The sequence below is a fragment of the Siniperca chuatsi genome, linkage group LG9 (assembly GCF_020085105.1).
Source record: "Siniperca chuatsi isolate FFG_IHB_CAS linkage group LG9, ASM2008510v1, whole genome shotgun sequence".
NCBI classification, from domain to species: Eukaryota; Metazoa; Chordata; class Actinopteri; order Centrarchiformes; family Sinipercidae; genus Siniperca; species Siniperca chuatsi.
This window is the reverse complement of record NC_058050.1, coordinates 21519995-21580942: the sequence shown is the minus strand read 5'-3', so window position 1 is coordinate 21580942 and position 60948 is coordinate 21519995. Positions and strand designations below refer to the sequence as shown.

The 60948-nt window shown below is 38.9% G+C and overlaps 2 protein-coding genes across 4 annotated transcripts; one reads left to right on the top strand and one right to left on the bottom strand.

Moving 5' to 3' along the window:
* Positions 1–786: 786 nt before the first annotated feature.
* On the top strand, positions 787–26630 carry mroh1 (maestro heat-like repeat family member 1). Of its 3 annotated transcripts, none has more exons than XM_044206624.1 (45): positions 787–942; positions 1628–1739; positions 2051–2196; positions 3320–3451; positions 3545–3707; positions 4486–4584; positions 4802–4953; positions 5778–5918; positions 6196–6288; positions 7985–8063; positions 8850–8963; positions 9212–9285; positions 9452–9574; positions 10032–10139; positions 10365–10509; positions 10734–10774; positions 11094–11235; positions 11484–11536; positions 11832–11939; positions 12471–12590; positions 12736–12858; positions 13002–13148; positions 14419–14445; positions 15926–16048; positions 16161–16240; positions 16672–16813; positions 17092–17187; positions 17764–17868; positions 18123–18258; positions 18469–18581; positions 18895–19047; positions 19214–19270; positions 19390–19487; positions 19696–19861; positions 20497–20666; positions 20798–20935; positions 21377–21491; positions 21755–21901; positions 22057–22123; positions 22364–22485; positions 22766–22915; positions 23044–23178; positions 23440–23542; positions 23826–23891; positions 24014–26630. In XM_044206624.1, exons 2-45 carry the CDS (start codon positions 1718–1720, stop codon positions 24088–24090), a joined length of 4911 nt encoding a protein of 1636 aa, XP_044062559.1. In that variant the 5' UTR covers positions 787–942; positions 1628–1717; the 3' UTR covers positions 24091–26630. The 3 variants fall into 3 exon arrangements, with proteins under 3 accessions (XP_044062559.1, XP_044062561.1, XP_044062560.1); XM_044206625.1 differs by lacking the exon at positions 787–942 and adding an exon at positions 1089–1254; XM_044206626.1 differs by lacking the exon at positions 14419–14445.
* Positions 26631–27397: 767 nt separating this feature from the next.
* LOC122881006 (cholecystokinin-like) lies at positions 27398–36896 on the bottom strand. Its single transcript, XM_044206631.1, has 5 exons — positions 36742–36896; positions 33729–33799; positions 31343–31422; positions 30863–31046; positions 27398–30179 (listed from the first exon to the last, which is right to left on the bottom strand). The coding sequence occupies exons 1-5, from the start codon at positions 36780–36782 to the stop codon at positions 30040–30042; spliced, it is 516 nt and encodes a 171-aa protein (XP_044062566.1). The 5' UTR covers positions 36783–36896; the 3' UTR covers positions 27398–30039.
* Between the last annotated feature and the right edge of the window lie 24052 nt (positions 36897–60948).

The following is a 60948-nucleotide window of genomic DNA, read 5'->3' as shown; positions in this document are numbered from 1 at the left end:
AACTGCACATTGAAAAGCATGACTATATAAGACAGCACTTGATTTTGAGGTACAAAATCAAGGTACAAATCAAGGTACAAAATCATCTTATAGTTTACTTGAGTATTATCACTTTAAGTTACTTTACACGTCTACTTCACTACATTTCAGAGGGAATATTATACTTTTTACTTCACTACATCTGTCTGACAGCTGTAGTTTATATTACTTTGCTTATTATAGTCTGTATGTAATCAGATTATAAAATATGATGGATCGTTACAGATTAAACAACTCAACACTATATAAAGTAATTAAAATGAGCTCCATCTCAACCTACCTAAGTTAAAATGCTGCTTAAACATGAATCCTTTAGTATTAGCAATCCTTGTGATAATAATCATTGTATAAAATCCTTATAATAACAATATATTCTCACAGGGGACCATTTTTAATAAGTATCTTTAATTTGATACTTCAAATACATTTTTGCGTGCAGAACTTTAACCTGCAATGCAGTATTTTTACATTGTGGTACTTATACTCAAGTAAAGGATCTCAATATTTCTTCTTTTACCACTGCCTCAATATGCCAGAGTGAAACCTGGATGAAACGGTAATGGGTGGTACACAGAGACATGCAAACATGAGACACACATAACACGAGAAATATTAATTTGATTAAGGAAAAGTTGAGTCCTGCAGTCTCCATAAAGCAGTCTTGTGCAAAACTAAAACAGACAGAGTAGAGCAGCTCTATCTGTCTCAGTGCTGTGGTACTGACTTTTTGGCTACGCCCCCTGCCTGCTGACTAGAAGCACATGACCAGGCGTGTTTACACCTGCAGTGACAGAAAGACACACAGCTTCTGTGTCACTGACAGGGAAGCCTATTGTTTAAATCGAGTTAAGAAGCAACATTGTCGTGAGAGGTTATTGTTCAGCGGTCGCTCACTGGGTCTTGGTAAGTTACCTTTATTGGCAAGGCTGTGGCTTTGTCAGTCTGTGATGTGGGGACGCTGTTGTCTCTTCCGTAGCAGCAGGAGCTGCTAGGTTAGCATGCTAACGTGTCTCAGTAGGTTAGCTCGCTGCTGCTGCAGCATCACCACCCAAGCAGGTTAAAGCCTGATATCAAATTATATCACCTGCTACAGAAGACATGGCGCTAATCTCTTTACTTAAGATAGCTAACATTGCAAGCTGTGATTGTTTTTAATGCAATCTTTATATAGCTTCGTAATCTTAGTGTTAGTAGGTAAAGAAGTGGCTTGAACAGGTAACAGTTAGCTTAAGCGAAGTTGAGCAGAAGTGACAGTTATGCTAGATTTGAAAGCAAATTACGTTTGTCCAAATGGACTATGGTAACTTTTGGTTAAAGACAATAATGTTGTCTCAATGTTTGCTTTAGTGAAGCTGTCACAGAGGTCAGTGTCAGCTGTAAACCATCATCATCTGGCTTGACTGCTGTCATGTTTGTCAGCCGCTGGTTCTCGGTATCAGTCATGAGTTACAAGCTAATCAATTACTCAAGATAGATATATACAACTATGCAGGCATCATTTGCTCCTGGCTTGGGAAGATAAAGATATATTTTAGATATATTACATTAATGGTCACTTTATATCCACATTTCATATTATGTTCCTTAGCTCCAGGCAGCCTCTGCCCATCTGTACCCCAGGAGGGAAGCTACATCCTTGGCCACAGGCTCCAGGAAGCCAGCCCTCTTGCTCTCCACCATGGACGAGACAGATGTGGAACGTGAGCCTCTTCTCTTCTCTTCTCTTCTCTTCTCTTCTCTTCTCTTCTCTTCTCTTCTCTTCTCTTCTCTTCTCTCAGTTTGTTATTATGTCTGCCTCTCTCCAGCTACAGTAATTCATTTGCTCTGTTTGACATGGTCCTGAATGCTAAGCCATGCATATTTTCCTCCATATTGTTTTTCAGGTAGCCAATAGCTTTGCTGCACAGGTGTCTCAAACTTTGTCTAGCCATTTGTGTTTACTCCATTTCCCTTTACTTTCTTCATTTGAATCCTTCTACTCAGTCTCTGTTCTGTTGTGTTTCCCCTCTAGAGGTGACCCTGGCTCTACTAGATGCGGCCACCGATAAAGACTCAGAAGTCCAGGAACAGGTCAGAAAGTCTATGTTGACCCTGGGAAAACAGCAGCCAGACAGAGTGTTAGCCATGTGTCAGGACTACCTTCTGAAACACCCAAAGGTAAAAAATATGCCTCTATTATGTAAAACAGCTCTCTGAGTGTTAGCAATAAGGGCTAGGCTACCTAAGAAAACATACCACGTTAACCTGGAAATAATTATCAGTCTTCCTACCACACACACGCTCTTGTAGCCCTTGTCAAAAAAGCCAGATAAGCATGACCACAAGAACATACTAATACTACCATTTAACTCTGTAGTAGTTGTATGAGCATTCCTGTCGCAGAGAGAGTGACCTTCAGCCTGAGGTCTTCAGATTTCAGTCAAGCAACATGAATCATTATCGATTAATCTGGTGATTATTTTCTCAGTTAATCAATTATTATTATTATTATTATTATTGTTATTATTTGCCAATAAAATGTCCAGACATAGTGAAAATGCTCATCACAATTTCCTAAAGCCTAAGATTACATCCTCATACTGCTTGTTTAGTTTGACTAACAGTCCAAAACTATTGATGAGCTAATTGAGTTCATGAGTTCATTTGATTTGTCAGGTGTTAAATTCACTGGATTTGCCAAAAACAGTCCTATTCGTTTTTGAATCTGTAAATGTTTCGCTGATTTCATTTCCAGAAAATGTACTACATTACTCTAATTTGCAGTATCTACACTGCTAACATTTTACCTGGATGGACCAATATAATAGAATAAAATCAGTCTACCCACAAATCTGAAAAACTATCACTAATGTAGCTTGATGTTTAAAGGGAAAATATCTCTTAAATTCAGTTGTTTGCCTGTTCTTTGAAATTTCATCATCGAGATCTGAATCAGCTTGTGTCTATATGGTGCTGCAACATCTTATCATACAGTCACAGCCCTTGACTTTGTTATTATCAGATGATGGCATCTTTACACTGAGGAAATGTCTTGGGAAACATCAGTGAGGATGTCATTGACATTGTGTTGAATGTGCTTTATCATATTTACATTGCCTACGTGAAAGCCAGTTGCAAACATTTTATTTGGCATTTGCTGCTGTTTTATACAGATTAATAAATGCTGTGCCATTAATTAGTATTCCATTTTGTTTTGATATTATGTTTTAAATGTGCTCTTTACTGTTATTCTCCTCTTCCTTCTCTCGTTGTCTCTTTTTTTCTTATTATCCTCCTCTAGTTGGTAGTGACGCACAGAGTTGTGATTCTTCAGACTATTGAGCTGATTGTGGGCTGCGGGATAGAGGAAATCAGTTACCCCAGGATAAAGAGCATCATCTCCCTGGCCTCAGATGAGATGACACGATCAAAGGTAAAATATGAGATGTTAATTATTCATTTTTTGTTTGTTGCAGATGATAAATGATGTTCCTTACTGTTTTCTACATCTTCCTGGTTCACTCAGGAGGTCATCCCTGATTGGCAGCAGGCAGCCAGTAATATCTTGGTTGCTGTGGGTAACAAGCACATCAATGACATCATGGAGGAGATACTAAGCAAGTTTCAGCCGGGGCTCCTACCTCACTTCTTTGTGGTCCAGACACTAGCCAACCTTTCTGACTCCAATGGTAAGAAAATATTTACACACATAAACACAAAGAAAGCACACAATTGCCTTGTTAAGGCCATAAGGAAGACCATACACAAACGTGTTCGCGCACGCACGCACGCATGCACGCATGCACACACACACACACACACACACACACACACACACACACGGAAAATCACAACTTTGGCTCACAATACAGGTATTCAGAGGTTGTTGAGAAAGACATGAACCTGTTAAACCTGTCCAGAAACAGCATTTGAAGACCAAAGATTTTGCACACCACCAGAATATGTTTGTTCAGGAGCAGTCTCTTGTGGTTTTAGAAATTATGAGAAGCTTTTATTGCATTGATTGCGACGCTCTAGCATTCACACGATTAGTATTGGTTATGTATTTATTTCTGATCCTTTGTCCTGCTGCCAAAGTTGCCCTGGTGCACTCATTTAAAACACTCCACCCTATTACTAAAGCATTAGGGGATGGCATGAACAAATAAATATCAGCAGTTTCAATTAATGGTATCCACACTGACAGTGAGTTGAAAAAAATTGCTCTGTTTCAGCCACATTTTGCCTGTGATTTTTAACATGTTGATTGCTGATATAGTGATGATTTCATCGGGGACTGCTAAAATCTTCCTCCCTGCTTTTCTTTTAACTTTTGTGCATTCTCCCTTACTTAGCACTGATACTATCAGTGCAAAAAATGATTACATTGTATTTGTCCCTGCTTTACAGAGGAAGTGGTAAGTAATAGTTTGCCATTAATGCTGTGCTCTTCTCCTTGCTCTCTAGTTTATGGCATGGTACCCTTCCTGAATGCTATTCTGGGCACCATGTTGCCTATGCTGAGCATGGCCAAACAGGACAACATGAAGTGGGTCTTCTCTTCTGGTAAGAACCTCCCAACATGCTTTTTTAAATTGTCATAATTGTTGAAGTATCTTAACCCATCTCCAAAAACTCTCCAGGTATTCACCTCCAAAAACATTTCAAACAACACTTTCAAAATAAGCAGTCCACCCCTTACTCTTTCTTACAGTTTTGTCATCACATTGTTTTCTACTCTCCCTAATTTCCCTTTTCCTCTGTTTTGTTTCTGTCCCTCTAGCTCTGTGTCATTTCAGCGACAGTATCTTGGAGTACCTCGCCAACCTGGACAAAGCTCCAGATCCCACAGTCAGAAAAGACACATTCTCCAGTGAAATCTATGCTGCTTTCGACATCCTCTTCAATAATTGGTTACAAAGCAGGGAGTCTAAGGTAAATTAAGTGTTGGGGGTTGAGCAAGATGGTTTGATAAACAGTGGACTGTACGACCTACAAAGAGGCTGTACATTTGGCACTAAGTTGTGTTCAGGCAGTATTGACAGAAGTTGAGTAAGTAGGGAATAGGTAAGAAGGGATTCTCATCTTACCCAGAATTATGATGCACTGTGAGTAGTCTTTTCTGGCGTAATTTTCTGTTCCCAAATTAGTGAAACAACATGGTAAACACTAGCATCTTGGCCATAGTTTCGATCTGTTAGAGCATGGTTTTGTATGTTTTCTATGGGAACAGTATAGTAACCATACAAGTTCTTGTTTGTGTTTGTATTGAGTCTGTACTTAGCCATGAGTCTAACAATTTAACCACTATGCCTTCGTACTGCATTACAGAAGGCAGGGAACCTATTAGAGCTAATTATAGTTCACTGGACCAACATTCACAACTCTGTCCAAAAGGGCACTGAATATGCAAACCAAGGGTTCAGTACAAACACATAAACTCTGGAAAACAAATGGTCTCAGAAGGATATTCATACAGTGACTTTACTTTAATCACTGTTTTTTTGTTCTATTGTCTATTCGTCCACCTGAAAAGTAAAGTGTAGAACTGTTGTGACACGGCCACCGAGTGGATTTGCAGTGCCTCAACAAATGACCACAAGTTGTATTATCTTCTATTTTTTTATGGCTAGTGTTCCCCTTTGTATTTTTTCCCTATCTACACACACATAGTTGATTAGTTTGGAGTTAGTGAATATATATCAGCTAATCCGTGTCATGTCTCTCACATCCTGTCTTTCTGTCTCTGTGTGCTCCAGTTGAGGCTAACAGTAGCTGAGGCAGTGGGCTCTATGTGCCATCTGATGGCCAGTGATAAACTGGAAGAGCAGATTCCTAAACTCATTCCTGCCATCCTGTCCCTGTACAAGAAAAACAACGAGCACTATGTCATTAGCAAGGTGGGTATGGTCTGCAGCATGAGTGCAGTGGACTGTCTAGTATGGATTTTGTAACGTGGATAATTTGTGTTAACAAACAGTAAACCATCATTGTCCGTCCATCTCTAAACTGCCTCCTGGCTTTTGATAGGGATTAATCTCTTGCTTCTGTCAGTTAAGATGCACCTTAGCAGTGCTTGTGGTTTAAAACAGGTTTCCAATCGCAGTGTGTGTAACATGGCACTAGTAACTGCGACATCATACATGTATTTATTTTCTTTCTTCTGCCTCCACTCAGAGTCTGTGCCAAGTGCTTGATGCTTCTGTCAACATGGGCAGCAGGGTGCTGGAGATACAACTGGACGGTCTACTCTTTGCACTGCATCAACAGGTACGAATTAAGTACATGTACATACTAAAATATATATACTGCAGCTGTGTAACCTTGAGTGAACCAGGTGTCTGACGCATGACACAGATGAGCATAAAAACTAGGCAGAAAACATGCTCATAGAGATTGTGCTCCACCCATATTCATAGATCCAAATCGGGTATATTTGACCGGATGTTTTAGCACTCTTTTACACAGCTAAGGAGACACAACAAATTTAAATGGTTAATAAACTGGCAAAGAGCAAACATTTTCTAACTTTCAGCTATTTCCTTTATTACCTAATTTTTTTAGCATCTTGAAAACCGACAATTAGGCTTGTTTAAGATGAACTGCACCCCGCCTGGAAAGTGGATGAGATCAGGCGGCAGCAACAGGGGGCGGTGACAAAAAGCTGTAGTCAAGTCGAACAATTTCCAGCAGCCTTCAAAGAACATACAGGAAGTAATCCTGTTAGAACCACCTGTAGGCTTAGGCTACCGGTAGTTTGCAAAATGTATTTCTTATGCTTTACTACAATTGTCCAATAAATAGCCAGTACATTTATCAGAACTGAACTTTGACTCAGTGTGAATATTTTTCTTTAGCAGTTTACTGTTACGTGATATGTAGCTATTGAATAATGGCTACTTTGCACATAAGATATGTTTGGTATCAGATTAAACCTTCATTGCACAACATGAGACTAATATAATAGGATGGTTTTCTTGTACTTTTGGGGTAGTTTACAAGTCAGAACAGCAAGCGTAAAAGACATACCAACACTAACTGCATTATATTAGCTGGACCTGGTTCTGTCTGGTCTGACTGCTGACAGTTGCTGGTTGCCAACAGTCTGTGTAGCATTTCCTATCACAAGACTAGGTTGATGCCAATTGTAATCCAGTCCTTGTGTCTCAGTCTTCCTGCTTAGTGACTGAGCAGTTCACCACATTGAAACTAAATAGTGGGCAGACTGGATTACTCCTTTTGCATATGCTGCTTTCTTTTAGAGGTGTCAAGTGACTGACTGTCAGAGAGTTGCTGTTTTCAGATGTGTTCATAAACTTGTGACTCAGCTGACGCTGGGCCTGATGCCTTGACTGTTGCAACGTTTTACCACAATGACTATGTCAATGTCTATTTGTATATGACCTGGATTGTATGTCACCAGAATGTTACATCAGCAGTACCCGTTACAACAGCTACAGTTATCATTCCTATTGCAATCTTGCACAAAATCTTATAAACTGTACATGTACATATGTGTGACAGTAAAGTTGACAGATGTTCAGCAGGATGTTTTCAGAATTTCATCTCAGTTACTCTCAGTTCTTATTTCTTGTTCAAAACCTTACCCCAAGTAGGAGACTGTGGTTGTAAATGTAACTTCTCATGTGTGACCTGGTGCTATTAAAAAGAGCATGTGTGATTGGACAAACAAATAATAGGCAGTGAAAACTGTCATTACCATGTATGCTATTATTATTATGATTTATTATAACTGCTTCTAAATGGATAGAGATCATGTGTTACAGTAAGCCATTTTTGTTGAGTCTGAATAAACTTGTACTATGATTGTTATTAATTTCCCATGTAACCAAAATGTCAGCGCTCACCAGAAACTGTCATCATGGCATATAACGGTGTTTGAGGGTACACAAGTGACACTTTGCTGTTACAGAGAACAGTGTAACATTTCCTTTGTCTCCCCCAGGTGTCCGCTCCTGTTGATTACATTAACCCTCCTACTGTTAAGAACCACAACGAGGTCCTGCGCTGCTTCAGCTTACTAGGTACTAAAGCTCTTGTGTTTATGTGCAAATCTGTATGTTAAATTTGACTGTTGTTGCCACTATATCAAATAATGCTAATTTTTAAGACCGTTATATAAGAAAGTCTGAGGTGACCATGTTAAGTGTAGAGTTGGGCTGCACAATTATTTGAAATATAATCAAAATCGCAATATGGCCAAGTGCAATATCCAAATCACAGAAGCTGCAATTTTTTGATAAAGGTAAAATGTGTGACAAAACAGCATTATAATGAAGTACTGTAGTGCTGCAGAGATGCCCTGGCCTACAAATCTTGTTCTCCAGGTGTAAGAAAACCTGTTTGTTTTTTACAGACCCCAACAAATGTCACATCATCATGATTTTAATAGTTTTTTCAGTGAAAATGAAAAGCGTGATGCAAAAATTATCATTCCCACTAATCGTGAATCATATCGCAATCATAATATCTGTCAAATGAATCACAATGTGATATTTTTTAATTTATTTTTTTTACCATATCGTGCAGCCCTAGTGTGGATTAACTGCTGAAGGTTGTTCAACAGCATCAGGCCTTTCTATCTGTTTTAGTTCTATGGAGTCACAAGAACGGTAATGAGATCATCCAATAGTGTGTCAAACTCAGTGTCCACCACAAGATAATCATATTAACTGCGACAGTTGGTCTACCTCTCTCCCCCCTCTCTCTTGTCTGTCCTGTGTTTTGCTCTTGTGTTTGTATTTCTGTGACAGTTTATGCATTTCAAATTTGAATTTTTTCTTTCTACTTCCGCTCCTCTCTCTCTCTAGCTAACTCCTTCCCAGATCGGCTGATTGTGTTTGTTCTTCAAAAATTGGAGAACAGTAATGAGCGAAGCAGGATGGGCTCTCTGGCTGTCCTTCGTCACCTCATCAACTCAACCAGTGAGAAAATACAAGTGACAGATGCATCCCCAGCTTATCCTATACACACTTATCTGTTATTCCACACACATCAGTGATTTATTCGCCATAAGGAGGGCAGTTGAAAGTAATTAGTCTTTCAGTGTGCCCTGAATTATATCAAAGTATTAATTTGAATGTGAGCACAGTCATGTAGACTACATAATCCTCCTTTATTTATTTGTTCTTATCTAGTTATTTGTTTGTGTGTGTGTGTGTGTGTGTTGCAGCTTCCACAATGGAGGGTAAGAAGCTGCTGATTTTGGCCAGCATCAGACAACCAATGGCTGACCACAGCAACAAGGTTAACACACATGTAGACACACAGTCTCTGTGTGACTATTTTACTTTATCACAAAAAGGTTTATCTCTTTAACGTTTTTAACTGTTTTGTTTTCCCGAAGACGTTTTTTGTTGATGTTATGACATTTTTATGTCTCACATTCTGTCTGACTCTCTTTACGTCCCAGGTCAAAAAGCGCGTGGTCCAGGTGATCAGTGCAATGGCTCATCATGGCTACCTGGAGTTAGACGGAGGAGAGTTACTGGTTCGATTCATAGTTCAACACTGTGCCTTACCTGACACGTATCAGGTACAACTTCTGTTGTGTTTCATTTTTATGTGTGGACGTGTGTCGTCTCTCATAACAATTTTATTTATTTATCTTATATGTATATGTGGTTTGTGTGATTATGGTAGCTTGAGTGGTAGTTTTTGTTACTTTATAAATCTTCCAGAAACAGAACTACTGCTCAAGTCATTTTGACAATTAACAATTAAGCAGACAAACATACAGTTCATGTACATACATGAGGTCAATGGACAACATGGAAGATACACAGATTATCAGTGCAACAGATGATTTAGTGCACAGGTGTGTCATATCTGCTGAAGCTGAAGCCTTTTTCTTATAAAAGACGGGGTAGACGTGGCTTGCAAATCAAGTGACTATTTGTTCAAACTTGAAACTTTTTGCATTACAGGAGAACATCTGAGGGGATGGAATATAAAACATTTATCCATGTGTGATTGTGTCTGTGTCTCTCCAGCGAGGCCAGAGGCCCACAGATCCAGAGGAGGTGACTAACGAGGCACTGAGGACCATGTGTGACAACACCCTTCATCTTCTGACCACCACTGTTGGACGACTAGCTGATGTACGTACACTATCTACTTGTTTACCCATCTGTCTGATCTGTTGGTGACTGATTCATGTGTTCCCAAAATCATTTAACGTTTAATGTTTCACTGCAGTCGCATGTTTATGAAGCTTGAGCTTTATAACGAACTAGATGTTAAGAGTTAAATGTATGACGGTTAATAGCAGATGTTGTCCATTGTGTGTGTTAGACAGTTTAACATGTGAATTTTGTTGTTTGTAGGTGCTATGGCCAAAGCTGCTGTACTATCTGACCCCTTCCCAATACAGCAATGCGACCACTCCTCTGTGTAAGAGTCTGATAGTGCTGGGCAACAAGAAGAAAAATAACCAGGAGCCCAGCTTCAACATAGACTTTACACAGGAAGGTAGGAGGAATATTTACTGACCAGGTGCATCTATGTGGAAGTTATCGGCTTTGTGTGTTTTCATGTTAGATATAAGTCAGTCATAAATAGGAGGTGTGAATTATGGAAAAGATAGCATCACAAATGAATTCTTAAACATTTAAATTTGCAATTTGAAAGTTACTATTCTTAACTCTTCTGTGTGATCCACGCCAAGCTAAATGAGTCTTATCTCTCTCCTCCAGTCAATCTGCCCTCTCCTCAAACACTAATGGTCAGACTGCTGGTAAGTAAATCCTACTCTATAACACTTTCTTCAAACTCTGGAGCCAAAGTATAAAACAAAGACTCACTAAACTTTCAGTGTAATAACTTTCTTGCTAACTTGGAGCAACAGATTGTAATTAAATATAATTAATTAATAATTTCCCTTTAATGTTTCAGTCACAAACTGTGACTATTATTATTATTATTAATATATTAATATTTAGAGCTGCTCTTACTGTATATTTAATGTGGAGCAGGGATGAAAGGAGTCACACTGCTATTTTGCTTAAATAAGTAAAAGGTAGTTTGTAATTTATAAGTGCCTTGATGTCTCCCAGGTAAATACAGCGTTCCCGTTCAATAGCAGAGGTCATGGAGCTCCGTCCCTCTCTCTCCTTCAAATCCTCAGTATCAACATTCACCCCAATACAGAGATACTGTGGGAGAAAGAGATACCTCCTCTGCTTTCAATATTGGACGGTATGGAAATGTGTGGACATAACCTTTTCTGTCTATTTATTTATTTATAGAACATAATAGCTTTCGAGGAAGCCTCACTTTCCTGTAGTGACACCAGAGCTGAGACTTAAGTCTGCTCTACTTAGTTTACAGCATTTGGGCATTTTGTAGGGTGGATGGTGTATTAGGTTCTTTTTCCTTTTCATTCCTCGTGTACTATTGTTTTTCCTCCTCTATAGTAGAGTAGTCTGACTGTGTGTTGTTTCCAGAATCAACGGCAGAGAGCCTGGATAAGAAGCACTGGGATGAAAAGTTGCTGAAGGTGTGCTTGTCTACTGTATATGGGATTATTATCTCAATTCCATTATAATGTGTCAGTGTTTTGCATTTGAATAATACCAAAATGTGGTTATAATAGAAATAGTTATATAATTTCTAAAAGATAATTCCCATTTATTTTGCATGAACGGTCCATAATCATTTGTAGAAGACTGAATGATGCTCATAACCATTATATATAAAGCCGTCTGCTTTGTTTGTCTGCACTGATACAGAAATATTCAAATCTGACTTGATTTAGTGAAATGTCATTCTAAACGTGATAAAACTGTCTTCAGCTCCTGTCTAAAACCCTGGCTACTATTGATGATGACAAGTGGGTGTGTCAGTTGGCAGCTGAGGCAACAAGATACCTCTCCACATATAACAATGCCTTAGAGGAGAAGGTAAGTGCAAGAGCAAGAGCTAGCAGATTGCAAGCTATTGCTTTGGTATCGTTACCAACATTTGTCCAGTGAAATTAAATGAATGGACATAGGTTTGTGCTTTGTTGGGTTGCTAAACCCCCACAGTAAGCCTAATTTAGAGCTTCATGTTAGCCATAATCCAAAAAACTGACTGTGTTGAACAGTGGTTCTCATCCTTTGGGGCTTATGACTTCCTTAAACAGAGCCATGCCTCTTCATGACCACAGCCACTTAGTGTGTACACAGAGAGGTGAACAGTTAAACCCTCCCCCACCAAAGATAGAGACTTTATGCTGTTTATATAACAATAGTAAGTAAAAATCTTATAAAATCTTAGGTATTTCTGCTAACCTAGAAGTCATTTCAACATGATCTTGCAACCCAATGAGGGGAACCAACCTGCAGGATGAGAACCAATGACGAGGAACATAGATAGGAAAACCGTAGTTAAACCGTGTGTAAAGTTACATATATGACAATAATATAATTAGCATTTTTCACTCCCTCTAGAACTTCCTGTATCGATGTATAGGAGTGACTCTCCAACAGTGTTTCAATAAGGAGGTGGTTAAAAAACAGCTGCAGGAAATCCTGCTCACAGCTCGACACAATGATGCCATGGAAAGAGAGGTACCTGAAACACAGATGTCATATTTTCTCTGGTGTTGTGGTTTTGAAAAAATAAGAAAACATCTCTCGATGATTAATATTGTGTGTTTCACACCTGGACAGGTTCAAGGTCTAACTTATGGTTTCTGTCATCTGTATCTATCAGGGAGTTGCAATGGGCGTCGGTCTGTGTGCCAACAGCCACTTAGAGGGAACTCTGGCAAAGCTGGATGAGTTTGGCAAATCAGACGCCTTCAAGAAGTCACCAAGCATCTTCAACCTTCTCAAAGTACAAGGAACTTTGATGACATATTGCAAATGAGAATTTTATTATAGATATCACTTTGTTTCCTTAGATTTTGTTGTGTTGCTATTAATGTTCAGAGAGCTTCAGTTTTCTGTCTTCGTCTCTCCTTCCTTTCCTGCCCTCAGGAGCGTAATGATGTTGAGGTAGAGAAGGTGAAAAGCACATTAATCTTGTGTTATGGACAAGTGGCTCTGAACGCACCTCCAGAAAAGATACTGAGCCGCATTGATCAAGACATCCTTCGCTGCATCAGTAAACACTTCAATACCAAGGTAATGTAAATACTACAGTAACATGACTTTGTTATTAATGAGGGGATTTTCAGACAAATAATTTGGATACAGAGAAAAATGACACTGATAAGGAAAAACAAGGGTTGCAGTATGTAATAAAAACTACAGGACTGATTGTCATGCAGCATTATTCCAGTTAGATTTGCAGTAGTGTTCTATATTCAAACTGAATCCGACTGAGTCCATGTATTGTACCATGTATGATTTCAGCTTACTGAGTGGTCATCTGCAGTTGCTAGTTTCCTCAGAATTTTAAGACTTTATTAAATGTCACTACAGATTTTCTGCCTCAAGGGCATTTTCCCAACATTGCAGTGACATGGACCCACTGATGTCTGTCAGCTTGTTTATTGAAAACGGGGCTAAATTAAAACCAGCACTGATCCATTGAGACCTTGAGATTTGCTTTGCCCGCCCGGTATTTTGGTGCTCAGCACACGGTGCACAGGTGTGAGGTTCATTCACATGAGGCAGTGCAAAGCGAGTTGTTGGTATTTTGGTGGAAATTGGGTCGTAGACTTTGCGCTAAGAATAGACATCTCAGAATGGCTTCTGTTTCTGTCATCACTCTGCTGCCACTTTGGTTATTTTATCATCAAGAGCAAACTAAACACAACAATAACAGAATAATGCTTAAAATGTAAATAAACTCTTTTAATTAAACACTCTCCAACCAGCAGATGTGTTTATATCGGCATCAAAAATAATTTTATGTGGTTAAAGCAGGAATGCCGGCAATGCACTCTGCTTTTATCTGTTAATTAAAACAGGTGATTTTTACATTATCTGTTGCCCACAGCTGCTTTATACTGTATGAAAATCAGTTTTAAATTCTTCAGCATTAAATTCCTGCAGCCATCTGAAGGCAGCAGGACAGATATGTTGATAAATCTGCAGACTCTGACTTGAGATGTGCCACACAAGAGCGCAGTGCCATTACGTCCACTGTGTTTACCTTGATTAAATCACATGTAAATGACACCAGGCTGCTGCAGAATAAGCACGTGTTCACGTTTTATTTGTGAAATGCATTAGGAAGCAAATGCTACTGTGTCACATTTTAAGATATGATGTGACCATTTGCAACGTTAAATACAGTAGAATTATGACTGAAATAGTGTTGGATTGATGCGATCATATAAATGTCATCACCAAACAATTTTTTTATTATTTGTTTCTATCGCCATTGTACTAATTAATACTTAAAATGTATGTGCACTCATGACTTTATCACCTCTATTTCATACAGGTTCTGGGGATTAAAGTAGAGACAAAGGTATCGTCACAGGAATACCGGGGCTCTTTCATCTTGCTCTCCTTCCTTACTTTTCGTCACTAAAATCTTTACTGAAAGTCTTCAAGTCAAGAAAACACAACTTGATACAATGAAGCAACTACTTAAGTTTTTACTTTGCTGTATCTCAGTTATATTTCACAATGGTAGAGCACCAGATTTTAGTTCCCATGTCTTGAAGACATTCATGAATGATCCATCGTTAAAATGAATCGAGTAGAAAACACAGACCACCACTAATGTTGCAGTTGTGCTCATTGTAATACATGAAAATGCTCTACCTCAGTGAAATGTAGCTTTTAGTGATACACCTCCAAAACTCTTGAGTATCAAACACTCACCCCATGACGGCTTGAAAGGTGCCTGTTAAGTTTCTACATTGATGGAGAACAGTAGCTGTTATCAGCTTGAATTGAGTCTTACATTCCAGTCGTGACCAATTTTCACCATCTATAGCCTGCAGAGAGTGAGTGTTTGATACTCTGAGCTAGATTTGGGCTGGATTATCACTCTAACGCACTAATGTAAAACCTGTGACATGGTTACTAGATAGTGTTTCCAACCTTGCATCCAAAGTGCTATGGGTTTTGAAAGCACCTAGGAAAGAACCAACATCCCCACTACATTACTTATGTCTGTTTAAATGGGTTTGAAAGGAAAGCTTCTTGTTAAATAACCATTTTCTATGATTACCGTTGTTGGCCATATTTTATAATTCTGGTTTACAACTCTGCTGCATTATGTATGCAGTTTTAAGCTGTTAACATTTTGTTTAGTGTGATGCAAATAGTTTGGCAAAAATACTGTACACTGCCACATTGAACTTTTTATACCACAAATGCTAGAGTTCCAGTGAAATTTGTATATGCCATAAAATGATACCTTCACTTTCAGATCTAATCATGATCTACACACTAGGTTATCTCATTCTTTCTTTCTTTGCTTAATGGTGGATTGTACTTTAAATGCTCACCAATGACTCACGCTCAGTGCTTTTGTAATTTCTTGCTAATTCTTAACAGCTTGTTGTGTCTCTGGGCTCTTGAGCTCCTCTGTCACTTCTTAGACCAGAGCCTGCAGGTGGTTTGCTGTTGAACCAATCTCCACTAATCACACAACTCTGATTTCAACCTTCTCTCCATCCATAGGCATGGAGGATCAATCTACAATACCTTTATTGGATTGATTTGATTGATGTACTAAGTGGATTGACTGATTAATTTGTATATTGCTGGAATGATTTTGGATTGTTTTTGCTTATGCTCAGTAGAGTTACATCTGCTGAAGGGGGCTGCGGTTTGCTTTGTTGTTTGCATTCCTGACTATTTGGAAAATGCAATTATCCAATTTTCTTCATATTTAGCCTACTTTTCCTCTTGACCTGAATCTTTTGATCTGTGTATGTCCTTTCATTTGTTGTGCATCTCTGTATTTTGTCGACATGCGTCTTTCCCCGTTTCAGGACTTGACTATGAAGCTCAGTTTGATCCAGAGTGTTGGGTTCATAGCCAGAGCCATCAGCGAGTGTGTGAAGAAACAAGGCTACATCTTCTCTCGCAAACAGGAGCTCATTACTGTTATGCTGGTCAGTAGTCAGTCATTTCAGTTTGTTAAAAGAAGTCATAAATGTTTAATTGCTGATACAACAATAATGGTTTTCTGATCTGTCCTTCTGCTGTTATGTCTACCCTGATCAGGATTTTATCAAGGCAGAGCCAGCTGATTCAATGAGGACTCCAGTACGCCATCTTGTGATGACCACCTGTGCCAATCTAATGTATCCTTCAGCTGAAGAAAACAATTGGATCCTCAGTTTAATCCGGAGGCTAAGATTTACAGATTCACAGAATAACTGAAACAGCCAACATTGTCTCTCAATGTCTACAAATAGTTCACTTTATGTGAACCCAGGTTAGCTTTTATGGTACTGACGATACTGTTAGTTTGATATTGACATTAGTATGCCCTTGTGGTCATGGTTAGTTAATTATTAAGTAAAGTTTGCATCACAGTGATTTTCTTTGATAAAACTAAAATCAAAATCACAGAATTGCAACTTAAAGGCACACAGCAGAATCCAGATAAATGCCCAAACTGAACTGTTAGAAATAAAAACAATGACTATGTTTATCACTCAGGTTCCCTGCATTCTTGCACTGGAGGTTCTGTTATTTCCCAGTGTTTTTTCTTTGACCTTTAGTGCTTCAGGCCTCTGGACCCTGCGCTGAGTGAGAATGAGAGCTTTGACTTGCTAAAGGTGTGTGTGAACAGTGTGTTCTCTCTGCCGCTTGAGACACACACTCCAGAGAAAACTAAAGAAGAGGAGATACTGGACCCCAAGCAGAGAAAGGTGAAGTAAAGCAGACAAAGATGTGTGCATACGCATACAGTATTGGTGCAACCTCACAAATCTGTGTATTAGTCTTGTGCCACCACTGATTTTAACGCTTACAACTAGATACCAAATATTGTCCTTCAATAACTTTTATTAACCCACCATTAACTTTCCTTCTTGTGTAGAGAGACATACAAACCTTTGAAACATGTATACTTCATAAAACATTTTGTGCGACATGTTTCAAATGCAGTCATGTTTTCAAACTAATATGTCCTGGTAAATATGTACAGGCATTGTACAAAGACACGTTGGCTGCACTGCAAGAGCTGCTAAAAAGTGTACTGGCAAGGGATCCCACACCTGATGGCCTGCAGAGTGTTTTCAAGGTGAAGCATGGTGTTTCAGACTAATCAACTCTTCTCATCTTTAGCTAAACATAGTATTAAGTACCAGTAATACTTGTATCATTGCATTATTCTGTTGTATTCTAACGGTACATTTAAAAAAACTGAGTAGTTAATACTGTGGATAGAAATGGTGGCTGTTGTCGACAGCACATTGCTAAACAATAGCAAATCCTTATTACTAATTTTTTGGAACCTCCACTTAAGATGATGCTTTATTTAGCATCTTTCACTCTATAGCTTACAAAATAGTACTTTCAATCATTTTCAACCAGTCAAGTATTTACCAAGTTAGTGTCATAACCAAATAAGTAATGTCTCAAGTTTTTGGCTGCCTCTGGGGCTACATAAGTAGTCCTGCTAGCTGCTATGATCAAATCCCACCACTTTCTCTTGTATATCTCTCCTCCTTTATCCCCTTGACTTGTTGTTCAGCTGTCTAATTAAAAAGAATAATTGGCTCCAATTAACTGCCATACATCAGGCAGAAATGTTCCTGGTTGTATCCTACTGTAGCTCTGTGTTGTCTGACATGCTGTGTATTATTGTCCTGTGCAGCACATTGAGTCATGGTTGAGCTCCGGACAGGACCACGAGAGAGAGAGAGCTGTCACAGCTACTGCTCACATACTGGCTTACTACCTGGATAACCTGACTGTCAAGGTACAGACACACACACACATTTTGTTTGTCTTGTGGGTTTGATTTCTGATAACATAACTATCCTGAACGTACCACAGGTGGTAGTAATTCTTGTAACTCATTCAAACTTAATCAATGATCCAGAGTATTCATTTTTATAAGCCATTGAAGGTCACTAAATGATCACTTCAGTGCTGATGTATTTTGTCTTCACTTTTTGTGTTGCAGACATTTTGTGCCTTTCCTTTCTTTAATTTCATTGCATCTTTGTCTAGAACATGGTGTCTTTCCACAACCTTGGAGCTCTGCTGGGTCGCCTGTCTCCACGATGTTCTGACCCTCACCCTGCTGTACGCACTGCTGCTATGGACTGTATATACACACTGATTTATATACAGCTACGCTATGAAGGTACAGAGACACAGAGGTTTGACCCTTTACCTTTGTCATTTTATTTTATTAACAGTCACTTAATAATTTAAATTAAAATCAAATAATTATTTCTCACTCAGCATAGTCCAGCTTTAACCTAAACTTTTTATGTAAACATACAAGGACTAGTTTTTGTAATGCTTGCTGTTTTGACTTGATTAATTGTTTTCCATTTTTCTCTGTGTGTAGGTTTCTCCCTAGATTATAAGGATGAAGCTGTGGACAGTCTGTTGTCCCTAAAAGACCAACTAGAAAATCCTGACCACTCAGTTCTATATAAGACCTGCTCCGACCTCACCAAGGTACTGTACACTTCGTACCACTCAGCAAGGCTGCCTTAAAAATCGTCTTAAAATTTAGCCTAAATATTACATGTATTAAATCAGTTTGTTTCCTTGCCAAGTTAGATTATTGTGCCCTTTGGTATGGCGCTAAATGACAAACCATTACTGCATCTTCAGTTGTTTTGCTTTTATTCTGCTTATTCTATAAGTCTTTCCACCATAATATAGTCATGCAATTAGTGTTTTTTTTACTGTTTGTGTCAAGTTAGTAGGCAGAGTCGTAACTTATACAGTAAAACTGTGTAATTACATCTTGTCCTGTGTGTGTCAGGTGATGAGTAAGCGTCTGCCTCAGCAGCAGCTGAAGACATTGGTGTTCATGTTGTTTGAAGGGCTGGTCGACAGTCAGACAAACTGCTGCAGAGCGTCTTCTGTCATCCTAAATACTTTGCTGAAGAACAGAGGAGGAGGACTACAAGAGCTGGTAACACACACACACATACCTAGACTCATACACGGCCCTTTGTTGTCCATTATTTATCTCACGCACACACACGCACACACGCACACACACACACACCTGCTGTACTGGATTACCAAAGACCGTGCATGTTTGTGTCTTTCTGTCTTGTTGTATGTGTGAATGTTAGGTCCCAGAGATGATGGAGGTGCTACATATACGTCTGCAGAGCATCACAGAGGAGCAGGTAAGAACTGGATAGATAATCATTAGTACCTCATGATTATCTATCATCTATGATCTATACACACTTACCTTTATAATTAAGTCAATCTGAAAGAACTGTTTCATTGTACCTGTGTTTAGGTGAGAGTGGCAGCTGGACAGACGGTTCTAATCCTGGCTTCTCAGCATCTACAGACTGTTATCAATACACTAGTTAACCAACCACTTCCTTATGACAGGTATATATACAAAACTTCTATTTATATGAACCACTCTACCTCAGCTTGGCCACTAAATGTTTCATTAAGTAAATTCGATTACCTAATTCTTTTGTCAGTTGCTATTTTTTGTCTTTGTAGGGCAGAATTCCTCACATCTCTTAGAGCCAAGAGTTTGTTTTTTTCAATGGAAGATGCTTAAACGTTTCGTTTCTATCCCTCTCTCCAGCTGGACTAGTGAGATGTGGATGGCCTTGGGGGCAGACCCCATCGTAGCCAGTCAGATCATTGAGATGGTGATGGAGAAGCTTGTCATCATGGCACCCTATGTAGACAGGAAGGAGTCAATGATCAGGGGAGGGACAACAAAGGTGGCCACCAATCAGCCACTAGCTGTAAGTCACAAACACTCAGACATGTCACTGATCACATTGTATCTATTAAATTCTAGATTAAGATTATGATATTCATACGTGGATACATTTATTTCAAACTTAAACAATTCACACTAATAGAAATAAGAAAGCAATGTCATAAAAAGACAAATTTTAAAGTAGCAAGTGCCCATAAAGGTTGTAGGGTCTCCGGTTTTATGTCCTATGACTAGGTACTGTTGTTGGACTTGGTAGTTTACCACTGATCATTTGCCATTCAATTTTTTTACAATGTCTACACAGTCTGCGTAGCGAAAGCAGCACATAGCAGAGCAGCAGCCGCTTTAGTCCTATGTATGTGTTTACACTTCAGGGACAGTATTGGTAGTAGAACGCCCACATTTTGGCAGCACACAATCACTGTAGTTACACGCATAAAAAGGAAGAAAATAGACTTGAAGCACAAAAATACAGCTACACAAGTGCCAGTGAAACCTGAACAAATGGTAGTTAGCCGTCTTTGAGGGCATGCACAGCACTCCTCAGCTGGTTTCTGGTCTGAGCAGCAGCAGCTCCATACCAAACAGAAACTGCAGAAGGGGATGATTCTCATGTGTTAACGTCTGCATATGTTTCTGTGTGGTCTATGTTTCCAGATGACATGTGGTCTCAAAGAACTGTTACTAAATGGCCAGAGTCAGGAGCCGGCAGTCAGTCTGTTTCCTCGGCTCTTCTCCTGTCTCACTGTCAGACTGGGAGCAAGTGTTGGAGTCTCAGCACCGAAGGACAACAACACTAAACACACTGCCGCTGTCCATGTAGCAGGGTGGGCATCTTTTTCTCTTTATAGCTAGTAAAAAGGAGATGAGGTACCTACATGGATTAGCTTCATAAATGTTTAGTTTCAGGTGTTTCTGTGTGGACTAACAATTTTGTGTAATCGGTTTTATGTTTCAGAGTAGCCGCTGATGCCCTGCGAATCTTGTTGGCACGGGCCCAGTTAGATGAGGTGATGAAAAGACTGGATGAAGATAACGCCTGGGACACAATGAGGGAACCGAATACACACATTACTGGAATTACACTACTGGCAAGGTACGTATACACGCACTAAGCTGTGTGGGTTCAGTATGAGATCTCAATCAGAAGTTCACAGCAGATAAATGCTGGTACTGTCTAATAGCTGGAAGTTCCAAATAATTTCTGCCAAACTGCTCATCAATATTGATGTGAAATAAGTAATTTGTATATTTAAAGGTCAGAAACTAAATGTGTGATGCTCAGTACATTTATCAGGAGTCCAGAAATGTTTAAATCCCTTTGATAAAGGAATATGTTCGGAGTTTAATGTTGAAAAGTAAATGAAACACAAACACCATCCTTATCACAATCCTTAATCAAGGATTAAAATATAATTCCTCTCCTATATTCTCTCTCTTCTCTCTCTCTCATAACTAGTAAATCTGTGTTCTAAAAATGAATCCATTCACTATATAAAAGGCTGTATAAATCTGGGTATATTTGTCTTGTCTATAGGGCAATGGCTAAGCATGCTGGTCCCAGGTTGCCCGCCATCGTAGAGTGTCTGTGTCCCTCCTTAAACAACATCTACGAATGCCAGAGAATCACTGTCACTGCTTTCTTCTCTGAGGTGACACACCATGAAATATTGCATCATGTTTATTTTTTAGTTTTTCTGTGTGAGGAGGGGGTCCAGTGTTTCATTGAGCTAAGTGAAATGAACAATAAATTCCCCCACCTGTTGCCATCATATCTAAATGACTAATTTTTTCCAAAATGGCCCCAAATGCCATCAGATTATAAAGAATATCGATCGGCTTTTATTGACCAGCAGATGGAGAACATGAATAACGTGACGTGTTTTCGTTTCTCTCTCTCATTTACTGAGTCCAGCTCTTAAACCATCACGTGGTGACGGAGTTAATGTTGATAGACGTGTTAATGAACAACATGATGGAGAGGATATCAGATCCCTGTTGCACTGTCCGCATGTTGTCTGTGCGGGGGCTGGGCAATTTAGCCGTGGGATCACCTGAAAAGGTACAACATTTATACACACACACACACACACACACACACACACACACACACAGAGCACATACTCTGTGTCACTATATGCAAGCTAACATGTTTGTGGGATCCTTGGGACCTTTCATCTCTTCTTCTTGCTTACTCTCACTTCCTTCTCCCACCAGGTGAATAAATATGCCAAGGAGCTGCTGGCAGCCATGAGTTCAGGCATGGAGGAGAAAGACGACCCAGGTAAGTTGACAGCAAAGTAATTTCCTATGCGGGGAAAAAGTACAGTTACAGTAATCTGTAGTGTGGCTCTCCTGATTTATTGCAGTAATTCCTAAAGCTTACAGTCTACTGGTTCTGGGTTTCATGTTCCTTCACCACATCCATCATGTTTATCATACAACATGTGCAGCCACTCATCCTGGATTGGTTGTCATTTGCAGAAATGCTCTTTTTCATTTCTTCCCTCTGGTCTTCCTGCAGGTAAGCTGATTACGCTTGAAGCCATGTCGGGTCTTTCTAAAGTCCTCCTCTACCTGGACAAGAAGAATGTCCACTTGCTAGTGGTCTATATCTTCATGAAGATTAAACCATTCTTGGAAAGTGTAAGTTTCCTTTACATCTTTCAAGATGTTGTATGATGATATATACTGTATGATAACTCTCAGAATAATCTTAAGTAACAAATTTGTGTAATTTATATTAACATTGCTGGAGTTATTAAGCGGTAATTTCAGTGTTGACCATTAATGTAACATACAGTATTTTGTGTCTTTTAATTATTCAGAGCTGAGGTCGGTTAGTCTTCTGTAGCTCTGAGGTTGTTTCCCACACATACAGACACATATCATGTTAACCGTACCTTCTGGCTCTGTGCTCATCCAGGAGAATGATGAGATTCGCTGTGCTTCCATCCATCTAATGGGGAACCTGTCCAAGTTTGGCTCAGGAGAGCCAGTGTTCAAAGACCAGATCCACAATGTTCTGGTCAGCCTGCTCTTACACCTGGTTGACCCAAACCCACAGGTGGTCAAGGTACAGTAGGAAATGTGCACACACATACACACAAACTTTTAAAACAGCTTTTTTTCTTATTGTGGATAAATCTTGAAACTGCTACATTGTTTCACACAAATATGGATTTTGTTTTTGCATCCGTCCAGGCGTGTAAGTATGCAATGCGAGTGTGTGCTCCTGTGGTGGGATCAGAGCAGATCACAGCCATGTTTCGGAACCACCTCCATGATGACAAGAGCTTGCACTACGGAGAGTTCATTAATGACCTCACCAAGTACCTGGTAAGACACACACAGTCAAACATACACATGGCTGAAGAAGGGGAATTGTGCACCTTATAAAGTATGAAATGTATTCAGATGGTTCTTTGTAAAGTTAGTTACTTTGGGATTCCTGCTGTTTTTTTGTTGCTATTTTCTAAAAATGGTGAAACAATGCTGTGGAAAGATTCTTTGCAAAGTCAGGGTAGATGATATGATATTGTTGAACTACATAAGAGATAGTTATTCTTTGATGTACAGTGCATGTTTTGTGGTTCATAGATTCAGGATTTTCCAGGCATGCTGAATTTTTATCACATCTCAGTCATCCAGTTCTTCAAGAGCAACTGGCCTGAGGTCAGAGCAGGAGCCGCCATGTTTATAGGTATGACTACAACACTGTAACCTTGCTCCACGTCATGAACATTAATGTCTTTAACCTCCTGGAGCATAATCAGAGGTTTAAAATGCAAGAAGTTCTTTTTTCCCCCCACATAATGGTTGACATTATTAATCATTGTACTCACAATATTAACAAAGTAATAGCAACATCTGCACTATTTGGCCACAACCATCCACAACATGAAAATGAAACCAGTGAACTTGAGTTGATGTACAGGTTAGAAGCAGTTCTTATATGATATGACCTGAGGTGTGTGTGTTGTCAGGGTTTCTGCTGGGGAATCTTTCAGAGGAGCACCTGTCCCACCTCAACATGGGTACCATCACTAAAGGTGATGCACTGCACAACCTTCTTGTCTTCAAATATTTAAACTCATTATGTTTGCCCTCTGGTATTGACTGTGATTTTGGTGTGTGTGTGTGTGTGCGTGTGCGTGTGTGTGTTCATCCTCAGGTTTAGTGATGCTGCTCCAAGATCCAGATCCTGTGGTGAGAGTGAAGGCTGCTGAGGCCATGGGACGTTTCCACTGATACAAAGACCTAGATACAAATCTCAGCGTTTCCTTTTAGTCACAAGTTGTAAGTCGCTATTACATGAAAAGATAAAGAATATTAATGATTTGGCCTGCAGTTTAAAAAAAAAACATGTAGAGCCCACCACTGATATGTGCAGTCATTATAACAGAATTCAAATAATGCAACTACAACCTTCATTAAAACCAAAACATGGACCAAAACAGGAACAAATGTGGAGCCAGAAGCCAAAGTATCAGATTTACCAATGTTAAAAAATCATAGAAAACGAACATTGATAATACACTCTCATACACACAAATGCACATACATTTAGCCGTTAGCAGCTTTGTTTAGCTTCTTCTGACACTTAACTACTTGAATGGCACTTGAAAGGAAGTGTTAATTCTTAACTATATTTTAGTGACCAAAGACTGTGTTGCTCTATACAGATAGATGCTGTCTATAGCATTTAGCGTTCTGTCAGTGTGACAATACTGTGTTCTATCAATAAAACTTACCATGCGTCAGAAAGTTTCGAATGAAAGGGTTAAAAACACATTTGAACTTGAGTAAAAAGGTTTTTAGAATAATACAGTTTCTTCAGATATTTTGTGCAAATGATAACAATAATGCACATTTAACGTACATGATAATGATTTCACATGACTGGCTGGTAGCAAATATGTGTGTGTGTGTGTGTGGTCATACCAGCATTTCGTGATAGTGTTGTGGATGTTAGTTTTAGTTTCAGACATCCTCTTTTAGAGATAGTTCAAATGTGGTGGGCTTGGTATCGTTCTTTACACAAATCAGCTTTATCCCTGCCCTCCATGAAGATCCAATGAAACATTTGAGGTCAGTTAAATGTGCGGTACCATGAGTAAATAAATGTGATGTCTATAATAGAAATAACTGCTAAAAATGCTGAATGCACAAGAGCTACAGCAGGACTTCACTTTGTTTTAAGGTCACCTCCATTTCTAAGCCATAATGACGCTGTTTATGAATCACTGCCACCGCTACGCTACGCTAAATGGCTACACTGGACACTTCCTGGTGTAACAATAATGTCTTTGGTCCACTTCAGGCGGCTGCTTTGACCGCTTTCTGTTTCATCTCCACATAGTTTATGATTCAGTTTCACATTAAGGGTCACAAGAGTGTTCAGCCATGCTCTGTAGGGACATTAATTACCACCAGAACATCAGCAGGCATCCTGTGGCAGCCATCATAAACACACCAGCCAAGTGACAGCTCAGAATCATTTTAATGTGGTGACCCTTTTCTTTTCATCCACGGTTTGCATCACCATATAACACATCATTCTGAAAGAGGTGAACAGTATTTTGTGTTGCCAGGCTAAACTTACAGACCTAACTCTTCTCTGAACCAGCCAGTTCCAGCCAGTCAAACCATTTCTTACCAGTGTTGTTCGGCAGAACAGACCAGTGTAGCCATGCTAAAAACAGTTAGTGCCAAATGTTCATTGACAACATATATTATAATACACTATAGAGATGCTGTTAATGATTTTGAATGCACTTAATGTTCATCTCATTATTCCTTTAATGGGTTGAGTTTGTACAGTTTAAGGGTACAGTTGTGGGTTTGTAGATCTGTTACTGTCATATAAATATATGTGTGAGTGTTGTATTATGTACGGATGTCTGTACAACTTTAACGTTTATGTTTCCAAATGAATTCACTCAAATTCCAACAAGGAGGGATGCAAAATAATCCGTTATGTGTCTTCATTTGAATTAATTTGATGACATATGTCCAATAGAGAGTCAGGTGAAATTAGTACATTGTTTGTTCTAGAATAAATGATTTTATGTATGCCGACCTTCAATATTTCTCTTGCACTTTTAAGCTCTGTCATGTAGTCCCTGGTTTAAGAACTGAAAGGCAAACTAGGAGCTGAACCTGTTTGGTATATTTACCCAATTTCATTGAATCCTAATTGTAATTTCCTTCACGAGACGTAAGTCACATGTGGAGAACATTTTTATGTTTTTGCCCTTAGATAACCAAAGAAAGCTGGTTTCAGCTATTGATTTTTGGTTATTTCAAGTCTAACAGGAAGGCAAATGTTTTCCCTAATGTGACAAGTTCTGGGTAGAAAAAAATGCTAACATTTATACCGTAAATGTATCAATCAAATGTAAAAGGCTGCTCCTCGAACTGTAATTGTTGTATTAGATGTTCTACAAACAGGGATTCATGGCTTCTCATACTTTCTAACACTATGGCTTGGTTTAGGGTGAATGGTAATTATTAGTTAGCAGAGTTCTCCGTTTTGAAAGTTGTTTTGAACTTTATAACACTGATCCGATCATGTCATCTACCTGTTTTTTGTTTTTTTTAACATGTTGAATGCTGTTAATGTATGTCCAAGTATGTATGACACACGGAGGTATGGCTCGATGTGTGAATGTGTTCAAGTGGGAATGTGTGCATGTCACTTTTCATGTCTTATTACTGGACCGGAAGAGAGAGTGGATGATGGCAATCAATGTATTTAAAATGAAGAAATAAACAGATCTATCCAAATATATAGCTGGTTTTATTTCTTGTCCGATGTGAGTGCACTTTTCTCTGTGTCCATATGGGTGCAGCAAAGAGCAAAGTATTGTGATAACATAATGTAGATGCTGGGAAATAAAATGTTGGAATCATCGGGTTTTGGGGAATTTATTTTGTGATCAGCTGTGTGACATGTCCGTATGATGTCGTATTGGAGCCATCGGTCCCTCTGTCTTTACTGGTCGTCTGTGTGCACTGACTCATCTGAAACTACAACTGTGAGTAGAACAAAGTGACACAGTGGCAATTTGCACCTGTCCTCTCTTTGTTTGTGTGCTGTAACAGCAGCAGAGTAAATGTGAGCTCACTTGAGCTCTTGTGTAAGAGCTTCTCGGACAGACAGACAGACAGTAAATATGACTGTTGTGTGTTTCAGACAGGAGAATAACATTAAAAGATATCATTCTTTGAGCTGTATATTGGGTTTTGTCTGTCTGTGTGTGCGAGAGACGACCTTGGTTAATCTGTTGTACCCTATCTCCAGATGTACATATATATTGTGAAAAGTATTTTTCATAAATTAGTACACCTTGTTGTGACTCTAAATTGTGTGTCTCTCTGGGTCATGGAGCTTAAGGGAACAGTTGATCTTCTGTCTGTAAACTAGGCTTGATGGCTACAGTGGTCATCATAGCTGGTAATTTGATAGGTGAAGAGAAACCTGGAATGTGTGTGTGTGATCGGTGTGGACAATATGCAGCAGGACGTGTGTGTGAAGGCAGTTGAGTTTTATAAATTAGTCATTATAGCATTTTATTCATTCCCAGTCAGAGTGATTGATAAATCGAGACTGGTCTTTGCTTCACTTCGAACAAATAAAACCCAACAGAAAAGCCTTTCTCTTCTCATGTTGTTTTCATCAAAAATCATATACACTTACATTTACATTGCTTCATATCTGTTTAACAAAAATTTTTACATCAGATACATGATCATCTATTTTCTGGAGAGGTGTATTTCCAAACTAAAAGCTTGATTTTATGACATTTTCTCTACAACTAGGTGCATTCAGGTTTATGTTCAGCTGTGTGGCAGAGAATTCCTTCACTTCCACTTGACCTTTCAGTCTTTTCTCATTCATTAGCATTTGATTTAATTCACCTGGAGGCATAAAATCACATGTCAAAATCTGGTATCATATAGTTGAAGTCCACTGTAAGATCTAAGGCAAGTGCCCCCTTCGCTTTCTGCAGTGTATGAAGCTTAGTTTCATTTCCCAGAAGGAGAGATACCATGTTGTTCAGTCAACATGTGGAGACCCTCAGTATGAGCTCTGTGCCCATACTCTCACTAATAAGGACTAACACAAATGGCTGACAATGTTTTTAAAAGTTATAGAACTAAAATTTAAGATATGTTTCCGAGCCACTTCTAGGCCACTTCATTATTCCAAGTGCTAATCCTGGGAAAACCTGATCAATTGTGTATAATAGACACTAATGATAATGTTCTGGCTTTCATGTAATCTAGGAAGCACTGGTGAATTATACCAAATGCTCATATGGAAGGACACCCATATATGGACACCCATATACGGGATCAGCATACCAACTGTGTCCTTGAAACATAATAACACCATAATCCCAAACAAATGCATTTGCATTTCTTGCTGACATCAGAGGAAAATGGAGCTTTATTTTGAATTTTATTGAATCTGAAAGTTGGTAGAAACATATTTATTACACAAGACTTAACCTCATCCTGATCTTCCACCGATTATGCAATGATTGGGAAACTCCCAAGCATCGCATATACAGTAGACACCACCTAAAGTGCTTTCTAAAACATATCTTGTGCTTTTCACACTGCACATTTTTAGCCCAGGGTTACCTTCAGCAGGCAGGGTTGGCGGATGAAAAGTTGCTGCTGTTTCAGCCCCTTTTCTTTCAATGCAGAGACACTCTTACTGACTCCATACTGGTACTTTAATGTTAACCTGTGCAAGATTTTAATGTGCTACCACACTTTCTTTAGCTACAGATGGTATGATACGAGAAGACTTTTTTATCATGCACTTGTGTAAAGTTGAAGTGAATTGAAGCTCTGGGCTGCAGTTAGCTGAGTGCATTAAGGTACCAATCAAAGATACAGACTTAAATCCCACTTTTGGTTCACTTTGCCAAAGACACTTAAGTGGCTCATTAAGGTCCAATAAAAGGCCTTCAATACATTCTGAATTGTCAGTAAAATTAGACACTTTAAAACTACTTCGAGTTACATAAATTTGAGTCGTAAGACACTATTTTTTCTCTCGAATGAGGCTGAAATTTATATTTATAAATATATAGATATATATAAAGAAACAGGTTTTTCAAATCTCAGGTTTTTTCTCATCCAAATGGCTATTGAAATTATTGAAAAAACATTTAAAAATCATGATATTGCTCAATGTTGCACAAGACCTAAGTGCAAACTGAGCTCTTAACACCAGTAAAAGTTAACTTTACTTTGTGTTTGACTCCTGTTGGTCTCAAAGGATAGGTCTGGTGATATTCTATGCTTTTCTTATTGTCAACAAATTTCATGAAAACACCAATACCAACAATGAATTGAATCGTCTAACAAGTATTAGCTGTGTAGCCAAAGCCTCAATTACCGTCTGTGCCATGCCACCTTGCTGTCCAAAAACTATTAAAACCCGTCAATGAGCCGCAGTGTTGCGCTGGCTGACAAGTTCCTTCAGTGCCATGAACACACACACACTAGTTTATTTTGACTCCATCCCACATACACCGTCCTGCTTCCAGAAATACACACTAGAGCACCAAATCTGTATTAATCTGCCGCTGAAAGTAGTTCCCAACGAATGCAATATTTCCTCCTGTTTGAGTAACTTTTAAACTACAAACTACAGTGCCCAGCTGTTACTAAATTACTGAGTCTTCATAAAAATGAAGCTATATATTTGTGAGCTTCTTTTTTAATGACTTGTGTCTTCAAAATGAACAAATAGGCTTGAGGCTGAGAGCCACAGACTGGGTAGGGAAGTCAGAATATACTGAGAGATGGACTGACACACTGTTGGTTTGGATTTTTTTTTCATAGGATTTCCCGACAATAACAACAATATAGACTTTTTTCAGCCTTAGCCTTTAATATTGTGCTTAAATATACTTCTGACATACTGTGGGGAGTGGTTTGGAAAGTGCTCTTAACTTCAGCATGGAGATCCAGGGTCCACAGATTGCAGGATGTGCCCTTTGGAAAAAAATTTCCTCTCTGCTTATATATAATGATGCTAAACTCATTCTAGGATCCAGTCAAGTCAGCCCTTGGTTACATTAAGTGCAGTGTGAAAAGGGCTCTTTATTTTGGGGGACTTTTATTGGCGGTGTTGGGGGTTGTAACTCAGGTTTCGAGCGAAAGCAAGCCATGCCTCTAGGAGGAGTATTCATACTCCTCTGCACTGCGTCGTCCAAAGTCCATCCAGCCGAGGTAATCTCTGTCCTTTATCCTGTGGCCGGGGGCTAGACCACTGGCTCTGCTGGCAAGGGAGGATCTGGTCTGATAGGGAGAGCCTGGAGGAGACAGGGACAGGAAGAGAACAACAATCGTCACATTTTGTGACATTGATGATGCGATGAGGACAGGAAGATGGCCAAAACATGATTGCAGTGCATATTTTTCTACATATACTGACTGCATAATGAAAACGTATAACTCTAAATGAGGTTGTTGCTGACTTGTTTTGTTTCTGTTCCCGTCTTTGTGTGTTCTATAAGACCGGTGAGCTCAGCAGGTCTCCCAGTCACAAAGTGTTGACTTGAAAGAGAAACAGAGATCCACAGTGACAGAGAGAGCAGAGAGTGAGGTCAGGAGGTAAGGAGATGAGAGAAGGAGGAACAAATAGAGGGAGCAGGATGGTAGAGGGAAATGTAGGAAACAGAAATGGACAAAACAGAAGGAGAGAACAAGGAGGAGTTATGGGAAGATGGAGGGAGGAGAGAGAACGCTAGAGGGAGGCAAGAAATGCCAGATGGTGGGACTAAGACACAGCATGAGTAACGACACGTTACAGAAAGATGGATGTTGGGAAGAGAGAAATAACAAGACCAGGAGCGGAATAAGATGAGAGGAATGTTCTGTGTGTAATGAGATGAGATGACTACAGGGGAAGACTTTCGCTCCAGTTACACTTTCTATCCATCTCTCTCTCTCTCTCCGTCCTGACAGTAGTCATGCCGTACATCCGGCCGCTTACCTTTCCTGGAGATGATTCTGGCCAGTAGCTGGCTCAGGTTGGTTCGAGCGTCCACGTCCCCCTGCGGCTGGTTGTAGTTGGCTAGGTGCCCTGAGGGGGGCGCAGGAGCTGAGCGGGCGTGGCGTGTGTGGTTGGGTGAGGGGGGAGGCAGGCTGTCTGAAAGGAGAGCCTCACCCTCAGATCTCTGGGATGAGAGGAGAAGAAAAAAGCAAGAAGAAACATGAGGAATAGATCTAAAAACCTGAAATTTCAACACTTCACTGTAACTTTAAACGGATTTTAAAGCAAAAACTTACTCAGTCCACTTTTGTTTGACAAGGATTTAAGTGTACATACTTGAGCGTATATATATTTTTAATGCAAAAACCTCTTCCAATTGCGAATGAGCAGACATTTTTCTGTACTGTGTGAGTTTGAAAACACATCCTCACACTTCTAGCTGTGTGTGTGTGTGTGTGTGTGTGTGTGTGTGTGTCTTACCACCGAGTGTGAGGGCAGACTCAGGGAACCACTGGACACAGCAGCCAGGAGAACACACACACAGATACCTACATTCATGACTGGTGGGAGAGAAAGGGGGACAGAATATAAGTCAGTTTAAAGAAATCCACTACACCTACAGTAATGTGGTCATTTTCATTAGGTCTCACTTGCTGTTTACTGTCTCTGTACTGCCCACTGTTCTCTTTTACTGTCTCCCTTCAGCTTGTTAAAATGTGCTTCTATGTGGGTTAGGCAGAAAGCAGCGATAAATCATTTCACAGTCTTTGAAGCACAGTGGTGTGGGGAGAGATTAACCTTTGATGGTTCAGCTGGAACCTGAGGCAAACATCATTTTGTCTTTCTTACACACTTCTTCGCTCTGTCACAGAGTGGCAGAACAATTTAGTATTTAACACACACACACAGAGTTGATGTGTGCCATAATTGCAATGGATGAACGCTGTCAGCATTAGCTGAATCCCAAAAAAACACACCAATTTTCTCTAAATCTTAATTTTGCTCTATGTCTATTAACACATTTAATAAGAGGAAGTGAAATCTAAATCTTTTTTTGCAGGCTTCATCTTCTAATAATCTGTGTTCATCTGCTTAGATAGTCAACATCAGTTGTAGATTTGATATTACATTTTCTATGAAAGAGCAGTTCTACAACAGTGTGTTAAAAATATACAGAAAAACTACAAAAAAAAAGATGGCATAATATTACATTTGTTGACTGATCGGCTAATTTTCTAATTTTCTGTTAGTTGTGATGAATGCTTTATGCCAGAACATTCTTTCAGAGGAAATCATCCAATTAGATGAAACCAACAACACCGGTCGCTCTGAGGCGATCATTTAAAACCCACTCTCTCTGACTGTCTCAGTGTTTCCATTACAGCAGTGCTCTCTGTGGACCTCTGCGGATACATTTGTTTACTATTACTCAGGGTGTTAACTCAGTTGTCATTCTTTAATTTTCTCTTTCTTTGCCAAGTCAAAGAATGGTCCTTTTGGTGCACGACAGGAAAGCACACACAGGAGGGTATAATGGTGATCTCAACCAGGAGAAGTCCCATGGCATCTAGTTTTACATGGGATAGCTTCCTTTAAAAGACCTCCACTTATTTGTGAATATTTCAACAAAATCATAATCATAAAAGTGTGTACTCCAGCCAATGTGTGCTCATCACTCAGCAGCCTGGAAATGACTGGTACAGTGAGTCCAGAGCTGGTTATTGTTCACTGGACGTGATGATTACATACATTATCAGCTCTCTTCATCAACATGGACATATAGTACAGCATCTTCAAAATGAAACCTTGTAACTGTAGTTATAAACCAAATGATATCTAGAAATCATATATGTGTAATGTTATCACTGTAACTCAATTCAACAGTCCATTTGAATACTTTTGTTTAACTTGACACAGTGGTGGTGTAAATAGTCATTTTCTTGATGCTAATATAATTCCTGCTAGCAGCTGGTCATTGTCTCTAATTCATTATTCAGTGGGCTGGTAATGATGTGGTACTGTAATGTGTGTGAATGCCCACTCCTCTCCTCTTCTCTCCTCAGAATATGTATTTTTTTTAAAATAAAGGCAATTTTTTTTTTAATTTAAAACACCTTCATGGTCAGCTATTACACAGAGATGAATATTTAGGCCCTTTTTTCTCATTTGCAGTTTTTCCCTACTTTCATTCATGAGCCTAATCCTGCCTATGATATTTGCTGCAATAATACCTAACGTGCATAGAAAATGTGATATAACATACACAAATATTACATACATACAACATTTTGAAACAACAAACAAAACGCCAGTGTCATGATCTGATTATTTGTGCACTCAGACAGTAAAATATATATGCCCTTAAACAGCCTGATTATTCTGCAACAGTTGTATATCAGCCACCTTTCATTATTTACTCATTCATTATTACATATTTGAAATGTACTGTCCCCAACATACTTCAGCACTTGTCAGTTGTGTCTCATATATCTACATTACATGTTCTAGATTATACGTTCCCTTAAAGCTACAACTCAGTGAACTAAAGAAAGATATAAATAAATTGTGAAAGGTAAAAAAAAAAAAAAAACATTAACTGAAGTTTGAATAAAACTAAATGTGAAAGCCAGATTTCAAAAATGACACCCATTCCTCTCAACTCTTCAGATTAAATGTACAATTTCTGGATCTGTTTTGTGAAAAACGGAGAAAAAAAAGACAAGTGACTCAAAAAGACTCCTTTAAAGAACCAGTCAGCTTCACGAAAAACAAAGCTTTTTTGATGAATTTCTCGTTTGTCCTGCTGCTACAAAAAAACTGGAAACAACTAAGGACACAAATTTCGGAATCATTTTTTAATTCTTACCTGCAGTTGTTGGCGTGGACCACGACAGGATGAGTCTGAAGACGTTGAGCTTTGCTCCTCCAGTGTTCAGGCTGTGAGTGAGTGTGAGACAGAGAGGAGACCATGTCTTATACCGACACAGAGGAAGGAGGAGGGGCCTGGACAGCTGGGAGGAGCCTGTTGCTGGCGCAGAAACTGACAGCACTGACGCAACTGAAGACGCAAACGTGCACACATACTGCAAATGCACACATTCACACACACACACACACACACACACACACACACACACACACACTAAGCTATGTGAAAAAACAAAGTTGTCGGGACAAAGGTGACAGCTTTAATTGTGTCACCTCATCGCTCAACCTGTGTGAGAAACAAGAAGAGGAACACATACCCACACCCTCACACGCACACAGTTTTTGTGGTTTGAATCAGTGGTTTACAGTGAAGAAAAGCTGAAAGGCTCTTTAAAATGAAGTAGAGTGCATTGCTGCGTGTCTGAGCATTTACGTGACACACACACACACACAGAAACAGATAGATGGACAGATATGAATATACTGAGACAGGGAGACAGAGAGACTTTAAAGAAAGATTGAGGTACAAAGAAGTAAAAGTCAAAGAGAAAGAATACCTATTGTGAATTTGTATTATGTATTCATATATGTAGATTTGAAGAAAGAATTCAGAATATGAAAAGAGAAATAAAGTATGTCCCACTCTGCAGCTCAAAGACAGAAAATATGTCCACTCTTTCACTGTGATTAAGTGTTTCTTTCTCATAGACCAGAAGCAGCATGCAGTTCAGTGCCCTTCCAATTTCAGCGAGGTCAAATGACTGGCATTGTTTAGGTATGACAGGCCATTGCAGTTTCACAAAGGAAATACATTTCTCTCTGGTGCTTACTTTTCTTCATACCACCAATGATTACTGCTGGAACTCTCACAAATGAGTGTGAACTGGGTCAGAATGTAATTCTGAAACTTCTAGTAAAGCTTTATTGTGTCTGATGCATGTGCAGCCACTGGCATTTTCAGCCCCGAAAGATCATCATTCATCACTGAAATGATATGAACGTATTTTGCTCTGTAACTTCTAACATATATGAAATACAGATAAACTGAAGAGATATATATATAAATACTGTAGGTGGGGTTTTCATTTTCCATAGTCGGACAAAACATGTTAGAAATTGGCTAGCATGAGTGAGCTTTGTGGAAAAAGGCTGACTGACATTCATTCCTTAAATGGTATGATCTGCACACTGGAGTAATAACATGAAGTTGGTAATGCAATTGGTTTTTAAAAGGTTCATTAAAGCTGTAAGGACTGGCTTTAGCTTTTAACTCACTGTTCAAGCTAAAAGCATCAATTAATCAGTGAGTGACTTCTTTATTCACATCATTAAGCATTACCTCTGTAGTGTCTGACTGCAACATTCACACCATAAAGCTATTTGAGAAAAAATTCTTTATAATATTTTATTGTCTTCATCAGTCAAAAGAGCTTTAGGTACGCAGCAGGTCATGTAGAGTGGAGACACACAACTGTGCTGCCTTCACTTGCCAGGATTCAGTCATTATTCTTGTCTATTTAAATACTGATTTGCTTGCAGGGCTTGTCCAAATCATTTAAATTTCTTCAGTTGTTCAGCTACTGGCGAGGTCACAGGAAGGCTCTAAAGCATTTTGAAAAATATTTTCACTCTTTTCAGGTTTTGTGTAGTTCAGGACCTGAAAGTTTAGCTTCCCTGGGGGCCTCTGCTGGCAGTAGGGCTTAAATTAATAAAGTTATATTATGTGGGTCTATTTTGCCATTGTTCATAGATGTCCTTGAAATACAATACTTACAGTGGACCAAGTTTTCAGAGTATGAAACTGAAACTGCGTCACCAGCCAGTAACAAACAATATTGGTGTCACAAAACTCACGACTGTGATGTGGCATTTTCAAAATTGAAAAAGATATTTAACTGTGCATTTATTCAGCCACATGTAAAAGATCTAGTTACTTCTGAAAGGCTGAAAGGATACATCTTAGCATTTTGTTCTGGCACGGTCAACATTCAAATGACAGTTTCAAGGGGGAACTGTTGTGTAGCATCATGTGCGGCAGTCTCTGTGTTTACTGCAGCCATGTACGTTTTTTATGATGAGTTTAAATGGGTTTAATTTGTCCTTGATATGCCCAACACATTGAGAAACCATGAACACATTTTTTTAAACTCAAGAAAGGATAATCACAGTAGTGCATTATCTGTAAATGTGAGAATGCGTGACCGTACTTGTGGACTATCTGGGTCTGTCCCTGTGTGTTTTAGCTCTGCTCCAGTATGTTAATGAGGCTAACATTAGCCTTTTTCCTAATGCTGCCATTAGCAGCTGTGTAACTTGTGATGGGGCATTCGCCTAAACACTGTCATTGGCACCTGTCTACCAGACACGTGCACAAACACGGCATTTTGAAATTGTTCACAATTTTCCAGCCTCCTGATTGGCCATTGGGGTGCACCACAACATTTAACTGTCTTTACTTCATGAATAGTATCAGCTGAATGACACCTGCTCCTCTCTGCTGCGCACAATAGAGGAAATAAAGTAAAACATTTCCTGTTTATTGCTCCACTACATGTCTTCACATTTTGTGGAAAACATTTACTGTTGACCTGTTCCACCGTGTTTCAAATTCTAATCCGTGGTGTCTGAGATAGCGAGTGTGCTTTTGGACAAACACCTGGACAAATGACACTCTCCTCCCACAGGATTTCATTACAGAAGTACAGCTGTAAGCCTCATCAGACAGCTTCTGTCTGCTGTTTGGGAAAAAAGATGAAAAGTATAAATTGCATTCTCTGTTTTAACTGCCTTCTCACATCGCTGTACTCATGTCCACATTAAACCATTAGGGGGTCACAGGACCAATTACCTCAGTGTACTCCATCCCTCTCCAACCCCCACCAGCAATCCACATCATTATGTTTATACAGTGCATGACAGATATTTACATGCTTCTGTCCAAAGCTACTTACATTATCTCCCTTCCAATGATGGGCGAGTCAGGCCGATCCATTCTTCCGACTGAGCTACATTGGATACAAAGCTACTATCTCGCACCTATCATGGTTGACGCAGTGATTAAACAGTGCTTATTCCACCTCAAAATGGCGTTTATTAAAATTTAGACAAACCACACACAGTGAGTCTGCATCCTTTAAGGCCTCTTGGGGTACAGGCCTTTTTCACAGAAGACATTTTGACATGTGACAGCAGGAAAAGCACAGGTGTAAATAATAAAATCAGTTATTGCTGAATTCCATTTAGCTGCTTCAGTTTCAATGGTGTTTTCCATGCTGGCTCACTGCCACACTGCCATGTCTTACTGGCACACATGAATTCAACAGAGCCATTGTTAATGTTATTAGTGACACCTGTGCTTTTCCACCTGTGCTTTGTCAAGTCAAAATGTCTGCTGTGAAAAAGGCCTGCTGTTATCGGTTGGAAAACCCTTTTCTCCCGCTTCTTAATTTCTTCAGACATTTCAGTCCCAACTGTAACTGCTGCTATTCCTCCCTCTTTTTGTAGAATAGCTGCTAAAGCCTGTGGGCCACTTGAGGCAGACAGCTAACAGTAAACGTTTGCTGCTACTTTTGGACTAGCAGTTCATAACCTTTTCATTGTTTGTTTGTGCAGGATGGCTTGGTGGAGGAATTAACCGAACATTTAATAGGTTTCACTTGACACTTTAATCACACCTTAGAAATCTATAAATGCATTTTGACTAGTCATAATTACAATTTGCCTAGTCAGAATTATAATTCAAGATATCTGCAGTTGCATTCTGGCTGGTACTCAGATTGTACAATCGAAATATCTCAAATTTGAATATTGACTAGTCGAAATGTAATTAGAGCTATCGTAGATTAAAGTTTTCACTAGTCATAAATGCTTTGCAGATATCTTTAATGTAAATCCTGTCTATCTTTTGCCATAGCTGCAGACTGTTAGCTGTTTGTCAGATCTCCTGCTGCGCATCACACGCACCTCAAGTCAGAGGTTGGAGTTTTGGACCAACTCTGAAGGACCACTGCTTCACTCCAACAAGCTACGTGTTTGCTGCTTTTCTTAACGCATGTGGTGTCGGTTAATGTTTCTGTTATCAATGTGTTCATATGATGCTTTCCCTCCCCCCCCCCATGCTGCTGTCTGCTTGTGGGCCAGCTGAAGGCATTTGCTTACTGCAAACAATCTTCTGCTCTCGGGCTGCTGCTATCTATCTATGTGCAATTTTTTTTTGTGGTATGAGTTGGGAATTATGTTGCAGTGTCTGGGCTCATTTTCCTTTTGTTTGTTTGTTCTGGGTGTATATGTATGGTACTTTTATGCTAAGGTATGCAGTGGTGAAATATGAATACTATAATGTTGGTGATGTGAGTGATATAGGCTGAAATGGTTTCACATCGTATTTGCCCTGAGGTGGTTGTTGTCTTTTGTTAGAGGATAATAGGGCTATTTTGAGTTGGCTTTAGTGATGCAAACATGACTTTCATCTTACTCACAGCTTGTTCACGTACATATTGCTCTGTATTATTGGTGTCTTGGGGAGCTCTATATGGCTTTTGTCACACATCTTTTGTGGTCACATTGACCGTTTCTCTACAAACCATATGAAGTTATTAGAGAATACTGAATTAGACAATAATCACAATCAAAACATGTTTATGTGTCATCTTGACTTAATATTCCTTATCTCAGTTTCATGGAGCTCCTGAGCTCCTAAAAGAATGCACCTGGTTTATGCTACACTCAGCTGCATTCATAGCCCAGTCTGTGCTTCAGTCCATGTATTGGCTATCTGCTAAGTCATTTGATAAGAGAGAAGAGAATGAATGAATTTGTGATCTCAATATGTCTAAGTGATTCTGCTGCATATCAGCAAATGCTGTGTTCACACATCTAATGTTACTAGATAGAATATTCCTCTCATGGTCTGGAGGTGGTCGTTCTTCAGTTAGGCTCTGGACTTGATCTGTACAGTATGTAATGCGGCTGTGAGTCTCTGTGCGGCTGTGGGGAATGACGAGGTCAGAGTCTAGATGCGAATACTCAATTCTGTACATGTTCTGCATTCACATAATGTAACAATCAAGTCAACATGAGTCGGTTGACGGAGTAATGAGTGCAGTGCACTGATCAAGAAGCTTCAACATGAAGAAAAGGCATTCTAGTTTACCTTAATTAAACATTTTCTTGAATATGAAAATTAGTGAACAAAGTAACAGTAATTCTGACCAACACTGGCCAAAAATAAATTAGCCTTGTATTTTTAAGAGAGAGGCTTTGTTTACAAGTTATATCCAGATTTATCTTTATGCCAAGTTGACTATGTAGCACATATGTTGACATCTCTGGACTGAGCGATCCATCTGTCAATCTGAACATATCCACACAAGGCATTACACACAGGCCCGTGGTTCATATTGACATCGCTGTTGTCATCAAAGAAAACACGCATGTAGACACACAATTTTTTTAAGGAATGCGTTCATGTTTATTCTCTCTGTCTCTCCCTCCCAGCAGTGAGTCATGGTACTTGAGTTAATTGCGGCGTTGTGTTGTGTGGGACAGAAACCTCTTCAGTAGATGCAGCCTCTTTTCTGCTCTAATCAACTGGCTCATCCTGTATTGTCAGACATGAAGGGAAGGCCGGGGGCAGAGATGAAAATAGAGGGGGGAAAGTGGGCAGGGACAGAAATGATGATGATAAAAACATTAATCATATTATCTTTAAAAAACATGTGTATCACTTTTGAAAACAGTTACCAAGTGCTTTAGAACACTAAATAATCTGCGACGGACTGCCTGAGGCCAGCGGATAGCAAAACGTTCAACAGACCTGGGATCTTCAGGAAAGAGTGAGGATTTTAAATTCTAGAAGAGAAATTGAAATGTGCTGACTATTACACATTACACACATATACAGCCTCCTTACACCATCATTAGTGGATCTCTTTGTAGGGAAATAGGAGGAATCAAGACTTTATGATCCACGAAAAAATATTAACCTAATATTACAGCTTAGAAAGGGGTATATTACTGTAATTATGCATTCCTTATTTGTCTGCCTAAAGTGTCCCGGAAAGTAATGCACCCTGAATAAAATTAAGGACCACACATGCCCACACACTGAATGAATGAATGAATTTCTGGTTTGGAGCAAGGATGTTACCATGCTTTACAATTTCAATTCATTTGTTAGTAACATCAAAGAGCAGATGATTAACTAGTTTTGTATTTGAATCATTGTTTTGGCGTGTTAATACACAACGTTTTAAATTAAACCAAACACTTCCCCCTGTTTTCTCTCGTGTCTTTCTGTGAGGCAGCTCAGTAGCCTGAAGGAAGGTAAATAGCAGGTAGAAGCTACAAAGAAATTAGACCACATATGACTGACTACATCAGTTTTGTTTCCCCTGACATGATGTCGTCCACAGGTGTTGCTGTGTGATATTACTTGTTGAACTCTGCTTTCTCAGAGGAAATAATGTTACTGAACTTTCTACAGTTTGCAATGAAACTTTCTAATTTATCAAAATCTGGAAAGGGCTTAACAAGATATGTTTACTTTTTTTTTTAAACTTTTTTGAGAATTTGATGAAATAGCTGTAAGCCATTTGAATTAAAATAAACAATCTGTGAGTTCAGGCCTGTGCAGAACTGCAAGGTCTTATTGATGCATGAGTTTCTCAGGGGAAATAACGTGAGACTACATTCAACTGCTTTTTCTACTAGATCCTTTCATCAATACTAATGCTTCTCTCTGGGCCATAAAAACAGTGTGTGTGTGTGTGTGTGTAACCTTTGCAATATCAGTTACATGTGTGTCTTTATCTGTGTCTCTGTGTGTGAGAGAAATAATAGAAAGTTCTGTGGCTCTTCCTTAAACAGGGGAGAACAATGTTGTTATTAGGAGAAATATTCATTCTGAAGTGTTATTAAATGGTCCTGGATGTCTGCGGAAATAGCCTTAACTGTTCTGAGTTATTAGCAGACAGGAACTGCAAAATGCTGTCCTGGGGTGATCTGATGTTGTCTTGCATAACTTACAGTAAAACAGAAAAAAAAGAAAGAACAAGACAACAATGTGCATCACATAGAGTGCATGAATACATTTCAACTCTTTTTGCATCAAAATTAAATATTATATTGTCATATTCTGCTTGCTTTGTAGTCACATATATCGCATATTATAATTTGTGGCTTACACTGAGTTACCAGTTTATTAGTTACACTTGTACAATCTAATCCAATCAAATACATTAAGTCTTGTTCCATCTTGTGAGAGGCTCATTGCATGGGTGGAATATGGTCTCAATCAAAAATGTTAAATCCAAGTCTCCTTCAAAACCCTACAGTGTGCCTTGGATCATTTTTTAAGGATATTCTACCCATGCAATGAGCCCTCACAAGATGGAATAAGCACAGTACACCTTAAGTATCCAAAGAGCACCTGTATGTGATCACCACAAAGACCCAGCAGCACTTCTACTCCATTGTCTTCAAATTAAGTTTTACCTTTGTCGATCCTGACATCACCACATGTAAAAAATTAAAAAAATAAATAAATAACATCCCCAATCTACACCAGAAAATAGTCATTGATTTGTTCTATCCATGGCAGAAATTTTCATCAAATTTCATTGCAATCTGTAAAAAGTGTTATTCAATCATCCTGTAAACTAACACTGACAAACAAATTAACTGAAAATAGAACACAATGTATAAAGTAAAAGGAAAGTGCATTTTTAAAAATCTGATTTTGTGATCAATCAGCCTATATGTGTCACTATTGGTCAGTGAATGTACATCATGAAGTGCCCCGGAGGTTGTAAAGGCTGGTGTGGAGTGTGTTGTGGCCATTTCGTGGTTTCACTTCATTGCTCTCTGTATTTAAATGTTCTCTCTCTGGCGGAGGAGTTGTTGTTCAGAAAACATCACAATCTCTTTGCGTTGTGTTCTTTAGCAATCTGTAACTGAATGATGGTTGGCAGACTCTCCCTGTGCTGGCTTCAGTGTGTGCAGTGTCCTCTCTGCTGGTGGCTGCGGTGGAAGGTGAACTATAACAAAACCAATACAAAATAATTACTTATTTAGATATTGTTTTTCTAATAATTCTCAGATATAAATCATGGCATTATTAATTGAATGAGACCAGACATGACATTTAATATGTGACTACTGACACAGTCCAACTTAGTTACATTTTTCCACTTAAACATTATAAAACATGCTGAAGGAATGTTAGGAATTGAGAGAGAATCTGATCAGAATATCCTCTAAATTAAATTATTACGGGATAAAGCGGCTGGAAGGGAGACGGAGTGCAACATGGCTACCTTGTCTTTGTTTGGGGTCAAAGGCCCAAATGATCCTTACTTGTTTGGTATCGGAGTGCACTGTTTGATGCTTCGATCAAAGGGGCACAAACTGACTTTGATCAGGTTTATTATGGATTTAATGGGGAATAGTGATTCCCCAACCCTTTACCTGTACATGATGCAGGTGATGCTCTGAAGGACCGCAAAGGCAAATGTGGATCCAAATTTAGGGGTTTGAGCCAACAAACCTTCCCCAGGTGCATCATCTGGCCACAGTGAGTCTAGCGAACCTGCTACATTATGGCACTTTTGGGAAGTCAACCTCAAATGTTTCTGAGCGTAATGGCAATCAATGCCAGTGTACAGATCAATGTCATCTTTTCTGGGCTACTTTTATCTGAGATTTTGAATTAAGAGGCCCCATCCTATTTACAGTGTATATCCTGAATCAGCACTTCAGTTTATGTGGTGGAGGTTCTCATTTCTGCATCTCACAAAGATAGAGATACTAGAGATGGAGACAGAGAGAGGAGACTGGGATCTCTCCTCTCCTCTATTTTCTCCTTTTTGTTCTGACAGCTAGTTTAGACAGTTATATTGCCCGCCTGAGGCAGTCTGTCACTGGCAGGAAATAGAGCAGTTTTGCTGGTTGATTGAAGAAAATGTGTTGGAAATTGTGTGTGTGTGTGCAGTCTTTCATCACACTCACACACACACATACGGATAATGCAACTACCTACACATATACTGAGAAAAACAAGACGGAGACCAAGAGGCACAGGGAGGTAACAGGATAGATAAGCTATGTAATAATGTATAACCACATTCACAATAAGTGAGGCAAGGTTACACTAAATGTATATGTGAATGAATTTAGTGACAGTTTTAGGAAAAACATACTCTAGCTGCTGTTTGTAAATTGGAAAAAAGTCTATATCAAGCAACATTGACATTTTCCTCGGCTAAACAATCTTCTGAACCTACACCACATCAATTTTTTTTCTATACCTTCGTATTGTTTTCCAGGGTCATGCTGGGGCATATCCCAGCATGCAGTGGGATAAAAGGCGGTGAAATAACTTTGATCGGTCAGCTGTGTATTGAAACGACTGGTGACCTGTCCTGACCATCCAAATTCATTTTCACTAGTTATCTAAATGAATAATTTTACCAGGAAGTTATTGGTGATGTGATTAGAAAGGTGCTTATTAAAAGGTTGTTCCCATCATTTCCATCATTTATTATCTGGCGTAGCACCACTTTCACTGGTAGCCTTGACTATGAGAAACATTTCACTCTGCTACAGCTTCTCTCTGGCCTTAAACAGGCTACTGAGGCAGTTGTTTGTTCTGTCAAACAGCATTAAAAATCATGTTTATAAAGAAACAGTATAGTCAGACAAATCTCTTGTGTACAGATTGAAAGAAGGTCACAGTCTAGAGACGTAGACATTGAAATCATCTTGGGATGTGAAATTGATAAAAGTAGATTTTCTTACAAAAAAGGAGCTACATTTAATTTACCTACATCAATGTAATAACCTCTGATGCTTGGGTTGATCACAACCAACACACTCATTTTAATGTACTGGAAATCCTCCAAACCGCCATGTTTTCAAAGGTGGATGGCTAAAATGGTCTTGATCATGCAGATGGAAAAATGTAGGTTTATGAGAACCAGTTCCCTAAAATATCCTCAAGTATTTGGGGCCCATTCCTTGAAAATTTCTTAGGTTTGTTGGGTCACTTTAATGTTTGTTAAAAGTGAAATATTTTTAAGAAATAGTTTATAGATTTTATTTTGTAGATTCATTTTCACCTTAACAAAGGTATAAAATTGAACAAAGCATCAAATAAAAAATATAAATATGACATTAAGTGAGCCCGTTATAGTTTTACTGAAGGCAGAAAAGCTGTAAACAAGGTTGTTTATCCAGAAAATTTGACATTTGAGGTTTCACCTATAGCGACAATATGAGAGTTGCCCTTCCCGACCTTTTATCATTATATACCAGTAACCTTCTCCAACCTTCTGTAATGCTTCGATGATGATGATGATGCTTTAATGTTGTTTGTCCTCTGCACTTGTCATTTGTGCAGTGTATGAATAAATATAATTATATCTCTGCCATTTTGGGAGTGAGAATGTACATTCTCCAGTAGTGCCTCAATGACACTATACTGTAGATAGACATGGAGAGGAGATACTTGTGAGAGAGCCAAATTTTATGTATTTCCATCAAAAGTATGTATGTGCTGTGAAATATGTCAATCAAATTAAAATGTTGCTTAAAATCGCGTTTTTGGTTGTAATGTCTGCCTGTCAGCAAACAGGAAAAAATGTTACTTTGTGATAAAAATTATTGCTTCATGAAGCCTGGTAGCAACACTACAGGATAGATTGGTTTCTGTAGGCTGGTTGGTACATGATCCATCATCACATGGATAATGAAATAAGGACAGACCACTGACTCACACACACGCACACACACACACACACACACACACACACACACACACACACACACTTTCTGTTACTCACAGCTTGCTATCTATCCTTATGGCTGAAATAAATACGAGTCCTAACGCCTCCAAAAGGTGTAGGGGAGAGCAACACAGGAGAAGCCACTCCATCCTGTGATTAACCAGCAGGGACTGGCTATATTGTTCACCTCCTACAAGGTGTGTGAGGTGTCACTGTGTGTGGGTCTGTCTGTATTTATACCTGGATCTGTGTGTGTTCCTCCAGGCAGCATGGCACCAATAACGAGGTGACAGAGACGCACCATTCAAAAGATAGACTGAAAAGGGAAGTGAAGACATGACACCTTAGAGACCTGCCACGGGGAGAGAGAGAGAGAAAGAGATGCATGTAATATTACAAAGGGCTTGGAGAGAAATAGATACAGCGTTATTGCTGCACTTTGTTTGAAATGTAAGGCACATGCCCTCCATGTTTTTTCAAAGGTGCCTCCAGTGACGGTCGGGAGCTGAGACCTTGTTCTGTTGAGAAACACGTTCCAGTAAGAATCATGTCTATCTCACTTTTCGCTTTTATTAATTCATAGTTGAGTCAGGACACTCACATCAAGTTTTTAACCATTTAGCCTTTTTCAACAATAACATATGTAAGTTTGACATGGCTCTTTTCATGTGAAGCTCCAGAAAAAAAGCTCAGAGACCCCCCAAAATACATATAATTTGATGAACTTGAACACATGTTGAAAGAAACACTCAAAATGTAATCAAAATCTAAATGCTAATACAGGAGGCTCAGCCTTGTACATGGTCCGCACACTCTACCAGTTGAGCTACCAGGGCGGCCCTAGAATACAAACTTTACAGCACGATGGGTCCTCTCAAATGTCGTAAAGAGACAGATGTCTTAAATCCGGCTCTCAAATCTCAGTCGACTGCTCTCTTGGCAAAAATATGTCCAAAAATGATAGTGAAATGTATAAACACGCTGTAAAGAAAGTCATTAGGCTATAATTAATTAGGCTAATTAATTAATTTCCCAACCATATCAAGTCTGACTCTTTCCACAAGAGGAAATATGAAAACCAAAATAAAACAAGATTCAAATGAATTAAATAATTATTATAGATAAGAATTGGTGGTAAAAAGAAACAAAAACAAATCAGGATTATAGGAATATTGCCCTCTTTATTCCCTCTTATATGGTCATGCACCATAGCACAATATGTCACGAAGGAATAAATAAGAACTCTGAGATCTTAGTTTGTTTTCATTCTTACTTTGTTGAATATATCAAGAGGGTATCGAACCGTGAGCCTTCCATCGTCTATCGATCCGAATCATAAGTTGACTGTATTGTTACGCCCCTAGCATATGTCATGCTTACTGTATGTCTCCAGGCAGTGATTAAAAAGCACTGGTGGGTTCCTATTTGCCTTAGTGATCAGTATAATGTAAGATGTGCCTGGGAATCAGTGCTACAGAGGAGAGAAGTTGAGGTCACCAATAACACACTTTGTTTTCACAGTAGCTTTGTTGTTTAAAAATGCACACACACATGCTTACACACAAACACATACACTTACACAGGGGTATTTGTATTGCCAGTAGATTGAGGGAAGCGCAATAACTTCCACAGATGTTCAGTATATACACAGCGCCTGCAGTCTAATGATCTCTGCTTTGCACACACATATCGAACACAGATATACTGATCTTTCATGTGCTATCTGTCTTATATAACATTGACGCAGTGTTGATGGATAGTATTGGCTATTCACAAGTGGCCTTAGTTTTACTCTTAGAATAGTGTACACACACACACACACACACACACACCTTTGTATAACCACGAGGATGAGAGATGCTAATGCACACTAATGCAAGTACTGTAGACATGGTGTACTTAGTCAAACATTCATTTTATATACAGACACACACACATACCAAATTGAGTTGTCATTACTGGGGGTTTGGTGATCAGTCATAATGCAGACGACCGTTGCATGTGAATCACTGGATCAACAACCTATTGTTACCCTGTTCTCTATGTAATTTGATAGAGAGCAGCTGGATGAGCAGCACAAATATTCCTCAATGATCCTGCTCGTCCATGAGGAATTTGTTTTCTTAATGGGGTCATGGGACCCTCTAATTTTGCTCTCAGCATCAGTGTTATTTATCATGTCATTATATTTAGTCAATTTGTTTAGGTAGAAGTGGGTTTCAAGTTTACTTATCTTGTAGCTGTGTTGTATTCATTTCCTTTAGTTCACTGTTTACTGACCAACAGCAGCTCTGCAAGTGTAGAAGATGTCATTACAGCAATACGACGTGCTGATTTATAGGAATAGTTCAACATTTTGGGAAATACACTTATTTGCTGTGTTGCCTAGAATTAGATGAGAAGATCGATACCCCTCTCATATTTGTACGGTAAACATGAGGCTACAGCCATGAGACCATTAGCTTAGCATTTACAACACAAAGACCTGAAGCAGGGGGAAACGGCTAGCTAGGCTCTGTCCAAAGGGGGAAAAAATCCATGTACCTGCACCTCTAAAGCTCAATGTGATCTTGTTTATTTAATCAGTACAAAAACCAAAGTGTAAAAACGACAAGTTGTGGTTTTACGGCTTTTTTTAGCCAGGTGCAGTAACTTGCTGTTGTGCTAAGCTAAGCTAACCAGTTGATTGGACAAAATAATGATACCTTGGGCAAATTGTGATGAGCATTTGTCACCATTTTCTGACACTTCATACCAAGCGTTGTATTGAGAAAATAATTTAATAATGTAAATAATCATTCATTTCTGCTCCAGACTGTAGCAACTGAACTGACATTAGGTTTTTGTCCTGAGACATCAGAGGGCAGTTTGATCATTTTCACACAAAAATAGAACTTAGGCAAAGACCAATTGCTTTACATACATAGTTCCTCACAATCTTGTGTTGAAATAAAATCTCTCATCATCAATAAACTATTGAGACAGCTGATTTGGTCAATATCCTGTTGTTATCATCAAAATAGAGAATTTAAGTCTGTAAACCTTTAATGCATTTTGTAATGGTTCAGTTTCCCTCATTTCAAAGGCTGAATTTCATTTGAGTTTGCAAAAGTGGAAATGTTTAGTCATAGTATAATGGATCCTTTTCATGGGAGATTGATATAAAGTTGGCACTGGACAAACACAGCAATTCAGATACGTCATACACTGCACATCAACAGGCTTGCAGTCTTGATTCACATATTATAAAGTCTTAATATAACAGGCAACATTCAGGCTGAATTGCGTGAAGCAAATCTCATATCAACAGATTTTAATGTCTGTTCCCCCAGGAAAGGTCTGAGAAGGATGAATAATGTCATAATGTGAATGGCTGTTTTAGTTAAATTTTATTAATTTCCCACCAGTGATCTCATAACATCACAAATGTGATCACATGCAGTATCGCTGTTGTGAACTGCCTCCTGATAACTTTACACACCATTGAAAGAGTTTGTTAATTAGAGGACATATAAATATGGACTGTTCTGGACTCAAATTGACAGCAACTGGCTTTCAGTCACTGGAACAAAACAGATTTACATATATCTGTCACAACTGAGTGGGTTTGATCTTCAGACATGCATGGCCATCAAATATTCAGCTGGTATGTTTCCTAAACTTCATATGACCCTTATTCTCACTGTTAACCAAAAGCTAACTTAATCACCCCTCTAATGTAACCTGTTACAGCCTGAAATGGTCTCTTATTTTTCAAGGTCTGTTATTTTTCACACTCATTTGTGAAGGAGGGAGGATTGCTGGTCTTAATGCAGAGGACTTGGAGCACACAGCCTCGGGTTCTGGTTGATGAGATGGGTGAATGGGGAGGCTCGAGGAAGAAAGGCACAGTGAGAAGGAGAGGGGTTTAATTGGATCTGAGTCACTCTGCAGAGTCACTTGTCTTTCATAAAGAACAAAGAAACACTCGTCTGACACTGACAGTGATAGTCATTTAAAAGAAACACACACGCTGTGGTACAGTCACTGTGCTGCCACATTAAGTTGGAGTGTTGTGTGTTGACCTTGTCTGTCTTTCAGTTTGACTAACAATCTCTCTGAGCGTTAATACAATTTGTCTGAGAATTACCCTTGTGGAACGGAAAGCTCAAAAATGATGTTTCCAATATTTTGGGTCAGATTGTTGTTTCATTCATATAAACTCGGTACAGTCGAGGTTATTGGAAGATAGACTATGATAAGAGTGGCAAAATTTGTTTAAAAAAAAAAAACAGTAGTAGAGTTTATTAGTCGCCTGCAGGCATAGTGTATATGTTGTGCAGCAAATCAATAAGGCAAGTGTAGAAACATAGTTCTTTATAGACAATACATGGAAATAAATTATATTGCTTCCTAAAGTAGGTGTAAAGTACCATGTACAGTATAGCAAATCAAACAACACAAGCTGCCCCAAGTATCTAATGTTTTTATGCCAAAAAATTCATGTTTGTGTGTGTGTGTTTGAAGCACAGGCTCATAACAAAATTATTTACAGAAAGACAGTGCACATAAATAAAGAAAACAAGAGAGAACACACAGGGAAATGCAGTACCACTAGAGACTGCTAGCAAACAAGATGACGTGTCCCAAGCCCATATTACATACTCATTCTTAGCAGGTTTTTAGTTGTGGTGTTTATAGTATTTTTAATGCTGTACCAGATGAATGGGGTAATTTTAACAGAAAACTCAAAACTAGGGTTTTACCTTGTCAGCATAGGTAAGATGAATCCACTGAAATATGGAAAAATGTTAAAACAAGGTTTAGGTATACAGTCTGCTATTGCTGAGTGTGTGTGGTCTACACTGCAGTGAACTGTAGACTCCAAATCAAAGAAATGCAGGTCTGAGGGACAGGAACACATGCAATCCTGTAAAAAAAAATGGATAGATGAAATGACCTGACCTCATATGAATGCTGATCACACTAAGTTGTCTTAAACTGTGCCATCAACATCCCGGTCCAGTTGTGAAAAGCAACATTCATTACAAGGGTGCAAAGTATTTCATCAATAGGTTTTTGAAATACACGAAACGTTTCCGCTGATGTTCAACAAAGCAAAGCATGCTCCAGCAATGCGTGCCTGTAGCGCATGGGTTTTCAAGGCCTCAAAAACGACTATCACTGGATTACTGCAATACTGAAGAAAACTTAAAAACGTGCTTCTTTCTCAGGCTAGTTCTGGCGTTATAAGGAGCGTCTATTTTCTATGATTTCTAAGCGACTCTATGGATGTTTATTTGCTATGGACATCAGAGATGATGATATCCTCGGAACGTGTAAGTCACACTGAATTTTTGACGCAAACTACAGTAACTGACTTCCCGTTGTTTTTAGAACAGCAGCATGCACCTGCCTCATGCACTATCTTCCCCTCACGTCTCTCCCTCGACACCCCCGCAACTCTCTTGTTCCTCACAGTTTAGAGAGGAGAAAACATAACTTCTAAAGAGAAGCTTGGAGTGAAAGCTGGAAGCCCATATACAGGAAATCAGGAATGAGTGCAGAGCACCAGAGAAAATTTAAGGAAGCTTTAACCAAACCCACCCTAACCCAGAAGTGAGTACGTTGCTGCCTAAACAGAGGCCATCAAAACAAGGACGTTAGTAGTCGCTCCTTAAGTGGTTTTCAGTTTTGTAGTTTCTGTTCTGTTCATTTCTCAAGGAAATCCACTGCTTGTTGGTCAGCAGGAAATTGCAAGTAATTGTTGCTCTACCATTCTGCTCTTACCACCTGCCATTTTCAATGACATATTATGATTCACCATTAGCAACTAAACAGGCTGTTATCCAACTATGTAGTTCTCTTTGGACAGAAATCATTAAGAGTCCTACCCATTAAGTAGTGATTAGTCATAATACTGTTGGTGCCTGATAGGACAAAACACTTCCAGTTATGGTGTGACTTGCAACTTTTTCCACATGAACCAGCTGCTATCAAACATATCAACAGTGATCAGAATTAGGTCAGTAATGAAACAAACAGAATTTGATGTCTTGATCTCAAAAATCCCCAGTAATATATGATGTTCGCTGTTCTAAATGTTTTTGTATTCTGAACTTTTAAATCAGTTTTTGATTTATTATTCACTCGGCTGTTGTAAATTTTAAGCTGAAAATTCATCACCCTTGAGTAAAGATTTCAGCCAGTGTTCCTTATTAAACTGTAGATTTACTCTACTAAGCCATCTGTGTGGAACTAATCTTTAGTCATCATCATCCGTCCACCCATTTGTGCATGTTTCTAACTCATTCAAATCATCATCCATCAGTCATTTCAGCAGATCTGTCCATCCATCTTATAGCTGCTAGTTTGGTACTTAGACTGTCTCGAGATGATCACATCTGAGAAACTAAAGTGCTTCATGTCAGATTTGTCTGATTCTGTGTAAAAGCAGCTTCCCCTCAGCAGACACATCCGGTTAAATCATCTTACTGATTTAAACCCTGAGCAGCCCAACTCTGTTTTTTAAAATCCACTACATGATACTAAAGTTATGATAAGTTTACCCTAATTAAGGCCTTAACAGTTGTGACTGCCTTAAACATTTTTAGTGTGCAAAACCTCACTGACAGAAGAAATATTAATAGCATGATGCTCAAAATAAATATATTGCATAGGTTTTAAGCAAATGGCCAGATATCTAAGCTTATTTCACTTGCAGTACAAACACCTTTTGACCAGAGAGTGGGGAATTAATGAGAACCACCGCCTTAGTCCATTCATCACCAGGACACCATAAAAAACTGACTTCAGAGTGTTTTAATTCCTGGTCTCTGCAGGCAGGTTTAGACACACACGGGCTGATTAGTGGTACAGTTTCTCTCTGTAAATTCTCTGTGGGGATTAACCATTCAAGTTTATTAAATAAGGAGGTACCATAATCCATGTCAGTGAAAATATCCTTAATTGTGCTGGATCTATTCTTTTAAATCTATGCTATGAGACTGAAAAAACAAATGGAAAAAAACTGAGAAAAGTAAGACTTTACATAATGCAGGGGAAAATCAATGTTTATGGTCACCATACCAACAAATCTGCTGAAATTGAAAATTTGACTACTGTGAAAACCATTAGAGAAACATTTAATAACATTATATATATATATTGGGAGTGGTGGGACAGAAGAGCTTTTTTAGTTCAATGTCATTTCCTGGACTTCATTTGACTGAGCAACAATCTGTGTTTCAGACAAAACGTTTCAGGGTGTCTCATTACCATATGTTGCTGCTTCTCAAACTACAAATTAGTGATGTTTTTACCACCTGGTTCAATTTCCAGCCCACAATCTAACAACTGATCAAACCAGCCAGAGTATAATTTAATATCATCAGCAGCTGTGGATCACTTTGACTCTAAATGCTGAACTTTTTTTCAGAGGACAGCAAAAGCCTAGACTGAGAATCATCAAATAATAATATCTCTTCTGTTGGTCAGTAAATACAGCCAGGAGCCTCTTATCAACCTGCCTCCAACAGAGAGCATACAGTGCACACACACAAATATGCACACACATACACAGGTAAACATGGATAGTACCTAATTAATCACTATTAATCACTAATATTCACAAAACAGGAACTAAATTGTATATTTGCCCTTTATATGTACATATGAATAATGAGCTCCATCTATAATCCCAAGGACTGCTCTGCTGACAAGAACAGACCTACACATCAATGGGAACACATACTCGTGTCTAGCACACACACCAGTTTACACACACTACCTGCTGTTGCCTATGATTATTACCATAATGGTTTCCTGTAAGAATGATGAGCAGCATGAGGGGTAAGGGTCATTAGTGGCATTGGTGGGATTATAAATCACATTTAACACTGTTGAACTTTTCATTAATGATAACCACACACAAAAAAATCAATATCAGACTGCATGTGTTTACTTATGCAACATGCTGTAAATCTAACAAAGATATCAGCTGAAAATTACCTAAACAGGAGAAGACAGGTTTGTTTTCTGAACTTCAATCGCAAATCTATGCTAGGCAAAAGGTAAAAATCTGCAGAATGGTGTAATAAAATCTTGTGGGGCTTACACTCAACCTGCACATGTGTGATACAGGTAATATCCAATGTTAAAGGAAGGAAGAACAAAATATTCCTCCATCCTAAATAAGCTCCAAAAACAATCAACAACAATTGTTTTTGACATTTGTTGAAGCTTATGTAACCCTGCTCTGTTTTGACTGCATCTGCTGTAAAAGATGTCTTAATCATATCCACATGGGGCACTTTGTAAGTCAATATGACACAACTGAATGATTAATCGCACAGACTCCGTACAATAAATCAATAAAGCCTCTGCCTGCTGGAAGATTTTAAAACTGTTGTACATCTATCAGATGTCTCCACTATAGCAGCATGAGAACCAGCACACATTTATTCAAGAACAAAATGTATTAATGATTTTTTCATTGCTGTGTAAATGTTGAATAATAATGTTGATAATGCCCTATACAGAGCCAAAGCAACATTAGAAGTTTAGACTGTACACTCACGTATATGTAATATTTACAAGTAAAACATTAGATGTGGTACATTTAGGCTTATACATCTTTAAGGGTTTCAGGACTCTTGTACTGAAATGATTAGTCAGTTCGATCAATTAGTTAATCAACAGAAAATTATTTTGGTCCTATTATGAGACACTTCGCTGAGGTACTTGTGGCTAGCTAGCCATGTAGCCAGCTGCGTTGAGCTCAACAGCTACGGTACTCACGTTAATATAAAAATCTGAAAGTACTGACATGATCATACAGTCGTCCTTTCTCCCTGTAGCCATTGTTGCTGTGTGGCGCTCAGCTGTTTTTTATAATCCGCTATGAGATTTGTTAATAAGAAAACACTTCAAGTAATGTCAGGTCAATACTACGTGCTAGCTAACGTCAACTTTTACTGTAGCTGTGTGTCTTATGTCGAGCGCTGTGAGTTTTAATAGCATCCCTACAATGCACTGTACTGTACTCTTTGATTGGATTAAAATGTAAATATTATTAGCTAATGTCTTCTAGTGTAAGGATGATTGAAATGTCATTTGCAATATAGGGCCCCTATAATTATTAAATGATTGGGAAAAATAGGTTACCTAAAGCTTGCTAGCAATATCCTAAGATTACTATAGATAATGTTACATGAAACACCACCGCACAAAGTTACTTAAATCTATAGCTAATATGTTGCAAATTGAATTCATAACTCTATCACGAAAGATTCACCACTTGACATGACTGAGTCTGTCTGAGTCTCACTCCACTCGACCATAAAATATGCAGGTTGTGCAACAAACTGGCAACCACTGGAATGGAATGGAAGGGGGGAGGGGGAGTGCGTCATCGAGTGGCTGGATGTTATCAGTGTTATCAATAGCACCTTTAAGTAACTGATCAAGCAGAAATGCCAAACATTTGCTGTTTCCATCCTCTGATTTTATATCTTTGTTAATTAAATATCTTCAGGTTTTGGACTGTTGGCCAGGCAAAACAAACAATTTGAAGACACACACACTTTCTGACATTTTATAGATTTAGCAATTAGTCAATCAATAATAATAATAAAAGCAATACATTCATTGATAATGAAAATGATTTTTAATTGCAGCCCTACTTCACTCACTTGTCAGTATTCTCATAGCATTGGCAAAAATGGATAGATGCACATTAAATAGTGGTAGTAGTAGTAGAAAAATAGACATGCTTGCTGGGTAGGAAACATCTCCCTTTCACAGAAGTTCCGTATTTGAAACCACCATGTATCTTTGGTTGAAGCATGGTGGCAATGAAACATACCAAACAAACAAACACCAATTATTTAGTTGTCTGGTGTTTGTGACTCCTTTCCTGACTATAACCCATTTCACAGTCAAATCAGAAACATAAACATTAACACAGAACAGTTTGAACCACAGGGGTCAACATGGTCAACATTTCAGAATGTAAAAAGAAACTACAGATGTTTTTATTAATTATGAGCCCTCCTCCACATCTGTTTCTGAACTTGTGGAATGTTTCTGAAGGTTTTTAATTTTACTTTTGAAAAAGTGTCAAAATGAATTCACTCAATCCCTGATGTATCCCTTTTCAATGGGATGCTGTGTGCAAAAAGCATCTACTGTTTATCATCTTTGCTAATGCTAATAGGTGAGGACGTTTTCACTCCTGAATCTGACACTACAGTGGTGCATCTTTTTAAAAATTAATTTTTGAATTATCATATCACAATTTAACCAACCTCTCAAAATTCAAATAGCCTTTTAGTCATAGGATGTATCAGAGCAGTTAAAGTGGAAGCCACTTCTGATTTAATAGAGACAGCCATGAAAGTGCAGATCCCCTGAGCATTACACTGAGGACCTTGTTTGTTTAATCCTCTCGACTGAAGATCATGAAGCTTTGTCACATTTACAGCTGGCCCATGGTGGTTTTTGGAGTAATTATAGTGGAACTATGAGAATTTTAGCTCTCCAGCACACAGTATATTAAAACTTGCCGTGTAAAACAGCAAAATGGCTATGAAGACAGCCATAAGCATTGTCTTTCTGACATTAAACACTACACTATGAATTTATCATTGTGTCCTTGTGTCTGTCACTAACTGTCCAACCAAAAAACCTACAAAGCAAAGAGACATACTGTAATAAGAGAGACTGGTGTAGGCTGTGGTTGTGACCCACCCTGTTTTTACAAAGACAGATGGAGAGAAAGAGAGTGCACTCATGATGTGAGCAGTCCTGATTAGCAAAGCAGCGTGCCTGTGCATACTAACAACTGTCACGAACTCAAAGTCAAGTGGCCACACTAAACAATAAAACTAGCAGCAGAATGCATGCGTGTTTGTATGTGAGTCAGTTTCTTTTGTATGTTTCTATGAATCTATCCATACTGGTATGAATTGAAAAGTGTGTGTGTGTGTGTGTGTGTTTTGCAGGGCTGTGTGTATGTAAATGTGTTGTGTCTATGTAAGGCCGGGGGGTGAGTGTGTTGGCGTCAGCACAGTGCTTATGAATTTACATAGCAGATGATGTGATGTCATGCTTTTTCAGTACGAGGCACACTGGGAGTAGGACACACAGACACACACGCATGCACGCACGCATGCACATTCAAATGAGTACATCTACTTTTTTCTATTACTTTTGTGGCATTTTGGCTCCGTGAGACCACAAAGAATAAAAATAGATGAATAGGGGAAAACATTCAGAAATGTTTGCTTATGTTCATACCTTGAAATTTGTGTTTTAAAGGTCATCTTTAATGTTTAATATTGAGATCTAAACAGTAAGCAGCTATGTTTTGCTTATATTTACAACAGTCATGTCCAAATATTGCAGCAAAATAAATTTCCTCCATATCAGTTTGAAACACAGCCCATATTATTTTTTACTATCTTTCGCACAGAAAGTGTTATTGCTTTCATTTGGAGGCTTTGAATTGATGGTGGGATATTGGCTTAGACGTTGCTCAATAGTTACATAGGGAACATTTCTTATTAGACTGCCACTTCAGGTTACCATTTTCAGGCATCCTGAAAATGGTAATCATGATGCCAAAACTTATCATGCAAATATTCTAATAACTGCTCCAGCTCTCAACAATTAGAATCACTGTATAAGGCCTTGGAGCTATTGTCTGGGACACACTCACACAGATTCAGACCAACATCTCAACCTTGTATTATAAAACGGAGGATTATGGATCAGTGTCTGTGTAATAACTGTGCAGATAAAAGATGGATAAAAAAAGACAGCATGTTCTCATGGGGGGGTGGGGGGTGGGGTGGGGGGATAGAATAAAAGGTATTTTGTATTTTATTATCTTTATATTTAAGTTTTACAGCCTCTAACTTTCCATTTCATTGCTCTCATCAGCGTCATTTCTAGATGCAGCAGACAGCTGTTTTCAGCAAAAGAAGCTCTAAACCCACTGCTCACCAAATGGCAGACAAAGTCAGCAATCTGAACATAATGGAGCATCTATCAGTCTATTATTTCCCAAATAGGAGTTGGTGGAGACTAAAACAGGGCTAAATATTGGACTTACATCAGGCCAGAAAAACAACTCCAAAATGAATGATAATGTGGCGCTGTGTCTACTGGATATGTAAGAAACCGTATGTCATAGCAACTTTATAAGGTGATAATATGTAAGTGTTGTGTTTACAGCTTCTTTGTTCCCATATTGCCAAAAAATAAATAAATTATACAGTGTACATTATTGGTAACCTGGTTCCTCTCCACAAACGTCATTTCTATAAGATGTTTTATATTTCTGAGGGGTTTAGTGGTCATGCAAGAAAAATAACAAAAAAAGTTGTTGAGGTTTGTTTGTAGAGCTGTTTCAGACATTGTTTACTTCAGGTTGTTACTTCTGTCAGGCTGTCTGACAGCTCTCTGTAGGTTACATGCATCTCCAGCTATAAATAAGTGTGTGCTGCTGAGTTGTCAGCAGTTGGTCATCAGAGCGAGATGGTTACTTGTACACACAAGAGGTTCTGCATGGGCAAAGGCTGACCCCAAAAATGTTACGTAAACTGTGACATACTACAAACATCAGAGATAAGTTACTATCACAGACTGTTAACACACATAAAGCACTCTCTCTTTTTCTGTCTTCCCCTGTCCATTTTTCTTTCCTTCCCTTTCCTCTGTCGTTGACCATTACAAACAGCCATAAAGACATTAGGATATAACCACAGGAGATAGGAGCCATAAAACACACACACATACAGAGTAAAATGTGACCATAATGTGCATAAAGTACACAGATCAGCAGGATCCATCTGATATCCAAATGGCCGGAGAGAAGGGCAGATAAGAAAGACAACAAGTTTCAGTTATAACCATATGAAATGTAGATGGTAGACATGAAAATATGCGTGTTAGTAGTTTAATATACAATTAAATTATTACATTATCATTATTAATTGTTCAAGTTAGGATTTATTGAATGCAATTCTGGTGTTGCAGTGTTATTACCAGAAAATGTCACATATTTACTGCTGCCAAAATACAGACTCTGTAGTCATTAACTGTCTGATTTTGGTGACTTATTAAACAGGAAAAAAAAAATTCCATGCTCAATGATGACAAAAACGGTGTGCTGTGTATACTGTAATAAATACAGTATAGCCAGTGTCTGGTCTACTGTAGGAATATGGCGGTGCAACATCACGACCTCCGCGGAAGGGGACCCACTCCCTCTGTAGATAAAAACAGCTTAGGTAAAGGGGCAAAGGTATAACTCAGACAAAATTCCACACAGATGTTTAATGGGATACAACAATGAAGTGATAACATTTTTTACACACAAGGTCAAAGGTCAACTTCACTGTGACGTCATAATGTCCTGGAAAAGCCATAGACTGAATAAAACATGGACGTAGTGTCCGACGTCACCCATAGGTTTCCGAAAATCCGTTTTGAAGCTCAAAGTGGGTGGTGCTGGCCATCACCATCTTGCCAGTGCATCACTCAGCCCGACTCCCGGATAACCGTGGTTGGAGCTGAGGTGCCTGGTTGCTGAAACATGCCCACATAGCTTGAAGTTACCAAGCTAGCTAAGGCTAAGAAGCTAGGCTAAAAGAAAATGCTAAGCAAAGCAATAGGGTGCAGGCACTGACAGGGAAAAGAGCAAGCCATGCTGGAAGCTGGAATTGTTATATCCTGTGGCGCCCCCCCCCCATGATTTCAACACGGATTTGTTGATGACGGAGACACTGGGAAACGTGAGTATTAATCTACTAAACATGTCAGTTTATGGTCCAAACGTGTTTCTACTTACTTTTCTGTGACTTTCGTCACCATCAAGTCACCATCAAGTCATTCTCAATTGTGAAAAAATTGGACGGGGTATATTCCAATTTTTTCACAATTGAGAATGACTTCCGGATGGGAGCCGAAACGTCTTGATTCTGAAAACAGTGTCCAGATGACTACGACTGAAACCTTTTCTACGATAGAACACTCCTGGACGAATGAGGGACTACACCGTCTTATTTTCTGTGACTTGCTGTTCAGCTCTGATCTCTGGCTGTGCATGAACAGAACCCCCCAAAGCCCCACCTTGCGCTGAGACAGAGCTGAGCGGCTCGCTGTTTATTAATATTAAATGTGTTGCATGTTCAAATTGCACCAAATTCGACACTGCACGCCCTCGGGTCCCTGGCAATACATCCGCTAAATTTGAAGTCAATAGGACGAAGGGTTCTCGAGATACACGAAGGACATACATACAGACAGACAGAGATTCCTTGCTTTGTAGTAAGATGTATATGTAAATTTTTCATAAAACTAGTAATGACTCCTTCACTGCTAAGAGCATCAGCAGCACATATGGCTTTTTGTTTGCGAATTATTATCATAGAACAATATTAAATGTTACCTGCAGCATCGGTAAAACAGTTCCCTCACTTTGTACTGTAACTTGATCATATCTTAAATCACTGAATCTTATGTAGCACTGTAATAAATGTCTAAATACTTGCTCTGACAAACAAAATCCCAACAAACACACACATAAATGAATAAAAGCGACAACTCCTTCTTTATGTCATGTCATCTTGTTCTACATCCTTCTGATGACGCAGGTGATACGAGCAGAGACAGCTAAATATAACTGTGCACTGGAAATGTCATCACTGTCACATTCCTAAATAGAAACCTCACCACAGCTTCACATTTACGCTGGTTATATCATGGTGCCCCAAAGTCAACTTCTGGATTTGAATCTAACTTGCATCTGTGCTACATATCATCATCATCACCATCACCAATATCACCTGTCTACCTGTCTCTGCAGTCTCCTCCTTCTACTCTATCTGCACTGTGTGCTATTTAATCATTTGTGAAGAGTATGTAGGTAATTAACAGATGCCAACCAAACCATGAATAATCATAGCTCAAGGGAAGCAGAACAACAGGTAACAACCAACCACATGTAGAAAGGGGTTTAACGTGGGCACTGACTCTTGTATCATTCCATCTGTGGGACATTTCACAGACTGCACTGCTTAAACGTGCCCTGGTCAAGTGTGTGATTTTCTGTTTTTACTCTGTTTTTTGACCATGCACTCATCATGACATTGGTGTCTTTCAGGTGAAGGGACAAATGGCTTGTGTTTCCGCTCTAAGGTGCAACTATTGTCCAACGCTTTTTACGTTCAGCTTTGTTTGCTGTAGCTGCATCCCCCAGCTGCAATTTCTCATTTGAACAGTGTGTTGTATCTGAGTTACAATCATAGTTAATTATATCGTTTATCAGGACATGGTAGACTCACGGTGGACAAGCACACGAGGGCTGGCGCTAACGATTATTTTCATTTTCGATTAATCATTAGTCCTATATAATGTCTGAAAATAGTGAAATCACATCTTCCTGGAGTCCAAGGTGACATTTTCAAATTGCTTGTTTTGTCCAACCAACAGTCTAAAACCCAAAGATACATAAGATACACATAAGGCAAAGAAAACCAGAAAATCATTACAATTGCGAACATGGAACCAATTCATTTTTGGCAATTTAGCTTGAAAACACACACACACTTTTACACTAGATGAAATCTAGTTACTTTCAGGTGCATCAGGGTGCGCTACAAATGACGAATGATGAATGATTATTTACTTCACTTAAATTAGGTAGATGATTCATAATGTCATTTTCTGCACATTTTCAGTTTATTTCCCAGCCCTACCTTGTACGATATGGTAATGAACAATATATTTTATAAGTGAGATTTTATACTTTCTGACATTGATGAGCAGAGAAAACAAGACTTACCTTCGTATAAGTGATGAATATATCAGGGTCAGCGGTTGTAATGTGACCCTGGATCAGAGAAAGACACACAGGGAGATTTTGGATTTTAAATATAGGTCCCCACTTTGCAAAGGTGCCATGTTAATTGTACACACATGACAAGACTGTTACAGACATCGTTTGGGAGCATACTGGTTGGCAGCCAGTGAAGACCTCTCCAACTTTATTTTCCATCAAACGGAGAAAAAAAAGCTAATTTTTGATCTCACTGCAGCAAGGAGATTAGCATGACATATCAGGGAGGTTTCCTCTCTGTCTTATTCTCATTCTGTGGTGTTCACATTCAGGTTAATTTACCAGAATTTAAAAATTGGATGGAAATGATTCTAGTTCTTCTCAGTCGTGTATAATCTAATTAAATTGTTCCACTCTGTAGTGGAGGAGAAAAGCTGCAACATGGCACAAATGGTGGGATTTTATTACGTTTTTATGTGTTATGTAGTTATTTAGTTGTCATTCACACTAGTATCAGTTTTTTTCACCCAAGCTGTCAGAAACAGTCACAAGGA

Coding starts and splice junctions, on each gene's coding strand:
- LOC122881006 (XM_044206631.1), bottom strand. CDS start 36,782: ATGGATCGGCCTGACTCGCCCATCATTGGAAGGGAGATAAT. Junction 31,423..33,728: donor GTCCACGCCAACAACTGCAG/GTAAGAATTAAA, acceptor CTCTCCCACCAG/TCATGAATGTAGGTATCTGT. Junction 31,047..31,342: donor GTCTGCCCTCACACTCGGTG/GTAAGACACACA, acceptor CTCTCATCCCAG/AGATCTGAGGGTGAGGCTCT.
- mroh1 (XM_044206624.1), top strand. CDS start 1,718: ATGGACGAGACAGATGTGGAAC. Junction 14,446..15,925: donor GGATTAAAGTAGAGACAAAG/GTATCGTCACAG, acceptor TCCCCGTTTCAG/GACTTGACTATGAAGCTCAG. Junction 18,582..18,894: donor CCTGCTCCGACCTCACCAAG/GTACTGTACACT, acceptor TGTGTGTGTCAG/GTGATGAGTAAGCGTCTGCC.